The sequence below is a fragment of the Lepidochelys olivacea genome (genome assembly GCF_965140295.1).
Source record: "Lepidochelys olivacea isolate rLepOli2 genome assembly, chromosome: 4".
NCBI classification, from domain to species: domain Eukaryota; kingdom Metazoa; phylum Chordata; order Testudines; family Cheloniidae; genus Lepidochelys; species Lepidochelys olivacea.
This window is the reverse complement of record NC_140414.1, coordinates 127,997,824-128,069,912: the sequence shown is the minus strand read 5'-3', so window position 1 is coordinate 128,069,912 and position 72,089 is coordinate 127,997,824.

The following is a 72,089-nucleotide window of genomic DNA, read 5'->3' as shown; positions in this document are numbered from 1 at the left end:
CAGGGTGGTCTCTTGCCATACTTCCTATCTTTCCTACACAGTGGGATAGTTTGCTCTTGTGCCCTTAATAATGTCTCTTGGCAGTTTTTCAAACTGTCTTCAATTGTTTTCCCTTTAAACTTGCTTCCTATGGAATCTTACCTACCAACTCCCCAAGTTTGCTAAAGTTTGCCTTCCTGAAATTCATTGTCTTTATTTTGTTGTTCTCCCTCCCACCATTCCTGAGAATCATAAACTCTACCATTTCATGATCACATTCACCCAAGCTGCCTTCCACTGTCAAATTCTCAACCAGTTCCTCCCTATTTGTCAAAATCAAATCTAGATCAGCCTCTTCCCTAGTAGCTTTCTCCACCTTCTGAAATAAAAAAAGTCTCTAATACATTCCAAAAACTTGTTGGATAATCTGTGCCTTGTTGTTTTATTTTTCCAGCAGATGTCTGATTAGTTGAAGTCCCCCATCACCACCAAGTCCTGTGCTTTGGATGATTTTCTTAGTTCTTTTAACAAAGCCTCATCTACCTCTTCAAGGCTGATCAAGGATGATCCAGGGAACAAAGGCTCAAACAGTCCCCAGACACACAATCCCAACTGACCCAGTACCTCAAATAACCTGAGTAATAAGTATTGATATTATATTAGCATTCAGAGACTGTCATCATGACTGATGCCCTATTGTGCTAAGTGCTGTATGAACAGCCATGGAGTAGACTATGAAGAGAATAAAGAAAGATTATATAAAGAACCCCATGAGGGGAGGGAGTGTGTGTGTGTAAGACTGTCTTGAACTCTCTCGCTACTTTGGTGGTAAGGGTGCAGTATACAGAAAATTGACAGTCATATAGCTACATACACCATAGAACTAGTAGAAAGCAATGTTTGAGTGGTATACTTAAGGGTTGGTGTGATTTAGAGGAATTATTTTGATAAAACCTTCTGTGATTGGATCGCCCCACCTCATCTTCGTACTTTATCCTCCTGGCCTCAGTTTCCCATCTTCTTGCTCCTGACACTTCAGTCTCCTGCTATTGCATGGATTGATTCCCATACTTTTCAATGCTTTAGCCATCCAGACAAATCATAATGGCTGGGGGTAAACAGAATCCAGCAAAACAGAGAGTCATTGAGCAGCCTCATACTGGGTTTTCAGCTAGTCTCTTGGCTCAATAGTCTCTTACCACTCATATTAGTGGTGGCGGTGGTGAGGGGAAAGGGAGAATCACACACCATCTTCCCTGCTAGCATTTGGGCGGGTGGAGGGAGGGGGAAGATGACCTAATTCACACTCTACTACAGGCCACCAAATCCTGGCACTCTATATCCTGGCCTGTGTCCCCTTAAATTCATGTATTTCCCCTTCAAATAGTCTTTTCAGGCCCTGGTGTCAGAGCTCCCACTTCATATGTGTGAAGGCCTGAAACAAGGATATTTGATTTCTACCTCAGCGCTTCAGGTTCTCAGCTCTGTTTCTGGAGTTTCCTCCAGTAGGGGAGCTCTGCCATCACCACTCCACACCTTGAGCCTCTCTAGAAGACCTCCCCCACCCCCCAACATTGTTAGAACCTAGCTTCCTTGTCCCAAGGCAGAGATCCTACCTTTTATCTCAGATCATGCGATCCTTCAACTGTTATGGGGTTATAACCCTGATTAAAGTCATCCACAGATGCTCCGAGAACTAAAGGGTTAACCCCTTCACTGCCAGCCCAGGGATGGTGTCTATGCACCTCATCACAAGATTTTCCAGCAATTGGCCCAGATTCACAAAGGTACTTAGGCCCAAGTCCCAGTTTTTGCCACATGTCCAGTTTCAACCAGAATGCTGGGTTGAAAAGGGACCCTGGAGACTCCAGCCAGCAGTGCTGAGTGGGCTGCTAAAAGCCTAGTTGGTGGCACAGCGGGGCTAAGGCAAGCTCCCTGCCAAGTGCTGAGCAGCTCCCAGAAGCTGCCAGCATGTCCAGCTCCTAGATGATTGGGCAGCCATGGGGTCTCTGCATGCTGCCCCTGCCCTGAGTGCCAGCTCCACAGCTCCAATTAGCTGGGAACCGCAGCCAATGGGAGCTGAAGGGGTGATGCCTGCAGGCAGCATGCAGAGCCCTCTTGCCCCTCTGCCTAGGAGACAGACATGCCAGCTGCTTCCAGGAGCCACCTGATGTTAAGTGCTGTCTGGAGACTGCACCCTCTGCTGCACCCCAACCTGGAACCCCCTTACATACCCTAACTCCCTCCCAGAACCTGCCCCTCAACCCTCTGCCCCAACCCCGAGTCCCCTCCCACACCCAAACTCCCTCCCAGAGCTCATACCCCCCCCACGCTTTGAACTCCAGCCTGGAGCCCCCTCCTGCACTTCAAGTCCCTCATTTCTGGCCCCACCCCGGAGCCCACACCCCAAGCTGGAGCCCTCACCCCCTCCTGCACCCCAACCTCCTGCCCCAGCCCTTGGAGAAGGGGCAAGGCAGGGGTAGGGTCTCAGGGAAGCGGTGGGACAAAGGTGTTCGGTTTTGTGCTATTAGAAATTTGGCAACCCTAGCTAGAGCAACCCACAAAATCCCTGCTCGGTTGCCATCCAGCCTTGTAGGCACCAAACCTCACTCAGGTGTAGCATATAAAACAAAACCAAAGTTGAAAAACATTCACTGTAAAAATTCCTGCTTTTGGGCATGTGCACTGCTGCATCCTCTCTCCAGGCATTTAGACAACTATCTCCTGCCTGAGCTGCAGCATGATCCACAACCCTGGGGGAGACACTCCTCTGCTTATTTTGGCTGTGAGGCCCAATCTGGTAGGTGTACATAAAACAGAGGCTGGGGAGAGAGGAGTAGGCCTCTCAGGTGAGTGTCATAACCACTGGACTAGAGACTGCTTTACACTCTCTGGTCCAATTAGTGTTTAATTATTCAATTTAATTAAAGTGGAACAATTTCAATAGGTGGGAGACCCAATCAAATATGGGAAGGGCTGGATGGCTGAGAAAGGCTTTGGCTGACAGGCTAGGCACAGTGAGATGGCAGAGAGAACAAATGAAACTGAAGCCAGGCTCAACAATGGAGGATAGGTGAAGCTTTGAGGAAGACAGGATGCAAACAAGAAAAAAGAAAAGGGTAGATTTTTCGGGAACCAGAAGATGGACCAAACAGGAGGGCAGGAAATGGGAAAAATTACATAATAGTAAAATCCCTAGGTAAGAACCTAAAGACAGGGATATCAACCCCTTGAAGGTTGCAGAGTGGCTCAAAAAAAAAAAAAAAGTGGGAGATATAGTAAGAGCTAAGAAACTACCTGGTGGAGACTTGTTAGTGGAATGTAGAAACAAAGAACAAGTGTGCTAGGCAAAATAAAAATAATCTGTCAGGTACTCAAATTCCTCACAGAAACAAGAGGGGTAAGTACCTGAAGTGCCATCTGAAGTGTCAGAAGAGGAAATAAAGCAAGGAATAGGTGAAGGTAAGGTGATAACTGCTAAGATGCTACTTAGCTGAAGAGAAGGTGTTAGCAAGCCCTTGACAACTGGGAAGAATGTTACCAGATAAAGTGACTTCAGAGTATCAGATATTCTGGATTCAGAGTAGCAGCCATGTTAGTCTGTATTCGCAAAAAGAAAAGGGGTACTTGTGTCACCTTAGAGACTAACAAATTTATTTGAGCACAAGCTTTCATGAGCTACAGCTCACTTCATCGGATGCATTCTGGACTAAGCCCTGTGTTCCTTCTCCTGTGAGATACTATGGGTGCCAAAGATTTGTTCATGTAGCAAATAATTGCAAAGGAAAACTAAGGTGCAGTAATTGTGGAGGTAAACATTCATGGAGATAATTTTGAGGAAGGGAAAGAATAAAAAATGTTGCAATTGAGGAAGAAGACAGCTAAGCATATGGAGGAGGTACTGAGCCAAAGCAAGCCAGAGAAATATTAAAAAACAAATTACTAACATCACATATTCAGAAGCTGCTAGGAGATTTCTAAGGGGGGGGGGAAAGAAGAGGAAAAAAATGAAACCAGATATGGGGAAAGAGAATAGCCAGCAACAAATTACTGGGAAGGAAGTAATGAGTGACACTGGGCTAAAAGGAGATGACATTCTACTTATAGAAACAAAGAGATTGAATGTGTTTATGACTGAAGTAATAAATTGTATGTCTCAAACAGGAAAGAAAACAGAAAATGAGAATTATAATTAAAGCTGCTGAAAAGTATCTACAGGCAAGCAACCTCTCAGGGGAATGACTTCATACTTTCCTCAAGTGAAGGACATATTGAAGGTTAAAAGAATGGTAATTATTTTCAGCTGGAATGCCCATAGCTTACTAGCACATGGGCAGGAATTAAAGTATTATGGATATGAAAACGAAGCCTGATACAATATGCATGCAGAAGACTTGGTTAATAGAAGACTAGACTATAAAATCCTGGAATATGGCATATATAGACAAGCTAAAGAAATAGGAAAGGGCAGGGAAGAACCTGAACTAGAAGTTAAAAAGCTAAATATCAGGTATACTGCTATTGAGATACCGATACAAAACCATTCTGTCTCTAAGTCTTTATAAGGTCTATAACCCATGCAGAAAACTAGTAGTTATGGACCTGAAAGAATTAATTGCAGATGTCACATGCCCATTCATTATCTGTGGTGATCTGAATATTCACAACAGATTGGGGAAGTAAGAAAAATTATATAAAGGAAAAAGTTTAGAGCAATTCTTTGAAAAGAATAATTGAGTAATATTAAATGAGGGAGCACCTACTAGGTTCAAGACAGCTCATGGAAGCTTCTCATGCCTGGATCTAGGAATTGCTTCTAGCACCATAGCAAGTAAATGCAGCTAGGAAATTTATAGAGAGGAGGGAATGAGTGGTGACCACTTCCTGATAGTAATTATGTATCAAGCAAAAGGAAATATTGAAGATGAAGATAATATCCCTATTTGGAATCTAAAAAGAGCAAATTGGAAACTCTTTAGAAACAAAAAGGTGAGGAATGTGTGAATGAGCAATATATAAATGAAGATATTGAAGAATTCTATAATAATGTTACTAAGAGAATCATAAAGATGCCCAAGCCTGGCTATTACTAGGATATCAGCACTAGTTAAAGATAGGAAAAGTGGTCCATGTGGGACAAGGTAATTAGGGAAAGAAATAAGGCATATAGGCAGCAAAAAAAAGTCCTATAAAAAAAAGAGGACTAAATGAAATATTAAAAAAGGCAGTTGCACAAAAAGGCTATAAAAAAGGACACAAAGAGAAAGCTGGAGAACATCCTGTGGGAAAGTAAATAAAGATACCAATACAGCAGAGGTACATAAAAAGATAAGGAAAATGAATAGAAGAAAGAGTAAGAGCCACATAATACCAAGCCTTGCAGTTCAGGGCATGGAGAAATAAGCTCCAACAAAGAAAAAGCAGAAATTCTGGACACCATGTTTCAAGAAGCCAGTAATGATGAGGATCAGAGGACAGAAATTAGGGAGAGGAAAAGTAAATTCATTAAGGATAATTATGAGACAGTGAAGAAGTGGGAGGAGAATGTGGACATTTTAAATGAAAACTTTAGTATAAGAACTACAAAAAGCGATGAGTGAAAGCACTGCACCAGGCAACAACGAAATAACCTTTGAAATGCGTATGCACGGAAGGGAAGGAAGCTTACAAGTGACACTAAAATTATACAACAACATATGGGGAAAAGGTGATTTACCTGAGGAGTGGAAACGTGATTACTGTCCCAGTGAGGTAGGCAGGTAACCGGCACTCAAGACCTGAGGCATACAGACCAATTGCCTTCACAGCATGTTTAAGTAAAACCATGGAAAGAATGGTAATGGAGAGATTAGTAGAACACACAAAAAGAAATAGGTTCATAGGTGGAACACAGTGTGTTCAGAAGAGGTAGGAATGTGATTCACTGTGTTGTAAGGATAGAGACAGAAGCACAAAGCATGAGAACCACAGAATTCATGATAATAACCTTCCTGGATACAGACGAAGCCTATGATCTGCTTTGGAGAGAGGGGTTACTTCATAAAGTAGCAACCATGGGTATTATAGGAAGAATGTACAGATGAATAAGGGACTCCTTAAGCAGGAGAACTATACAAGTCTGAATAGGGAAAGCTTTTTCCAAAGTATATTCAATTGCAAATGGAAGTCCACAATGGAGTGCAATTAGCCTTAGCTTCTTTAACATCACAATAAATTGCCTCTCTAAGGAGATGACTGCAAGAACAGGGATCACATTATTTGCTGATGATTGTGCCTTGTGGACCAAAATCTGAAACCTTGAAAGCACCACTGAAAAAAAATCAAAGATGCACTTAAGAGAAGTGCAGAATGGGGAAACAGGTGGGGTTTCAAATTCGTCTATGAATGATAAGATATAGTGAAAAATTACATATTCTTAGGTGTGAAATTTGACAACAAGCTCACTTGGAGGGACCATATTGAAAATATTAAAGATAAGTGCAAAGGTTGGTGTGTGGGAGGCGGTAAGGGCTCTGGCTGTGTGTACAGGCTCTGGGGTGGAGCCAAAAATGAGGACTTCAGGGTACAGGAGGGGCTCCGGGCTTGGGTTCGTGGGGGGCGAGGGCTCTGGCTGGAGGTGTGGGCTATGGGGTGGGGTTGGGGGTGCAGGAGGGTGCTCTGGGCTGGGACTGAGGGGTTTAGAGCATGGGAGGAGGGAATAAGGGCTGGGATAGGGGTCTGGGGTGTGGGAGTGGGTTAGGGGTGCAAAATCCAGGTGGCGCTTACCTCAAGCAGCTCCCAGAAGCAGTGGTATGTCCCCCCTCTGGCTCCTATGCAGAGACCTGGCCAGGCGGCTCTGTACACTGCCCTGTCCGCAGGTGCCACCCCCACAGATCCCATTGGCCTCAGTTCCCAGCCAATGGGAGCTGCAGGGGTGGTGCTTGGGACAGGGACAGTTTGCAGAGCCCCCTTGCTGCCCCTATGTTTAGGAATTGGAGGGGAGGGGGATGTGCCACTGCCTTCGGGAGCCACGCGGAGTCACAGCATGTGCAGAGCAGGACAAGCCCTCGAGGCAAACCCCAGATCCTGCTACCCGGCAGGAGCTTGAGGGATGGATTAAAACCTCTGAAGGGCCAGATGTGGCCCCTGGGCCATAGTTTGCCAACATCTGCTCTAAGTCATGGAAAAGATACAAGGACAGTGCATGGTGGTCATAGATTCAGAAAGTAAGTCTGCTATACCACAGAACTGAAGAATAAGGGTATGGGAAGTCTAGTGGTTGGGACACTCATCTCAGAAGTGGGTAACCTCTCTTCCAATCCCTTCTTTTTATCAGACAGAGAAGGAACCTATGATTGCCTTTACACTGAGTCCATATCCTAACCACTAGGCTAAAGGGAACAGTTCCTCCTTTCCCACCTATTTATTTTGTATGGAGCTAGGCAGAGATATTCTCACAAGAAACTTTTGGTACCTAAGGTGTCTGACCTCAGGAGATGGGGGTCCCAGCTCTGCATTGCAAGCAGGGATAGGTGCCTTCCTATAGTCTGGACTTGGACACATTGCTCTCATTGGCATCTCCTACTGTCTAGCTTAGACTGCTCCCTGTCTACTATGCTGGCTTCTGTGGATCACATTCTCAAGTGCCTGTCTCTCTTCATGCATTGTCTAGAGAGTCTGGGTACCTAATCAGGCTGTGGCCCCCATTGTTGCTCCAGTGATTTTCTAGGTGCTTAAGTCCCTTTGTGGGTCTGGGCCTTCATGCTCATAGAGCCTCAGTTTAAGAAAGCATCTCTAGTCAGGAAATTATTTAAGCACATGCTTAAAATTAAGTATGTGTTTAAGTCCTATTAACTTAATGAGATTTAAGCATGTGCTTAAGTGCTGTCCTGAATAGAAGTGCTTTCCTGAATTAAAGACCTAAAAAACTGGTCCAAAGACACCTCAACAACATTAATACTTTTTTTCTCTCCTGGAGCAACACAGGGAGAGCAATTTATATTTTTTAGTTCTGGGTGTTTATACTCTTGAATTTTATGCAGCACTTGGATAGGAGGGTGCTAGACACTAATGCAAAACCCATGATTGTTGGAGATATTTAAGATTCTGAGGTCTTTGTTAAAGAAATGATTTAAGATATTCAAATTGGGAGAGCAAGCAAATCATAACATTCCTGATTGCATCATGCAATGCAGGAGAGTAAAGTCAATAGAATAGATACAGAATGCCAAAATTGCCAATTTCAGGTCTAATATGTAAAATAAAACCAAGCTGAAAAAGGTCTTGAGATAATTTCTGTTCATGAATTTCTCTCCATGTTATATAAAAAAGTATTTTAAAGGTATTTGCAAGATGTTTATATGCACAGAGAAAATACCAGAGAATATTGAATTAGAGAAAAGAGATCATGTGAATTGGGGGGGGCAAAGAAAACACCAAATCCAAATATGAATAATCTGTCTAGATAGAAGATAAGAAGGGTTGTCTGATACAAAAGCCAAGTCATAGCTTGGGTTTTCCTGTAGATAATTTTTTATGAGCATTAGGACATGAAAATCAGCTGATCAACATTAATGAACTAGAAACACATCTGCTATCTATCTTAAGGAGATGTCCTAACAGATTTAAAGAGAATCAGTATTGATGTTATAATTAACCAAGAAATTATTTCTTGCCACTGTTAAAATAACCAGTTGAGAGCCACTTACCTCTTACTCTTTCCCTGGATAACTGGATTATGTGGCAATCTTTATACTAAATATCACTTCTGTCTACCGTCAACAAGTTAAACTAGGTTTGAATGGGGCAGGTGCCCAAAGCCAACAGGTAAGTCAAAAACATGGAGATCTGGTAGAAGGGTTGGAATTTGGGGGGAGCATGGGCTGTTATAGCAGGGATGAAGGAGAGACAAGACAGAACTTGAGGGTGGGGGGAAGAAATCAAATCAGTATCTTAGATGTCTGTATACTAATGTGAGAAGTATGGGGAATAAGCAGGAAGAACAAATAAACAAACACAGCTATGACATAGTTGGCACCACAGAGACCTGGTGGGATAATACTCATGACTGGAATATTGGTATAGGAGGGTACAGCTTGCTCAGGAAAGACAGGCAGGGAAAAAAAGAAGAGAGGTGTTGCCTTATATATTAAAAATGTATACACTTGGATGGAGGTTGAGATGGAAATAGGATACAGATTTGAAGTAGAAAATGAAAAAGGGGGTAAAAAACAAACAAGGGTGATATCATGGTAGGGGTCTACTACAGATCACCAAATCAGGAAGAAGAGGTGAATGAGGTGGTGTTTTTTTTTTTAAAAAAAAACAAACTAACAAAATCATTCAAAGCACAGGACTTGGTGGTGATGAGGGACTTCAACTACTCAGACATCTTCTTGGGAAAATAAGACAGCATGGCACAGATTTTCCAAGTTCTTGGAATGTATTGGAGACTTTATTTCAGAAGGTGGAGAAAGCTACTAGGGAAGAGGCTGTTCTAGATTTGATTTTGACAAATAAGGAGGAACTGGTTGAGAATTTGACCATGGAAGGCAGCGTGGGTGAAAGTGGTCATGAAATGGTAGAGTTCATGATTCTAAGGAATGGCAGGAGGGAGAACAGCAAAATAAAGACAATGGATTTCAAGAAGGTAGACTTTAGCAAACTTGGAGTTGGTAGGTAAGATTCCATGGGACGCAAGTCTAAGGGGAAAAAAAATTTAAGACAGTTGGCAGTTTTTCAAAAAGTCATTAAGAGCACAAGAGCAAACTATCCCACTGCATAGGAAAGATAGGAAGTATGGCAAGAGACCATGCTGGCTTCACCAGGAGATCTTCAATGATCTAAAAGTCAAAAAAGTCCTACAAAAAGTGGAAACTAGGTTAAATTACAAAGGATGAATATAAACAAATAACAAGTATGCAGGGACAAAATTAGAAAGTCCAAGGCATAAAACAAGATCAAACTAGCTAGAGACATAAAGGGTAAAAAGAAAACATTCTACAAATACATTAGAAGCAAGAGGAAGACAAAGGACAGGGTAGGCCCGTTACTCAATGATGGGGGGAAATAGAATATGAGAAAATGTGGAAATGGCAGAGGCGCTTATGACTTCTTTGTTTTGGTTTTCACCAAGAAGGTTGGGGGTGATTTGACATCTAACATAGCAAATGTCAGTGAAAATGAGGTAGGATCAGAGGTTAAAATAGGAAAAGAACAAGTTAAAAATTACTTAGACAAGTTAGATGTCTTTAAGTCGCCAGGGCCTGATGAAATGCATCCTAGAATACTCAAGGAGCTGACTGAGGAGATATCTGAACCATTAGTGATTAGCTTTGAAAAGTCATGGAAGACGGGAGAGAGTCCTGAAGACTGGAAAAGGGCAAATATAGTGCCCATCTATAAAAAGGGAAATAAGGACAACCCCAGTAATTACAGACCAGTTAGCTTAACTTCTGTATCTGGAAAGATAACAGAGCAAACAATTAAGCAATCAATTTGCAAACATCTAGAAGATAATAAGGTGATATACCGTCCGCATGGATTTGTCAAAAACAAAGTGTCAAACCAGCCCGATAGCTTTTTTTAACAGGGTAAGAAGCCTTGTGGATGGGGGGGAAGTGGTACACATGGTATATCTTTACTTTAGTAAAGCTTTTGAAACTGTCTTCTCATAAACAAACTAGGGAAGTGCAACCTAGATGGAGCTATTATAAGGTGGGTGCAAAACTTGGTGGAAAACCTGTCCCAGAGAATAATCAGTGGTTCACAGTCAAGCTGGAAGGGCATAACGAGTGAGAGCCCACAGGGATCATTCCTGGGTCCAGTTTTGTCCAATATCTTCATCAGTGATTTAGATAATGGTATCAAGAGTACACTTATAAAGTTTGCAGAGGATACCAAACTGGGAGGGGTTGCAAGTGCTTTGGAGCATAGGATTAAAATTCAAAATGACCTGGACAAACTGGAGAAATGGTCTGAAGTAAAATAGGATGAAATTCAATAGGGATAAATGCAAAGTACTCCATTTAGGAAGGAACAATCAGTTGCATACATACAAAATGGGGAATGACTGCCAAGGAAGAAGTACCACAGAAAGGGATCTGGAGGTCATAGTGGCCCCTAAGCTAAATGTGACTTGACATTGTAACACTGGTGCAAAAAAGGCGAACACCATTCTGGGATGTATTAGCAGGAGTGTTGTAAGACAGACACAAAAAGTAATTCTTCTGCTCTACTCCGCACTGATTAGATCTCAACCGGAGTATTGTGTCCAGTTCTGGGCTCCACATTTCAGGAAAGATGTGGACAAATTGAAGAGAGTCCAGAGAAGAGCAACAAAAATTATTAAAGGTCTAGAATACATGACCTATGAGAAAAGATTGAAAAATTTGGGTTTCTTTAGTCTGGAAAAGAGAAGACTGAGAGGGGACATAACAGTTTTCAAGTATATAAAAGGTTGTTACAAAGAAGAGGCAGAAAAATTGTTTTAACACCTCTGTGAATAGGATAAGAAGCAATCGGATGAAATTGCAGCTAGGGAGGTTTAGGTTGGACATCAGGAAAAACTGCCTAATTGTCAGGGTGGCTGAGCACTGGAATAAATTGCCCAGGGAGGTTGTGGAATCTCCATCATTGGAGATTTGTAAGAGCAGGTTAGACAAACACCTCTCAGGAATGGTCTAGAGAATACTTAGTACTTAATACTGCCATGAATGCAGACTAGATGACCTCAGAGGTCCCTTCCAGTCCTATGATTCTAAGTTGGAGACCAGGTTTATGCAACTAGGTTATCTATGCACTTGAAATTCAGACAGACTGCAGGAAGTTGCTAGTTTGTGTCATTGAAATTTCCAATAGAAATGAAACTAAAGGAATGCATCATTAACATACTGCATTGTAGGTAATTAAAGCAGGTCAAAATATTTTATGCTGCCTCAGAAATTGTTCAGTGTTTTGTTTTTTGTTTGTTTTTTGGTAATCTACTTTATGGATGGATTGATTATAGAATACTGTAAGTTCAGGATCAGCAGTTTTTATCATTCACAACTGGGAATCCTTGTCCTCAGTGCCCATGTATTTTCTGTTGGCTGCCTAGTCTCATGTACATCTGTTTGAATGGTAAAGTTGGACCATCTGTCTCACTGGTTTCCTTGTACTATATAATGTCTGTTGGCACTTGTAAACCAAAGAAGCATATCGGAAACAGTGAGGAAAAGAAAAATGTGGCATTTTTAACTCCAAGTATAGTGTTCCAGGTAAGTTGTATTACACAGGGTCCATAGAAAATCCATTACTCCTAAATAATTGGGCTGATTTGTCCAGAGAGATTTTACAACATGCAGTACTGAGATGTACAAGTTGATTGACTGAAGTGCAGGAAGGGTCAATTGACTTGCTTACAATTAGTTAGTGCCTCAGCCAAGAACCCAGGAGCCACCTGACACCCAGATAATACTACTGATAATGATTCTGGCCTCCTTTGTAAAATGCTTTGAGAGCTAGGGATGAAAAGCACTATATAAAAGCTGGTTTCAGAGTGACAGCCGTGTTAGTCTGTATTCGCAAAAAAGAGTACTTGTGGCACCTTAGAGACTAACCAATTTATTTGAGCATAAGCTTTCGTGAGCTACAGCTCACTTCATCGCGAAAGCTTATGCTCAAATAAATTGGTTAGTCTCTAAGGTGCCACAAGTACTCTAAGTGCCACAAGTACTCCTTTTCTTTATATAAAAGCTAGGTATTATCATTACCCAATCATTTGCTATTAATAGGGCCCTACCCAAATTCACGGCCATGCAAAACGGGTCACGGACCATGAAATCTGGTCTCCCCCTGGTGAAGTCTGGTCTTTTGGGTGCTTTTACACAATACTATACAGATTTCATGGGGGAGACCAGCGTTTCTCAAATTGGGGGTCCTGACCCAAAAGGGAGTTATGGGGAGGAGGGAGGGATTGCAATGTTATTTTAGGAGGGTCACAGTATTGCCATCCTTAGTTCTGTGCTACCTTCAGAACTGGGCAGCTGGAGAGTGGCAGCTGTTGGCCGGGCACCCAGCTCTGAAGGCAGTGCCCTGCCAGCAACAGTGCAGAAGTAAGGGTGGCAATACCATACCATGCCACCCTTACTTCTGCACTGCTGCTGCTGGCAGTGGCTATGCCTCCAGAGTGGGGCCCCCGGCTGGCAGCCACCGGTCTCCATCTGCCCAGCTCTGAAGGCAATGCCGCCACCAACAGCAGCATAGAAATAAGGGTAGCAGCACTGCAACCTCTCCTACAATAACCTTGCGACCTCTCAACAACTCCTTTTTGGGTAAGGACCCCGACAATTACAGCACCATGAAATTTCAGATTTAAATAGCTAAAATCATGAAATTTACAATTTAAAAAATCCTATGACTATGAAATTGACCAAAATGGACCATGAATTTGGTAGGGCCCTAGCTATAAATGCCTTATTAAGGGCCTGATCCAAAGCCCAAAGAAATCAGTGGAAAAACTCCCATTGTCTTCAAAGGGTGTTGGATTAGGCCCTAAAAGGACGAAGTTTTCGTAGTATTAGGGATAATCATAGTAATCATTCTGTTAGTCAGCAGCATTCTATAGTATTTGTAACATTAATCAAATTCCATTGTGTTAGTCTTTAATCTTGCTAGGTCTCCACTAAGGTCTGTAATGTGATGGCTCCTCTTGGGTTTCCTTTCTAATAATATAATAGCAAGCTAGTTTACTGGCAGAAATGTTTGAAACCCTGATGGTTAAGTGACTATTAGAGAATATCTGTGGAAAATGAATTTTGAACTCAAACATAAATTTTCACCTCATGAATCTGATTGGTAAGAATTACGTTGAGCCATTAAGCAAACTGAAATAGTGTTCCGTATTGTGTGTGTTCAATCAAAGCTAAGCCATATCATTCTATGTTGAATAAACCACAATTGACTGTTCATGAACAATCCACAAACTAAGACTTATTCATTGACATTTTGTTGAGTATCTTCAAACAACGAATAAATGAAGGAAATCTTAAGGAGGTCTGGAAAACTTGCACAAAGAAATGAGGCTTAATTCACTGGAGATGTTATTTGTTATCAGTTATTTGCTCCTCAGCCATACCTGAAAACTAAAGTTTTCAAGATTGGTCTTGAAAGAGTTAAAATGTTGTATAGATTTTAAAAGTAATAACTAGTCAGTTAGGGAAGGAGAAACTTTTTACTGGAGTGTACGCACTGATTTTGTATTTTTTTAAACTGGACTTTTTAACTAAATTTTGAATGGAGCTAAAGTTTGAATTCTGAAACCTTAAGAACAAATACTGAGAACTTTAAAAAGAAACATCTGATACATTGGGCTCCATTGTCTGTGGAGAAAATCCAAGGTCCTCAGCATGGGCAGCGTGTGGGGAGGTTGGCATGCCCGGACCACGACCCCTCCCCAAAGTCTGCCCTGCTCAGCCTCCTCCTCATTCTGAAGCCCTGCTCACACTCCACCCCTGGCCCCACTCATCTCCCTCAGGTCCCTCCTGCCCACCCACTGACTGCTCATGCCTCTTTGCCTCCTCCCTGAGCCCCACCCATTGCTCACGCTTCTTCATGCCCTCCTTCAGCTGGCTGCTCACCCCTCTAGTGCACCTCTTTGTCCCCTCCCATGAGGGCTTCATGCTGGTAGAGTGGGAGATGGAGGGAGGGTGCAGCCTCGGAGGGAAGAGGACAAGCAGGAGTGGGGCCTCAGGGCAGAACAAGGGTGGGACCACGGTCAAGGCACCCACCCTTTCAGCAGCAGCACACTCCAAAGATGGTGGGGCTGGGTGTTTGGAGAGGCTTATATTCCTCTTCTCTGGTCCTTAGCTCCTACTGATTTCAGAGAGCAATGAAGGTGCTAATACCTCCCAGAAGGCCCTGAATGTGAGGCTGTATACAGTTTCTTTAAATCTGTAGTAAGAGGGGCTATAAGAGGTTCCAGGAAGAAGCTCTTGTTGTGAAGCAAAAAGAGACAACCAGAGCAGTATCAGCGATAATACTGTTCAGTGTTGGAACAGAGCAAAGCCAGATCCACAAAGGGACATAGGCATTGCAACGGTGAGTGTCATGGTGCCTTGAAACTCACAGGAATGACACTGCAATCCACAAAGCCTGAGTCAGGCACTAGGCTCCTATATAATGAATAGAGAGAGGTTGGTGCCTTAGGATGAAAGCCACAAAAACGACATGCTAGGTGGAGAGCCACCTAAGCCAGCCAGTGGGAGATACTAATCAGAGGGTGTGTGCTAAGCCCTGGCCCTCTCATGAAGTTCAGGTCTGAAATTCCTAATCTCTGCTTGTAGTACAAGAACTGGGGAAAGATAGGTGCTTGGATGTCTAATTTACATGTGAGGCCAAAACAAAAAAGGGGGTGGGGGAGAAGAGGAAGACCTCCCTCATAACTTTTAACCTTGTGGTCAGGATACTCAACTAGGATCTGAAAGACCCCTGTTCAACTACCCGCTCCTCCGGAGGGAGGGAAAAGGAATTTGAACTGGGATCCATCCCCTCTCAGGTTGAGAGCCCTATCTACTGGGATATTCTGATGTGGGGCTCCTTCACTCTCTCCTTTTGAAGTTGTTCCACATTAAATAATTTAGTAATTACATATGAAGTGGGCCAGCAAAAGTGCTAGAATGTTTCTATGGCCTAGTGGCTCAGGCACTTGCTTAAGAGTTGGTAGATTCCTGTTCCAATATCTTTTCCCTCTCAGAAAGAGGGTGGACTTTAACTGGGGTGGGGGTAACCACCCTAACCATTTGGGTGAAGCTGATAAGGGAGGTCTGCCTCCTCTCCTGCTCCTCCTCTCCTGCTCCGCCCATCTATTTTAGGTGAAGTCATCTGAAGGGCCTGATCGGGTAAGTGGCCTCTGAGCATGCCTGCCAAATCAGGCCCTGTACACGGCTTAGCTAGCTGAAACCTGTCTTCCCTCATTTGTAAATTGCTCTGGGGCTTAGGCAGGAGATAGATGCCTACAGTAAGGCTGAGGTCTTATATGCTCAAAGGCAGAAACATAGGGGTCTAGGGAACTTTAACAACATGAACTTAGGCACCTACAGGCTGTCATGACCTATGAGTCTCAAGCATAGGTCTGCATGGTCCCTAGGGGGAACACCATGCTCCAATTGTCCACCAGACAGCTTACTGGCATCAGCTAGAACAGGGACTCTTTGAAGCCCAGCTTGGATAGAATGCTCTACCCCTGTGCCCCAACTGGTGGAACTTGAACTCCTGCCTTAAGTAGGGGGAGTGGGACAATCAGAAGGAGGAACAGGAAACTGGCTACACAACTGGGCTTGATCCTATTCATCTAGTGTTGCATGCTTACTTCATATCTTCCTGACTTTGGAGTATGGCTGTTAAGTAGAATACACTTCTATCTGGGGTCAGATACTACAGTACTTATTCAGGCAAAATGGTCATTAAGGCTAAAGGGTATTTTTCCTGAATAAGGGCCTTTATTGAACTATTGATCCAGATGCTAGAGCTGTGGGGTACAATGGGTGCATTTATTCCATTCTTATTCTAGAATGGCACTATAAAACACTCTGCAGCTTTGTAGCACCTTCCAGCTGAAGGTCTTGAAGCATCTTAGGGCTTGTCTAGATGACCAGTTAGTAAGGGGAAAGCTGGAGTATAAATCTGCAGCACACTAGTGTCATGCACTATCTGTCCACGCAGACTAATGTACACCAAGGTCCATAATGCACAGTAACCTATTCCCATTTCAAAGCAGAGTAGATCTTGACTAGTCCTTAGAATCATTAATAAATTAAGCCTCATAAGATGCATCAGTATTATTCCTATTTTATAGCGGAGGAAATGGAGGCACCAAGCTTCTAATGACTCACTCCAGGGCATCTAACTCAGTGGTAGAACCAAGAGCAGAAGTCAGAGATATAGATCTGGTATTGCACACCATACAAAACTTACTAGAGATAAATAAGTGGATTCTAGAAAGAATATTTCTGCAAGTAATGTTATTTGAGAGACAAAGTGGGTGAGGCAATATGTTTTATTGGACCAACTTCTGTTGGAGAAAGAGACAAGCTTTTGAGCCATACAAGTTCTCTTGAAAGCTGGTCTCTCTCACCAACAGCAGCTGCTCTGATAAAAAGATCTCACCCACCTTGTCTCGCTGATATCCTGAGACCGACACAGCTACAACTGTGCTGCATACATGTTATTTCTGAGACAACTTGCATCAGTTTTATCATAAATGGAATCAAGGGCACTGGGTTTTTAAATTTCATTTTCATTCATAACTATTATATACACAATAAAGAGTCTTGTATCTTAGCTGTGATTTAGCTTATTTATCTATCTACATCTACACCATGTGTTAGTCCGCACTAGAGGGGTGTGAATTCTAGCACACGCTAGCATTTTGCACACTAACTGTCCTAGATGGATCCTGCTGGCATGCCCTTACAAGTTCCTAAGATGTGTTAATGTAGTCTCATTTCAATCAGTACTACTGTAATGTACCATAGGGAACACTTAGTGAGTGCCAACAGGGTCCACATAGGCCAGGTAGTGTACCACATGCTAATTCATACTAGAATGTATAACTCTCTAACGCACTGTAGACAAGCCTTCATTGACCAAATAAAGACAGGTTACTTTGTTATTATGAAGTGCATTGTAATATTTATCACAGTTCTTTGAAAGTGGCATTATGGAGTAAAGGTACAACTCCCCCAACTTCATAAAGTCATAGAAGCTAGTAAATTAAAGTTTGTCTCCAATATAACAATGTAAGTATTTATATGAAGAAAAAAATTAACACAAGTTCCTTGCAACACTTTGCAAAATATACTTTTAAAGAAAAGGAGTTCCTCACCTCCAAGTTAAGAATGTATCACAATACTGCCACAGAGGTTCCTGTATGTTCAAGATTCAGTTATAAAGGTCTAGTTCCAGAATACTGCTATCAAGACTTTAAAAGAAAACATTTTTCTCAGAAATATATGAAGAAAAAAGGCATATAAAAAACTGAAGAGAGAAGATATTTTTAAAAAGCTTCTCATATTAATCACAATTCTCAGAATCTTAAAATTATGAAAGATTTGATTTAAGAATCACCACATCTCAATTCTCTTAACTCTCATGACAACACGAAAATATTAAAGCCAGTCAAAATGAAATATTTCCATTCTATTTCCTGGGAACAGTGGTCTATAAAATTAAGCCAATTTACCTAATTATTTCTGACTAGAATCGGGGAATATATAATTCCATGCTAGATAATTGATTGTTATTCACTACAAACTCTAATTAAATAATTAGAACAGAGTATTCTTGCTAATATCTATACTTATTTATGTGGTTCCATACAATATTTTAGCTCTGTAATAGCTTTAGGTAATGACATTCAATTATTAGTTCTATGACTGAACATTTTTTAGAATGTATATTAAAGATCCAGTGAAAAAACAGAGGATTAATGTGCTGCATCTGTATTGTCAGACTTCCTACACTCACACAGCAATTAAACACCTGCAGCTGGGCCGGGTCAGCAAACTCAGGCTTGGGCTGTGGGGCTGTACAATTGCTATGTAGATATTCAACCTTGGGCTGGAGCCTGGGCCTTGGGAGCCCACAATGGGGAGGGTCCTAGATCCGGGCTCCAGCCTGAGCCCAAAGTCTACATGACAAATTTGTAGCCCTGCAGTCTGAATCCTGTGAACTCAAGTCAGCTGACCCGGGCCAGCTGCAGCCAGACCTTGGGTCTTTTATTCCAGTGTAGATGTATCCTCAAAAGTAATTTCAATCTGGTTTTATTTTGAGAATAAACTAGTCAGTGAATGTTCTTGGGTTCCGAGCAAGGACTCACGTTGAATGAGCAGCCAGTTCTCTGAATTTCTCCCTACTTCTTCCAGCGGTTACAATTTTTTCTCCCATTGAAAAGAGAAGTAAATCAAGAGCTCTGTTCCCTCTGCCTCTGAGCCAGGATGGTATCTAGACTGGGCATGCAAGGCAGGGATGGGAAAGAACGCTGGCTTTTTGGCATCATCTCTTGTTGCCTCCATTCCCAAGGATACTTCATGGGTATACAGTTAGGTTGGGACTCCATGAGTGGAGAAGGGGTGAGGCCAGAAGAGAGCATTTCTGCAGGATTTGTACACCCTCCCCAGAGACTGAACCGTGTAATGCTATTCTGGGATTAATCAGCGTTATGCTAACATGTCTGTCTTTCTGCATAGGAGAGCTGCTTATTCTGTTGCAGGGAAGGGGATGCCCCATTTCTGAACATTTAGGAAGAATCACTGACTGCCTGATTTTCCGCTATCCTGCATCCTGTTTAGTCATGTACACCTGTCTGAAATAGAGTAAACTGGGTATAAAATGCTAGTCTTCTGATGTAGTAGTATTTTACTCACACTTTACCCTCGTATATAAATGACAAAGTGCAGAGGAATGGAGAATCAGGCCCTGGGTTTTCTGTCTAAGTGACAAAACATCTGCACGGGGAACTATTCAACCCTAAGTCATTATAGTTTAAGCTTTTACCACTGTGGACAAGATTGTCAGGCAATTCATGGTGAAGATACCTGACAATGATCCTTTTAAAAACAACAACAAACCTGATATTTGAATATATTCAAATTTCCTGTGCATATGAAAAATAATGAGCATAATCAATAACAGCGGTGAAAGATGGGATTCAAAAGATTTCAAATGTTTTGAGGGAATTAGCTAATCTAAGAACATTCCTTTTAAACTAATGACCATTGGTTTGAAGAGACCGAACTGTTTGAGGGGTTTTTTTTAAGTCATGAAATAAACTGTGCCAAACATTAAACATCAAAAGTGTGCTGAACCCTATATATAAGAGAGGAAGAAGAGGCCACCAAATTTACAGTGTAAATAGATGCAAAAAATTAGAGCTGGGTAAATAATTGACTTTTTGGTTTGTTGGCCAAACTGAACACTCTGGAAAAAAAGATAAATAAATTTGTGTTTCAGTTCATCCCGAAACCAAAAATTATCAGGTTTTCATTTCAGCGAGAAACATGTTTAATTTTAAGCATGGGTTATTTTTACCCTTGTGTGGGGTTTTTAAATTTAACTAAAAAACCCCCACTAATTTTCATTTTGAAAGTGTTGAGACAAAATGTTTCAATTTTTATTTCCCCATTTTTTTGCAGGTGGAGGTATTTGCCAGATTTAACCAAATTTCACAAACTGCATTTTTTGGTGAACAAGCTGCCCCCCCAAAAAAAAAATCACGCATCTCTATAAAAAAAAAAGATTAATTCACTGTCTGTATTTTTATAGTGCCATCTTCTTTATCCCCTCGATTTGGGAGTGTGACAGGATTACTAATGGAGGTGTTCCTCTGGTTTCCTCACAGTTAAAATTCCCCTCACCACTTTTTTTTTTTAAATGCTACCACTTAAGCCTGGTCCTATGCAACAACATACGTTCTTCTCCTCCTTCAGCTCCTTTCAGTTAGATTTTCACTATTGATTTTCACTCCCTGAACATCTGCCCTTTTGTCCGACTGTAACTGTAAACTAAAGATGTATCATAATACGTATTCACAAGGGGGACATATTGAGGTTCCACAGGCAACATTAATTCTGGCATTTCCTAACTTTTGAGTGCTTGACTTTGCAACCATAATGATGTTCTTTTAACACAGGGGTGTGTGTGTGTATATGTATATATATACACACACATATACATACACACACACACACACACACACCTTAGGTTTTAAAAAAGCAAACTGAAAAAACCTGAAATCCTATTATATTGATACCCACATGGATCATCAGCAGGGTTGGAACCTTTTGATCTACCACACAGATCTCTGCCACTTGAGCTAATGGAGTAACTAATAGCAGCAGTAGGTTGTCATCCTACTGTGTGGACCTGAACTACAGGGGGATGAGACACACACTTTGTCAGTAAATTTTAACAGATTTTGCTGACAGTGGAGGAAGAGGGATCAAGGCGGGAACCTTGATCAATTCTAGGCTCTGGAGGGGAGCGTTCTGCAGTGAGAACAGACTCTTCTGCTCAAGTCTGACTTCTGCTCAATTCCCTCCAATCTGTAACTGTCCAGGTTCTGTCTCTTCCCTACTCCTGACCAGTTCCATTCTCCTTAACAACCCAGCGCCAATCTCCCCTCCTCAGGTTCCTCACACCAGTTCCAGTGTCCTTACCCAACCAGTCCCAGCTTCCTTTCCCCCATCTCAGTCCCTTTGCCCAGACAGTCCCAGTTTCTCTCTCAGTATCTATGGTCCCAGTCTCAGACTCCTTGTCCCAATCTACTCCTTTCCCTCCTCCTCAGTCTGGACTTTGTCCCCTTTGCATCAGACCCACACTGCTTGGGTGCCAGTGGCGGGAGGGTGGAGGGGGGTTGAAAACAAAGTACAGGAGAGATGGACTCCCTGTCCTCAGTTTCAGTTCCCAGCCCCACTCTGGCCCAGAACAGCTGACAGTGTTATAATGAGCAACCTTAACATGTTGTACTAGTCACCCTGCCTATAATAGAATACAATGTACAGCACACACACATATATATATATATGACCAAGACCCTGCCCCCAAAGGCCTACAATATACGTATAGCCAAAAACAAACAAAAACATTGAGTAGGTGTGATGGGGTGTGACTCACCACTGCGTCGCCTCCTGCTGGTTGTCCTGGGAATTAACGCTGCACTATTTTCTGGTGGTGCCTCACCTGCTGTCACCTCTGGTCCTGGACCCATGTCACTCCCAGGACTGCAGCATCCTCTTCAGTGACACTGCCCTCTGGCTGTGCTACACTCAATGTTCCCCCACTTCGGGAGAGACATGCAGTCTCTCTAGCCACTTCCTACAGTGGCAAACTGCAGTCCACAGTCTAGCCACTTCCCACGTGGCTCTAGCACCCTTTTCACCCTTGCATCAGGGTCTCTGCCTGCAGGGCTGCTGTGTCCAGGGTGCTTACTACCCTCTGCCTGCAAGGCAGCCAGTCCTCCTCCCTTCTCAAGCTCCAGGGAGAGACTGATTCTGGTCTGCTCTGCAGCCCTTCTTATATGGGGAGGGCCCAGCCCTGATTGGCTGCTCCTGTAAGCCCTTCTGTGTTTGGCTGCCTCCCATGCAGCCTCCCTAGGGCTGCTTTTTACCCCTTTACTGCCAGCATGGGGCACATGTCCCATCACACACTCTCCCCCTTAACACCAACCACCGGGGGTGGGGAAGAACTACCTTCCCTGCTACTCATGCAGATGCGCTTGCAGGATATCCCTCTTCTGCCTCAGGTTCTCCACCAGGCGGAGCCATCTGCCTCCTTCCTCCAGGATCTGAGTCCCTATCATGGCATGTTCTGCTCCCATGTGGGTTCCCTTGTCCATCAGGGAACCTGTTATGCACCTGTTCCCTACTTCTGCCTGCTAGGTGTGGGAGATGGCTCCCCACTGGGTCCTCAGTCATCACTCCCACATCCCTCTGGGAAGTCTCTGACCAGCCCAGCTCCCAGGCACCCCTTTTTTATCCTGCCTTCTCCAAAGGGGGCACTGCCTTTTTATATAGCCCTCTTCATGGCATCAGAAGAAAGCCCTTTGCCTCCCCTTGGCCATGGGCCTCCCATTGTCCTTCCCTTTCTCAGCCTCTTCTCCTGGGCTAGCTTTGGCCCTACAACTAAGAGGGCACTACCTCCTCAGGTGCGCCTGTTGCCCAGACCCATCTCCTCCTTGTTCTCCTCACAGGAGGGACTCTTGGGCTCTTCCCCCTTCCCAGTCTTTGGGAGAGGCTTCTGTCCCCCACCCCGTTAGGGGCACTCTCTTGTACCATCCAATTTTGGTAGCATTTTACACCTACTTTGTACAAATGTAAGTGATGACAAAAGATATAAATTAGTCCCTTGGTTAATCCTTTTCATTCACCAATTGTCACTAGTATTTCAAACTGCACCAGTGTAATGGGGGGCACTCACCTCTCATGAGCACCCCCAGGCTGGATGTGCATCTGCACCTTTCTCAGTCTGTGGGGAACTTGATCAGTGGCTTCTTAGACGGTTTCAGTGACTCAGCTCTCTGGCCAAGTCTCTCACACACTCTGTGGGCTTTCAACAAAACAAAACCCCTCCCAGGATAAACACTCCAACAGCAGCCTATCACAACGCCTCTCAGTCTTTAAGCAGTCTGACAGTCTTCACACAGTCCCAGCCCTGGCATCAAGCCATACCCCCAGGGCTTCCTCCCCGGAGGCAATGGTTGCACCCTCTCTGGGCCCTTCTGGCCCCAGCTGGGCCACTAACAGTTCAGGCCCCCTTCCAGGGTGTGTGTGTCAAAGTCCAAAATTCAGGCCACTTCTCCAGTGGCTAATTGCAGGGGCCAGGAGAGACCCGGGCCTGCCCCTTACTCTGGGTGCCAGTCTAGGGTCCCTGTGAATAGCAGCGATGCACTGCATCCCTTTGACCACTCACAATTCTGATGTTTCCCTGGGCCACTTCTCCATGGACACTTCACCTTCACATGCACTTCCCTCATATCGTATGTGTAATGATGCTGCCATTGGTGGAACTCTTCTGAGAGAGTCAATTCAGGACAAATTGCTTAAAGCAGGGCAGTTACAGCCCAAGGTTGGAGTTCCTTTGCACAACGAGGCAAACCAAATCAGCCAAACAGAGAGGACGTCAGTTTTACCCCACTGGCTAACCATAAGTCACACAGGAATCCCCTTAGATACTCCCGTTTTCCAGTATCACCACCAGTGCCACTCGTTATGGGGATGAGTGGTTATGAAGATGAATGGTTATGAAAACCAGTACCCCGGTAAAAGAAAAAGGTTCTCCCGATCCCAAAGGACAAAGCCCAGACCCAGGTCAATATACAAATCAGATCTTACCCACAAATCACTGTTGCCAGTCCTCTAGAATCTAAAATCTAAAGGTTTATTCATAAAAGGAAAAAGATATAGATAAGAGTTAGAATTGCTTAAATGTAATCAATTACATACAGCAATGACAAAGTTCTTGGTTCAGGCTTGTAGCAGTAATGGAATAAACTGCAGGTTCAAATCAAGTCTCTGGAGTACATCCACAGCTACGATGGGTTGTTCAGAGCTTCAGTTTGTAGTAAAGTACCTCCAGAGGCAAGAAGCAGGATTGAAGACAACATGGAGGAGATGCAGCTGCCTTTTATAGTCTCTTCCAGGTGTAAGGACACCTCTTTGTTCTTACTGTGTAAAACTACAGCAAAATGGAGTTTGGAGTCACATGGGCAAGTCACATGTCCATGAATAACTCAGTTCTTCACAGGTGGCAGCCATTGCTCATGTGCTATCTTGAACGTTCCCAGGAAGTCTTCTTATGTGGATTGGAGTCTCCCCAAGATCCATTGTACTTTAAGTGTTTTTTGATTGGGAACTTACTGAGAATAGTCCCTTCTCAAGAAGCTGACGAAATGCTTCACTGAGGCATCTTAGAATCAAAACACATTGAGATACAAGTACATAGCCAATATTCATAACTTTAACTACAAAACTGATACACCAGTACAGATAGCATAATCATAACCAGCAAATTATGACGTTTCCATAGACACCTTACACCACAACCTTTGTACAATATTTGCTGCAAGCATATAACAGTGGTTGCAACAATGATCTATATGGTCACAGGTTATATTAATAACGTCACAGTAGGGCATATAGCAAGTCCCAGCAGCCAGCCAAGAGCTCCCTCTTGCTCCCCAGGTCCCTTTCAGCAACCTATCTGTCCATGGTTCTGCAGTTCCCTTTGGCTAGGTAGGACCACCATCTGCATTCCTCTGGCTCCAACAAAGAATTGACGCTCTTCTTCAGCTCTTTTTATATGGCCCTCCTGGGCCCTGATTGGCTGCTTCCCTGGAGCTACTGTAGGCCACTTGGAGGACCTCTCTACTGCTCTTTTCTAGGACTAGGCCCTGGTCTACACTAGGAGTTGAGGTCAAATTTAGCAGCGTTAAATCGATTTAACCCTGCACCCATCCACACGACGAAGCCCTTTTTTCCGACTTAAAGAGCTCTTAAAATCAATTTTCTTACTCCACCCCCGACAAGGGGACTAGCGCTGAAATCGGACTTGCTGGGTCAAATTTGGAGTACTGTGGACACAATTAGATGGTATTGGCCTCGGTGAGCAAAACCAGAGTGCTCCATTGTGACCGCTCTGGACAGCACTCTCAACTCAGATGCAATGACCAGGTAGACAGGAAAAGGCCCGCAAACTTTTGAATTTCAATTTCCTGTTTGGCCAGTGTGGCAAGCTGCAGGTGACCATGCAGAGCTCATCAGCAGAGGTGACCATGATGGAGTCCCAGAATCGCAAAAGAGCTCCAGCATGGACCGAATGGGAGGTATGGGATCTGATCGCTGTATGGGGAGAGGAATCCGTGCTATCAGAACTACGTTCCAATTTTCAAAATGCCAAAACATTTGTCAAAATCTCCCAGGGCATGAAGGACAGAGGCCATAACAGGGACCCGAAGCAGTGCCACATGAAACTTTAGGAGCTGAGGCAAACCTACAAGAAAACCAGAGAAGCGAACAGCCACTTCGGGTCAGAGCCCAAAACATGCCGCTTCTATGATGAGCTGCATGCCATTTTAGGGGGTTCAGCCACCACTACCCCAGCCGTGTTGTTTGACTCCTTCAATGGAGATGAAGGCAACACGGAAGCAGGTTTTGGGGACGAGGAAGATGATGATGATGAGGTTGTAGATAGCTCACAGCAAGCAAGTGGAGAAACCGGTTTTCCCGACAGCCAGGAACTGTTTCTCACCCTGGACCTGGAGCCAGTACCCCCCGAACCCACTCAAGGCTGCCTCCCGGACCAGCCAAGCAGAGAAGGGACCTCTGGTGAGTGTACCTTAAAATACTATACATGGTTTAAAAGCAAGCATGTTTAATGATTAATTTGCCCTGGCATTCGCGGCTCTCCTGGATGTACTCCCAAAGCCTTTGCAAAAGGTTTCTGGGGAGGGCAGCCTTATTCCATCCACCATGGTAGGACACTTTACCACTCCAGGCCAGTAGCACGTACTCGGGAATCATTGTGGAACAAAGCATTGCAGTGTATGTTTGCTGGCATTCAAACAACATCCGTTCTTTATCTCTCTGTGTTATCCTCAGGAGAGTGATATCATTCATGGTCACCTGGTTGAAATAGGGTGCTTTTCTTAAGGGGACATTCAGAGGTGCCCGTTCCTGCTGGGCTGTTTGCCTGTGGCTGAACAGAAATGTTCCCCGCTGTTAGCCACAGGGAGGGGGGAGGGGAGAGGTGCTAGCCATGTGCTAGGGGGAGGCAAAATGCGACCTTGGCACAAAAGCACATGTGCTATGTATGTAATGTTAACAGCAAGGTTTACCGTGAAAGAGTGTACCCATTGTTCTATAAAATGTGTCTTTTTAAATACCACTGTCCCTTTTTTTTCTCCACCAGCTGCGTGTATTTCAAGGATCACAGGATCTTCTCCTTCCCAGAGGCTAGTGAAGATCAGAAAGGCGAAAAAAACGCACTCGCGATGAAATGTTCTCTGAGCTCATGCTGTACTCCCACACTGACAGAGCACAGACAAATGCGTGGAGGCAAATAATGTCAGAGTGCAGGAAAGCACAAAATGACCAGGAGGAGAGGTGGCGGGCTGAAGAGAGGGCTGAAGCTGAAAGGTGGCGGCAGCATGATGAGAGGAGGCAGGACTCAATGCTGACGCAGCTGGAGGATCAAACTAATATGCTCCAGCGTAAGGTTGAGCTGCAGGAGAGGCAGCAGGAGCACAGACCTCCGCTACAGCCCCTGTGTAACCAACCGCCCTCCTCCCCAATTTCCATAGCCTCCTCACCCAGACACGCAAGAACGTGGTGGGGGGCCTCCAGCCACCCAACCACTCCACCCCAGAGAATTGCCCAAGCAACAGAAAGCTGGCATTCAATAAGTTTTAAAGTTTTAAACTTTTAAAGTGCTGTGTGGCCTTGTCCTTCCCTCCTCCACCATCCCTACTGGTGCTTCCCTCCTCCACCATCCCTCCTGGGCTACCTTGGCGGTTATCCCCCTATTTGTGTGATGAATTAATAAAGAATGCATGAATGTGAAGCAACAATGACTATTGCCTCTGCAAGCGGTGATCGACGGGAGGAGGGGAGGGTGGCTTGCTTACAGGGAAGTAGAGTGAATCAAGGGGCAAGGGGTTTCATCAAGGAGAAACAAACAGAACTTTCACACCGTAGCCTGGCCAGTCATGAAACTGGTTTTCAAAGCTTCTCTGATGCGCACCGCGTCCTCCTGTGCTCTTCTAACCGCCCTGGTGTCTGGCCGTGCATAACCAGCAGCCAGGCGATTTGCCTCAACCTCCCACCCTGCCATAAACGTCTCCCCCTTACTCTCACAGATATTGTGCAGCACACAGAGAGCAGTAATAACGGTGGGAATATTGGTTTCGCTGAAGTCTAACCGAGTCAGTAAACTGCACCAGCACGCTTTTAAACGTCCAAATGCACATTCTACCACCATTCTGCACTTGCTCAGCCTGTAGTTGAACAGCTCCTGACTACTGTCCAGGCTGCTTGTGTATGGCTTCATGAGCCATGGCATTAAGGGGTAGGCTGATTCCCCAAGGATAACTATAGGCATTTCAACATCCCCAATGGTTATTTTCTGGTCTGGGAAGAAAGTCCATTCCTGCAGCTTTTGAAACAGACCAGAGTTCCTGAAGATGCGAGCGTCATGTACCTTTCCCGGCCTTCCCACGTTGATGTTGGTGAAGCGTCCCTTGTGATCCACCAGAGCTTGCAGCACTATTGAAAAGTACCCCTTGTGGTTCATGTAGTCGCCGGCTTGGTGCTCTGATGCCAAGATAGGGATATGGGTTCCGTCTATGGCCCCACCACAGTTAGGGAATCCCATTGCAGCAAAGCCATCCACTATGACCTGCACATTTCCCAGGGTCACTACCCTTGATATCAGCAGATCTTTGATTGCGTTAGCTACTTGCATCACAGCAGCCCCTGCAGTAGATTTGCCCACTCCAAATTGATTCCCGACTGACCGGCAGCTGTCTGGCGTTGCAAGCTTCCACAGGGCTATCGCCACTCGCTTCTCAACTGTGATGGCTGCTCTCATCTTGGTATTCTTGTGCCTCAGGGCAGGGGAAAGCAAGTCACAAAGTTCCATGAAAGTGCACTTATGCATGCGAAAGTTTCGCAGCCACTGGAAATTGTACCAGACCTGCAACACTATGCAGTCCCACCAGTCTGTGTTTGTTTCCCGAGCCCAGAATCGGCGTTCCACCGCATGAACCTGCCCCATTAGCACCATGATGCCCACATTGCTAGGGTCCGTGCTTTGAGAGAAGTCTGTGTCCATGCCCTTATCACTCTCGTCACTGCGCTGACGTCGCCTACTCGCCCGGTTTCGCTTTACCAGGTTCTGGTGCTGCATATACTGCTGGATAATGCGCGTGGTGTTTAATGTGCTCCTAAGTGATCTGAGCGGGCTCCATGCTTGCCATGGTATGGTGTCTGCACAGAAAAAAAGTGCAGAACGATTGTCTGCCGTTGCCCTGATGGAGGGAGGGGTGACTGACAACATGGCTTACAGGGTTGGCTTACAGGGAATTAAAATCAACAAAGGGGGTGGCTTTGCGAGAAACTGAATGGCCCCCTCAAGGATAGAACTCAAAACCTCAAGGATAGAACTCAAAACTGGGTTTAGCAGGCTGTTGATTTCATGGAGGGAGGGAGGAAAAAATGAATACAAAACACATCTTGTCTATTTCTTGTTTTGAGCCACTTCATCTATCTTTATACATCTTGCTGGCAGCAGACTGTGCAGTACGACCGCTAGTCATTGTCATCTCCTGGGTGCTCAGCAGAAGATGGTGCAGTATGACTACTAGCCATCGTCTTCTGCTGGCTGCTGATTAAAAGACTGCTGGTAGGACTCAATTGCCATGAGATGAAACTTAAAAGGGAAATGACCTGGCTGAGTCACTCCCATGTTTGCCCACGTGCCCCGACCTCATTGAGGTCTGTTAAAAGAGCACTCAGGACTACGTCGACGACGGCTACAAGTCATACTGCACTGTTTGCTGCCAAAAGGCAATAAACTGCTGCTGTGTAGCAATGCAGTACCACGTCTGCCAGCACCCAGGAGACATACAGTGACGGTTAGCTGAGCGGGCTCCATGCTTGCCGTGATATGGCGTCTGCCCAGGTAACTCAAGAAAAAAGGCGCAAAACGATTGTCTGCCCTTGCTTTCACGGAAGGAGGGAGGGAAGAGGGGCCTGACGATATGTACCCAGAATCACACGCAACAATGTTTTAGCCCCATCAGGCACTGGGATTTCTACTCAGAATTCAAATGGGTGGCGGAGACTGTGGGAACTGTGGGATAGCTACCCACAGTGCAATGCTCTGGAAGTCGACGGTTGCCTCAGTACTGTGGACACACTCTGCCGACTACATTCACTTAGAGCATTTTTGTGGGGACACACACAATCAACTGTATAAAAACGCTTTCTACAAAACTGACTTCTATAAATTTGACCTAATTTTGTAGTGTAGACATACCCTAGGTTTTGTAAGACCCTCAGGCCTCCAGCAGGAGGCCTCTGGACCTGGTATACCCCATCACAACCAGTATTCCTAGTTAACAATGGGACATATGAAGAACTCCTCCAGTACTAAGATGACATGACACTGGTTACTCTGCCAGGCTGGGTTGCACAAAACTGCAAAATATTGTTTGGGCAAAAGTTGTTTCACTTTCAACCTCTCCCCATTAGCAGATTTGGACGACATATTGAAAGTTGTTGCAGATAAGATTAATTTGCAGATGATCTTGTGAGGTCATCATTAGCATCTTCCACTTCACCTCTACCTTTTCAGCTGAGATAAAGTTGACTATCCTGAACTCCAACATGTCCTCAGCTACTGAAATAGGCTCTCACTTCAATTCCTCCTTGAATCAGCTGATTTTGCACTGCACTAATTACACTTGCAAGAACAGCCTGAACTCTTGTATAAGTTTAATACAGTGCTTTAAAGCCTGACAGTGGAAAATTTCTATGGAGAAATGCAAACATATCAAGTGCCAACTTCTTCAGTTTAGAACATCTTGCTGTATCTATCAGCTTCTTAATCATCTTTTTCTACACTGTACTCCAAAACAAAAACAATGCTCTCTTGAGCTGTCAGCCAAAAAGAATGACTTCCCTCTCAGTAAACTGAAACCATTGATGGACAGCAGCATTAGAAAATAAATTATGTAAACTGATTTTTACCCTTTAATGTGAAGAAATAAATTTAATAAATAAATGGCCAAAACTTTCTGGAGGGTTTGTGTTGCTTTCTAGCCCTGCACGCCTTTGAACTAACCTATTTCAGACCTGATCGTCTTTGAGTTTGCAGTTCTTCTGTTTATGACAGTTAGGCTATGTCTACAGCGGCACACATAGTTGGGTTCTTACCCATGGATATGATCTCACATGTACGCCCATACCCACACTGAGTATGCACATATACTGTGGTGGACATGGATACAAACTGTATACATGCATATTCACACATCCACACTGCTGCTTTTTGGTATTAATGTTGTTTGGCATTACGATTTCAGGGGCAGTATCCCAGGGTTCTGTGTATCACAGGAGACACTCTAGGAACTGCCTGGCAGTGTGTTGTTGGTACTGTCCGCCATCTTCACATATTTGTTGATGGCAGTTCCGGCTCACCCCTCTTTACAACTTGGTGGAAGACATGGAGCAAGTGCCTAATGATGTGTTTTTGCTTCTGCTCCTTCTTGCAGGAGCCATGTGTGTGCACAGCAGCACACAACTAACAAGACTCTTGGGTGAAAGGACTTCGTCCTATCTCATAAGCCAAAGACAGGTGACCAGGGCAGTGACTGATCCACTGCTGTCCCATTACACAGGCATGCAGGAGACTGCTGGTGTTGTGACTGTATATCCATGGGTGGATCACCACTCCTGGACCAGGCGTGGTGCATAGTGTGGTGTGGAGGGTGCCCAGTGTGGAGGGATCACATCATATTGGAAACTTTGGATGATGACCAGTGGCTGCAGAAATTCAGAATGTGGAAACAGATGTTCATGGAGCTCTTTGAGGAGCTGGCCTCCACCCTACAGTAGCAGAACACTTGGTTCCAAAGACCCATATTGGTGCAGAAGTGGATGGCTATTGCCCTTTGGAAGTTGCAATACTGGACAGCTACCCATCAGTCACAAGCCACTTCAGAGTGGGGAAGACCACTGTCAGGCTGGTGGCAGTGCAGGTTTGCAAAGTTATCACTCCTCTACCCATGGGTGGTTGCCATTGCCAAGCTTCCAGCAATTATAGCTAGGTTCCAGAGAATGGGGTTTCTGAACTGCTCAGAAGTCATCAATAGCACCCATATCCCCATACTATGCCCACCAAAAGGTGCCAGTCCGTCAATCAAAAAGGCTACCATTCACTTATTCTTCAAGGCTTAATGGATCACAAAGGCAGGTTCATGAACACTAATGTTAGACACACAGGAATGCCAGTGTGCTGGGGAGATCAGGATTGTACTTGAACTGTGAGGAAGGGATTTTATTCTCCAGAAATGACATGGTTCTGTATGGTGTTTCTGTGCCCAGAGTTATTCTGTGGGACCCCGCATACTCGCTCCTACTCTGGCTAATGAAAACCTACCCTGACATCAACAACCCGGCAAAATGGGAATGCAACTTCAAACTAAGCAGGGGATCTGGCAGTCTATGCCAGAGAGATGTTTGTGCTGCTTGTTACCCATGTACATATAACTGTACTGAGGGGTTAGGTGAACTGTGAAGGTGGACCAAGTACATTTGCTCTGCCATTGAACCTTAAGAACCTTAAGCTGAAGTTTCTGCTGCACTAGAAATTTGTGGACATGTGTTTATGGGACTGGGAGGCAATCTGAATGGAAATAGACTATATTCCACGTTAGCAGATGGAGCCTGCATGGAGCAGGGGGAAGAGACCCTCTGCAAATGCCCACCCATCCCCAGACCAGCTCCTGCAATGTCAGAAAATTCATCCCCTTTGTCCAGCGAAGAACAGAGAAAGGAATGGGGAAAAAGAGTCACACAGCAACTGTACTTTGTTCCACGAACTTTCCAATCAGAACTGCAAGCCACTCACCTCCCCACTGCAAAGGGACATGGTATTGTATTTGCACAGCTATTTGGGCAGGATATTGTCCCCTCCTTTCCCCTGGATTGTACAGCATGGCTCCGAGTGGGGAGACCCTGGACACCAGAGACCGGGAATACTTCAGAACACTTGTACTGTGACAGAGACCCCCATTGCATTCCTCAGAGAAGAAAAGTTTCCCCTTCTCCTTCCAGTACATAACTGGTCCTGATACTAAGCCAACCCTGTAACTTTGTCCTGTACAAATGTCTTGTTCCCCAACTGCACGTTTCCATCCCCTCCCTCACTGTCAGCCTGTTAGCCAACAAATAAACAGACCATGGGTCAGTATGATAGTGGTCTGATAACCTGTTCTACAGCTTCTGACTAAAGCTTTGTAGTGGTTCATGGTAATTCAGTAAATGTTGAATTTACAGTTTTGTCTTGGTTGGGGGACCATTGGGGGCGGGGGGAAGGAGGTGGGTGGCATTTCCAGTCCTGCATGCAGCCCCACAGAAAGAGGGAGAGGATATTGGTGGGGAGGGTGGGGGTTTAACTTACCAACCTCAGGTTCTGGGTCCTGCTGAGGCTCAGGGTTCTTTTCTTACTTGTCAGGAGGGGCTTGCTGAGCCAGCTTCTCTGGGTAGAAGTGCAGGATAACGCACTCCTCTTCCTCCAGGTCTCCCAGGTCCTCCTCCTCCACAGTTCCTGCTGCCTCCTTGTCCTGGCCCTCATCGGCATCCTGTCAGACCATGAGGTTGGCAGACCTGAGGTGGGGGTTGTGACTACTGAGTGACTATTGGAGTCTTTTGCTTTCTGGTACCAGAGCCTGAAGCGCTTTATCCATTTCCCGGTACTGGGCTGGAATCCGGTGAATGCCTACCTGCGCCAGCCTCTCCACAACTTTACAGTAGAGATGGATGTTCCTCATGCTGTGGGAGAAGTCACAGAGGACAGCAAACTCTGACTACACATCGATGAGCACCCAGGTGTGCTTGGATGACCAGGTGGCGTCTCTCAGAGCAGGTTCCATGTCCATGTGTAGGGGTGAAAAGAAGTATAGTGGAAAACTGTTCTGAAGTGGTCAGCACAGCTTGCTACTACTGGGGACAGTCATACATTTGGGCACAGGTCAGGTAGGAAAGGGTCAGTGCACTGTGGGAAAGGGGGTGAAGGACTGTTAAACTTGGGACCTGGTACACGCCCCTTAGCCCATCCACAGGACAAATGGGCCTGGGCACAAGGCTGTGCCACAGCCCAAGGTTTACTCATATCCACACCCTCAAGCGTGCTATTATTCTTGCCCAGTACTTGCCTTGAAACCCGTGTTTCTGGGGTTTGGATGTGGGTGGTAGCGGGTTATGGCACAACCACATGCATGACCTGTGTCCAGTCACCAGTGTAACTATAGCTTCGCAGGCTAGAAGATGGGAACTTTATTGTGTTGACATCAGAGCAGAGTGGCTGTTGTGACAATGGAACAGACAGAATGGCCAACCTGTGGAAGAGACTGTACAAGTGGCTACAAAGGCCTAACTAATGAACTATGACCTAGAAAAGCCATCATCCTTAACTAAAGTAAGGGGTGGACTGATGTGATGCTAACTGAAACCTTGGTTTCAGAAGTGGACTTTCAATGATATCAAGGTTGCATAGATTTTGAGATAAAATTTTTCTGGGGATTTTAGCACAAGGTTGGAAAGAGGACTGGAATAATAATTTATGTGGTTTTCCATAGACTGAAAAAGTATGAAATCGAGAGCTATCCTTTATTTTTTTGCTTCAAATTAATGTTTCTAATGTGCATAAAGTCTACTGAACCTCAGGCCACAACATTGCTTGGGCCTAATAATATATTCTATTGATCCTCTCCTGCTCTTAGAATGCTGTTTCTGCTGAACCTGGAGAAAGGAGAACGCCATCCCATCGAAGCATCAAGGAGGATGGAGCCTTGTCTCCTGATCCAGCGTGACATGCGAGAAATCTGGGATATTTGACCTTTTTGAGAATGGTGCCATATTTTTGGCCTGACATTGGCAGCAAGCATCATGCAGCTACCCTAACAAAGTGTATTTTCCATACTGTTTCATTTTTTCCTCTTGCAATCGCTTTTGTCTTTGTTTCTGCTTGGGGTGGGGAATAACCTATGACAAAACTTACAGCTTTGTAAGTAAGCTGATAGTGTTTGGGTTAGAATCCACTTTATTTTAAAAGACAGTACAAAAGTGAAGCCAGATTTGCATCTTACTTGCAATTTTCCGGTATGTTTAAGCTAATAACCACACACAATGTACATCTTCTGTTGTAGTACGAAGTTTAGCTTTAAATCACGACACAGGACCATAAGAATTGAGGTTTTGTGCTAGCAAAAGGGTACATTACATAGCATCCAATTAATCCATTGATCCCAACAATCTTGCTAGTAGAACTTTATTTATATGCCCTTCCAGCATAAACAGGAGCATTTGGATCTATATACATGAATGAGGTCGATATTCTGTGGAAAAATAATATCTGATCATGTAATTAAAGACTATTCCATAATGCATATGCACAAGGGGGGCAAATTAAAGTTGTACAGACAACCTTAGTTTTGGCATATCCTAACTTTTGAGTGCTTGTCTTTGAAACCTTAATGTTCTTTTAATGTGGTTTCTAAATGGGTAATTTAGCAGATAAATCACGTTGTACAGCACATTAGGTTAAAGAAACTATTACTAACAATTGGCAAATAGATGCAGTCCCTAAATATTTTCATTACAGTTTAATGGGAAGGTGTAATAAAAATATTGTAATATCCATGCCCATCTACCACCTCAAGTTCTCAGTGGGGAATAGAATGCCAACCTCCCCCCTCTAAAAGCATGGGCCACTTGAGCTAAAGGAGAACTCCATTAGTTATTAGCAGTTCAGGGCTTTTGATATATAGCAGCAATATCACTGGTTCCCCTTTATGCTGCATAATTTAGTTAAGCATGGATTGTTTGAAAAGGCCCTTCGCTGAACTGTACTCAATACTTCATTCATCTTCATCTCTCCAGTGTCTCCACAACTTCTTCAAACTGACTCTTATACTTGGAACAACCTTCCAAAAAACTATTAATGAGGTCTCTGCCCTAGTCTCTTTCAAAACATTTCCCAAATGCTTGAAATAAGCCACACAGTTTTACTTGTAATGTTTCCTTGCTGACAAATGATGAGCTAGGCATTTGGCAAATTAAACCATAAGAACGTAAGACCAATAGTCCATGTACCCATTATCCTATCTTATGACAGTGACTGGCATCAGATGCTTCAGAGGGAATGAACAGAACAGGGCATTTATCAAATGATCTATGCTCTGTTGTTCAATCCCACTTCTAGCAGTCAGAGGTTAAGGGACACCCAAAGCATGGGGTTGTGTCTCTGACCATCCTGCATAACAGCCATTGATGAACCTATCCTCCATGAATGTATCTAATTCTTTTTTTAACCCAGCTTTACATTTGGCTTTCACAACATCCCCTGGCAACCAGTGCCACAGGTTGACTGTGTGTTGTGTGAAGAAGTACTTCCTTTTGCTTGTTTTAAATATGAGGCCTATTAATTTCATTGGGAGAGACCCCCTCTCCCTCGGGGTTCTTGTGTTATATGAAGGGATAAATAACAATTATGTATTCACTTTCTTCACATCATTCATGCATTTTTAGACCTCTATTATATTTGCCCTTAGCTGTCTCTTTTCTAAGATGAATAGTCCCAGTCTTTTTAGTCTCTCCTAATATGGAAGCTGTTGCATACCCCCTAATAATTTTTGTTGCCCTTCTGTGTGCTTTTTCCAATTCTAATATATATATTTTTGAGATGGCATGAACAAAACTGCATGCAGTATTCCAGGTGCGGGCATACATGTGTTTACATAGTGGCATAATGATATTTTCTGTCTCGTTATCTATCCCTTTCCTAATATAAGGTTAACTTTTTTGACTGCTGCTGCATGTTTAACATATGTTTTTAGAGAACTCTGCACAATGACTTCAATATCTCTTTCTTGAGTTGTAACAGCTAATTTAGATCCCACCTTTCTATACATAGCTGGGATTATGTTTTCCAATGTGCATTATTTTGCATTTATCAATACTGAATTTCATCTGCCATTTTGTTGCATAGTCACCCAGTTTTGAGAGATCCCTTTGTAATTCTTCACAGTCAGCTTTGGACTGAACTATCTTGAATAATTGTGTATTGTCTGCAAACTTTGCCAGCTCACAGTTTACTCCATTTTTCAGACTATTTATAATTAAGTTGAACAGCGCATGTCCCAGTACAGATCCTTGGGGGACCCTGCCATTTATCTCTCTTCCACTATGAAAGCTGACCATTTACTCTTACGCTGTTTCTTATCTTTTAACCAGTTACTGATCCATGGGAGGATCTTCCCTCTAATCCCCAAGACTCCATACTTTGCTTAAAATGGTGAGGCACCTTCCCAAAGGCTTTCTGAAAGATCAAGTACACTATATCCACTGGCTCACCCTTTTCCAGTTTGTTGAGCCCCTCAAAAATTCTAGTAGATTGGTGAGGCAGGATTTCCCCCTTACAAAAGCTGTGTTGACTCTTCCCCAACATAGCATGCACATGTATGTGTCTGATCAATCTGTTCTCTACTATAGTGTCGGCCAGTTTGCCTAGTACTGAAGTTAGGTTTACTAGCCTGTAAATTGCCATGATTGCCTCTGGAACCATTTTCAAACATAGGCATCACATTAGCTATCTATCAATCATCTGGTGCAGAGGCTGATTTAAGCCATAGGATACATACAACAGCTATTAGTTCTGCAATTTCATATTTGAGTTCCTTCAGAACTCTTGGGTGAATACCATCTGGTCCTGTGATTTATTACTGTTTAATTTATCAATTTGTTCCAAAACCTCCTCTACTGACACCTCAGTCTGGGACAGTTCCTCAGAAATGTCTCCTAAAAAGAATGGCTCAAGTGTGAGAAATCTCTCTCACATCCTCTGCAGTGAAGCCTGATGCAAAGAATTCATTTAGCTTCTAGACAATGGCCTTGTCTTCCTTGAGTCCTCCTTTATAATCTTCAGAGTAACAGCCGTGTTACTCTGTATTCGCAAAAAGAAAAGGAGTACTTGTGGCACCTTAGAGACTAATCAATTTATTTGAGCATAAGCTTTCGTGAGCTACAGCTCACTTCATCGGATGCATACTGTGGAAAATACAGAAGATGTTTTTATACACACAAACCATGAAAAAATGGGTGATTATCACTACAAAAGGTTTTCTCTCCCCCCACCCCACTCTCCTGCTGGTAATAGTTTGTTTGTGTGGGGGTGGGGGTGGGGGTGGGGAGAAAACCTGGATTTGTGCTGGAAATGGCCCACCTTGATTATCATACACATTGTAAGGAGAGTGATCACTTTACATAAGCTATTACCAGCAGGAGAGTGGGGTGGGGGGAGAGAAAACCTTTTGTAGTGATAATTACCCATTTTTTCATGGTTTGTGTGTATAAAAACATCTTCTGTATTTTCCACAGTATGCATCCGTTGAAGTGAGCTGTAGCTCACGAAAGCTTATGCTCAAATAAATTGGTTAGTCTCTAAGGTGCCACAAGTATTCCTTTTCTTTATAATCTTGATTGTCCAGTGGACACACTGATTGTTTGGCAAGGCTTCCTGCTTCTGATGTACTAAAAAAAAGTTTGCTGTTAGTTTGTGTGTCTTTTGCTAGTTGCTCTTCAAATTCTTTTTGGTCTACCTAATTATGCTTCTACGCTTGATTTGCCAGAGTATATGCTCCTTTCTATTTTCCTCTGTAGGGCGTGACTTCCAATCTTTAAAGGATGTCTTTTTGTTTCTAACCACCTCTTTTACTGTTTAACTATGGTGGCATTTGTTGATTTTCTTCCTGTTTTTTTTTTATTTGGGGTATACATTTACTTTGAGCCTCTGTTATGGTGTTTTAAAAACAGCTCCATGAAGCTTGCAGGCATTTCACTCTTATGAATGTTCCTTTTAGTTTCCATTTAACTAGCCTCCTCATTTTTGTGTATTTCCCCTTTCTGAAGTTAAATGCTACTATGGTGGGTTTCTTTGGTATTTCCCCTACAAGGATATTAAATTTAATTACATTATGGTTGCTATTATTGAGCGAGTCAGCTATATGCATCTCTTGGACAAGATCCTGTGTGCCACTTTAGGACTAAATCAGGAATTGCCTCTTCCCTTGTGGGTTCCAGAACTAGCTGCTCCAAGAAGCAGTCAGTAATGGTATCTAGAAATTTTATCTCTGCATCTCATCCTGAAGTGACAAATACCCAGTCAGTGCGAAGATAGTAGAAATCCCCCATTATTACTAGGTTTTCTGTTTTTGTAGCTTCTTTCATCTCCCTGAGCATTTCAGAATTGCTGTCACCATCTTGGTCAGGTGGTCAGTAGTATATCCCTACTGCAATATACTTATTATTCAAACAACAACCTCAGTTGCCTAAGAGCTACTGTAGGCAGGTACCCATCTTGGTCACAGTGTCCAAGGAAGAAAGTTAAATGTAGGCAACTATAGTAGCCATGATATTCAGTCTGAAAGTTCACAGTAATTTACAGATTCATTTTAACAGCTTTGAAGTATCCCTTAAAATGTGTTTGAATCAATAGTATCGTAGGAGTTTTAAAATTTGCTTGAATTCTTTATCTTTTCATGAGAGTTCTCTATTTTTCTCTTCTTTAAAAACAAGGGGAAAAATCATGTACTTCCGCAAACCACATCCATGCACCATAACATTAAATAACCATTGATAAGAGTCTGGTCTAAAACTATACAATACAAGAAATTCAGAATTACCTACAGCTTGACATTCCATTCAGCTGGTCTTCTACCAGAAGATGTTTCCCAGCACTTGATTACAATGTGCCATATAAGCAGTAATACTTTTCAACAGAGGACAGAGATTTACGTTCTACTCTGAATTTTCTGTCTGTTGCAAATTTAGCGCAACACCTTTACTTCATCTTATGTGTGAATTCTCACATTATGTCATAGACAAGCACCCAAATGTGCTGAGATACACATGGCAAACTAGTTAATATTTTGATCAATTTAATGTCTGTTTAAGACAGAATAATCTTTAATAGCTAATAGTAAAAAAAATAAAACATGAAATCCTGATCCCACTGAAATCAATGGCAACACTTACTTCAATGGGGTAAGGATTTCACTCAAAATCCAGATTGCTTTGAATCCTGGATCTGAAAGCTGCTCTCTGAACTAAAGCTCTGCACTTGAGTTTTATAATGCGCTGATAAGTGAGAACGGACTGATGATTTTCCTTCAATTATCATCCATGTGGAAACAGATGGCACAGCTGATAGGATATTTGATATAACCACAAATCACTTCAGTGACAAGGGAAGATAAATTAAAGGAAGATAAGTTAAGAGGCCATCTTCTCAGAGATCCTTCCATTACCAGGAGAAGAAAGGAGAAGATTGGTAATGGAGACTAACCAATTAATGGTTAATTAATTAACCTAGTGGTGTAGAAAGGTGGGTTTGGAATGTACAGATCATCAGAATGTTTTTTGTGATGGCAGACAGTTTATTTAGATAGGCTCAAGTTAATTAGATGCAGTATCTAAACTGTTAGATTCCAAATGGTCTGGCCCTGTTGAGTGGGTTTTAACCCAGGTAGGAAAGGGGAAAAATGTATTCCACAGCATACTAAAATGACCATACATGGTTTAAGAGGAAATAATCTCCAATACTAGGAATATGGGATGTGAGCAGGAAGATCCAGAAGTCATACAGAGTGATGGAAATTTTATAATGAAATAGGCATAATGGTAATTTACAGGGATGATTTTTATAAAGAGTCAACATAGAAGGGTACAGTTCATACTGTGGGGAGAAGAGATAAAAGGAGAAGAGAAGAGATCCTGCTCTGTCAGGAGCACTAATAGAACTAAGGAACTTCAGTCTGCGGTGAACAGTGAGAGAGAGGCAAAGAAAGGAGAAATGTCTGGGCATCTTTTACAGATCAGTAGAAGAGAAGGAGAGAAATATTCTGGACCCCCTGTCAAGATATTCTAAGGAAAAATGTTAAAATCTAAATCTTACCCAATTATTAGGGTGTTACATGAAAATATAACTAGAATACAGGGGATGAAGTGAAAATTTAGGCTGATCTCAAGGAAGACTTTCTGTGAGTAAGGTGAATTAGGCTGTGAAACAGTTTCCCAAGGAAAGGGGGAGAAACACAATCACTTAGGATTTCTAAAACTTTGCTGGACAAAGTACAAGAAAGTACACTGTATTTATCAGTCCTGCCTTTTCAGGGAGATGATCTAGGTCTATAAAATAGGTCTTTTCCACCTCTAACATTTATAATTCTGTTCACTGATTCTGCTTCTACCATCTCCATCTCCAACTGCAATGATATTGGTAGTTTAGAATTTAAGGGGAAAAGAAAGAATGTTTTTGTGATTAAGGCACTGTAGTGGACACATAGGAGATTTTGGTTCATTGCCCATTGCTGCCACCAACTTCCTGTGTGATGTTACCAATGCTGTCTCTCTGTGCCTGTGACACTTTCTTGGGGAGTCCAGAACTGTAAGTCGTTGGGCTACCCCTCAGTGAGAGAGAGATTTGCTGCTGCTAAACTGTGTCAGCTTCCTGATACTCCAGTCTGTAAGCCAGCCCAACAAACATCTCAGGATTCTGCCAAGTCCTTGCCTTGCAGGTAACTTTTGGAGCCCCCAGTTCCTGAGCTCTCTTGAAGAATGTTCCTCCACAGTATCCCGCCCCTGTCACTACACACTTACAGAAATTTCCAAGTCGATTGTCTCCAAAGAGACAGAATGCACACCAGGCTCTTGACTCAGCAGAGGATGCACATTTCACTGTAACATAACAGCACTGAGATGAATTTATAATAAAACAAGAATAAGTTTATTAATAAAGAACCAAGATTTAAGTGATATTAAGCAAAAATAAGAAGGACAGAAATGATTACAAATAAAACAAAAAGATAACATGCTTCTAAGTGACTAATGATATGATCCTTACCTAAGATACATTTCTTACCTAGAGTAACCTTTCAGTGTCACCCACCCACATGGTAGGAGATACAGATAACGCTGGCCCATTTGTCCCCCATAGAATATTTGGTTTGGAAGAGATCTCAGGAGGTCATCTAGTCCAATCCCCTGCTCAAAGCAGGACCAACCCCAACACCATGTGATGGGTAACAAAGGAATTCTCTCACTTCTACTTATAGCCCGGATACAGTTTTTCTTCCCTGCTGTTTGTGCTCCAGTGTGCTGACACCAGGCTGCTTTCTCATCCTCCTGGTCATGTGCATTTTATGCCAACAGAAGGGCAAGTTAAGCGTCCTTTGTGTTGGTTTCACAATACTTGAGTACAACAGGTAACTAGGAAAGGAAAGATGAGTAAGTCACCATTCGTTCATTCATTCATTCATTCATCTGGGAAAGACTGGTTTATCAACCCTGCTTGGTACATGATTTTAAACATATTTTTAGCATACTCATACACCTTTTTAATTAACACCTCCATATACACATCACATAACACCTCTCATGACCACAATGACAAAAGTTTTCATTTGACACCTTGAAAAATATTCTGTATAGATAAGTACCCTGACAGCAATATGATGGTATAGTGAATTTGTCAGAGTAGATAGTAGTTGTTGTTACCTTGCAGTGAACCCTTTGTCAGTGGGGGTTCCTAGGGTGACAGTGCCAGAATTCCCCATCTGTCAAAACAGCTATTGTACTTCCTTTCTCCTGTCCTTGGTCTCATCTCTTTAGATTGTCAGCTCTCCAGAGTAGGGACTGTCTTCTACTGTGTGTATGAACAGCACCTAGTACTATGGAGTTTGTAGGTGCTACTCTAATACAAATAATATATACTATAAACAAATTTCAAAATACCAATTAGAAGACAAAAGGTGCAGCTGACCATATTTTAACACTATCAAGTCCTATGTTGACTGGAAATGTAATGATTTGATTCAGGAAAAAAACTACTTTGTCAGTTAAATTGAATTAAAAGAGAGAAAACTCTTGCAACTGTAAGCAGCTTTTTCTATCAATTATTTAACTTTGAGTAACTGGCAAATGATGTCTGTTGGCAGATATTAATAGTAGCTATCAAACAGTAAAAGATCACAAATGTCAGAATTTCCAGCTGAAGATATAATTACTCTAAAAAGCATTTTATGTAACTTTTTGCTACATCTGCTGGAATTTATGAATCACTAAAGAGAGACTCATTTCAAGAAGTTAATGAAAAAGTATGGATCTTCTTATGTATTTTGAAGATAGAATATTTGGTTATTTAGTGTTTTAAAAAAATAAACATAACATTAAGTTGGTTTCTAAAACTGGCATTGTCAATAGAGAACCATATATACAGAATCCCAAGGGAAAATGGTGAACAATTATTTCCTATTCTAAATGTTATAGTGATGGGATTGCTTTTTTCTAAATGGAAGGTAAATTATATTCAATATTTGTATGCTGTCTGATCTTTTTGTTGAAGAAAGTACCTTCTGTTTTGGAATTTAGGGATTAGATTCAGATCCTTGGACTCTTTCCCCCTCAATCTGATTTAAAAGTGGACACTTGTATGTCCTGTGTGTCCTGAAAAGAGGAAACTTACTGTCTTGTTGCATGTTGTATTGTTTCATAATGGAGGAGTTATTGATTATAAGAGAAATCCAATAAGAAATATTTGAATCTTGTGTTGGTATGGGATTTTCAGCAGTACAGATTGATGAGCTGAAATTGAACTGTAGCTCACGAAAGCTTATGCTCAAATAAACTGGTGAGTGTCTAAGGTGCCACAAGTCCTCTTTTTCTTTTTTCTGAAATTAAGGACTCTCTTCTAGATTTGGCAGCCCAACCCATATGAGCAGTGGCAGTTGCGGCTGGCTGCAGAGCTGCTCCAGCAGCGGCTGGTGTGGCTGTCACTGGGGCCGCTGGAGTAGCTGGCCCCAGAGCCAGCTGCTTGGGCAGCCATGGGGTCAGCCACCTTTGCCACTGCAGAACTCACAGAAATTGCGGAAAGTCACAGAATCCATGACTTCCGCAACCTCCGTGACAGACATGGAGCCCTACTTATGATTTATGTCCAAAGAAAAGGCCTTATGCTAAACAACTGGATTTGTGAACACTTTGGTTGTAACATTCCTAAAACACTCTCTGTGATCTGAACTGTGTCTGTATGCTCACCCATGCAGCATTAGGAGAATGATATGCAAGGGTTAGAGCTAAAAAATGTATGATTAGGATGAAGAACGAGTAGATGGCACTTGTTACATTTGGGAGAAGTGAGTACATGGCACAAAAGATGAGAGACAGTGTCATCTAATGAACCGGTCATAGAGATTGGAACCAGGAACAATCTGTCACTGATATGCTATGTGATTTATGTCTGTCAAAATATTTAATCTATCTCCCTGAGAGGTGACAGCTTGGTCAATGGAAGAATTCTTCCATTGGTCTACCTGCATGTACTCCAGGGTTTAGGTTGACCTAACTACAGTATTCAGGTTGCAAAATTTTTCATAGCCATGAGCAACATAGCTAGGTTGATCTAATTTGTAAGTATACATCAGGCCTTCGTGAAAAGTTCTGATGTGGTTCAGAATGGAGTTTGAATTCCAGCTGGATTAAATTAATATTTTATGTTTGTGCATCTTCTTGCGTGTTGATTTTGCAAGTTTAGTTTGCAACTTTCTTCAGTACTGCTCTTAAGGAAATGAGAAAGAGATTCAAACAACTAGGCATGAGATTTGTCAGAGTACAAGTTCCAGCATACCTTTCCCTACTAAAGCTAGTCAGGAATCTTTTAACAAAAAACATTGTTTTGTTGAAAAATGCCTATTTGTTAAAATTGGTCAATTCTGACACATCTCCTAATTCAAAAAGTTTTAGAAAAACAAGTATGAAAGTGTCAAAATGTTTCACTTCAATATTTAAATGAAAAATTCCAGTTTTGTGACTTTTCATTTAGAAATTTAGGCTGATTAGCTTAAAAAGGGTTAAAAGAAGAAAAGGTCAAAATTGGAATGAAATGTTTTGATTGACTGCAACTGAAAAATTGGTTGTTGTTTTTTGTTTGTTTGTGAACATTTTTGAAATTTCAACTTTGTATAACGTTTGAGACAGAAAAAAATGTTTGAACTCTTGAAAATTTTTGAGGGATGGAAAAATAACTTCCCACTCAGCCCTACTCCCTGCTCAGTGTGGAATGCTTTCCAGATTGCCAAAGATATGGAAGAAAAGCTTGTTGAGTACTGTCAAGGTGAAACGTCTCCCCCCAGAAATATCCCCCCAAGCACTACACCCCCTTTCCTGGGGAAGGCTTGATAAAAATCCTCACCAATTTGCATAGGTGAACACAGACCCAAACCCTTGGATCTTAAGAACAATGAAAAAGCAATCAGGTTCTTAAAAGAAGAATTTTAATTCAAGAAAAAGTAAAAGAATCACCTCTGTAAAATCAGGATGGTAAATACCTCACAGAGTAGTCAGATTCAAAACCTAGAGAATCCCTCTAGGCAAAACCTTAAGTTACAAAAAGATACAAAAACAGGAATATACATTCCATTCAGCACAACTTATTTTATCAGCCATTCAAACAAAACAGAACCTAACACATACACTCTGCTGTATTTATAGAATAATCTGATATGTTAATAAATGTAACATTTGCCATTCAAAACAAATGTATTAACCGGTTTTTACTGTATCATCTAGATTTTTAGTGCATTAGATGGGCTTGATTTTTACAATATAAATGTAGAGAGTCTTTTCTCTAGTTGATAAACCTGCAGTACATGGTCTCTACTAATTGTTTGCAATCAGTCCACTATAAAAATGCATGCCTGCTCATGTTTTGAAATCCCTTTCTAGAGCTATGGTAGAATCTGAGGCTTTGCAGGTTCTCACTGGAGGGTAAATTGATCACACAGACTTATGGCTATTTTCACATATTCCATTTTTATTCACAAAAAAAAATTACAGCAAACCTGCAAATAGCAATTCTGCTCACAAATCCCCAGCTGAGGTTGCCGCCAGATCTATCCCAAGATCCTGAAGAGCAGCACTCTCTGCCCAATTGTCTCATAGTTCTGGACTCAATGCACCCTCTTTTTCCCATTTCCTGCCTATCGCCTTTAGAATCTCCTGGGAAATCCCTCAGCCCAACATCACACAGAACTGTCACATAGGGTTTGTTGTTTTCAACCCTGAGCATGGATTAATTCAGATGGGCCAGATTCTGGGTATGAACTCTCCAGCTGCTTTACAACACAAATAAACTCCTCAGCAGAGATAGGAGGGAAACTGATTTCCCATCCATGAACACTTTTGAGATTTTAAAATGATTCCAGTCCTGGATAAGGACACAAAGTAAAAGTCTCCAAAATTGTCACAAACTGAAAATCTAAAAAATGTTTCAGTTCAGGTCAATCAAAACATTCCATTTTGATAATGTTGCAGTTAGGGCTGTCAAGCAATTAAAAAAGTTAATTGGGATTAATTGCACTGTTAAACAATAATAAAATACTATTTATATAAATATTTTTGGATGTTTTCCACATTTTCAAATATATTGATTTCAATTACAACAGAATACAAAGTGTACAATGCTCACTTTATACTTATTTTTTATTACAAATATTTGCACTGTAAAAATAAAAGAAATAGTATTTTTCAATTCACTTAATACAAATACTGTAGTGCAATCTCTTTATCATGAAAATTGAACTTACAAATGTAGAATTATGTACAAAAAATAACTGTGTTCAAAAATAAAACAATGTAAAACTTTAGAGCCTACAAGTCCACTCTATCCTACTTCTTGTTCAGCCAATCACTCAGACAAACAAGTTTGTTTACATTTGCAGGAGATAATGCTGCCCGCTTTTTGTTTACAATGTCATCTAAAAGTGAGAACAGGCGTTCTCATGGCACTGTTGTAGCCGGCGTTGACGTGCCAGATGCACTAAACATTTATATGTCCCTTCATCCTTCAACCACTGTGACGTTACCCTTGCGTGTTATCTGGACCAGTGACTCTGGGAGCCAGCCTTACCCTGCTCTGCTGTGAGAACCCCCACTCCTGGGCTGTTCATGCACAGCCTCTGGCATGTAAGCTGCTCCTTGGATTGAGCAACCGAATGACACTAGCCAATATCTCTGATCCCAGACACAACCCTAAGAACATCCATCTTGTAGGGTCCAGTTATGCCTGCTGGACACTGCAAGCTCATATGAGTTTGTCAATTTAACAAAGAAATTGATATGTACCAGGCTTGTTATCGCAAGGAGAGTCTCTGACATGCTTCAAACCAAACACACTGCTTCAGGTAGAATAAATAAACACATTTATTAGCTACAAAGATAGATTTTAAAAGTGATTATAAGTCAAAGCATAACAAGTCAAATTTGGTCAAATAAAACAAAAGCAAAACGCATTCTAAGCTAATCTTAACACTTTCAGTGCCCTTACAAACTTAGATGCTTCTTACCACAGGCTGCCTGGTTGCCCTTCAGCCAGGCTCTGTCCTTTGATCAGTGCTTCAGTCGCTTGGTGGTGATGTCTGTAGATGGAGGTAGAAGAGAGAGGAAGAACATGGCAAACGTCTCTGCTTTTTATCATGTCCTTTTTTCCCTCTTGGCTTTGCCCCCCTTTCAGAGTTAGGTGAGCATTACCTCACCGCAGTCCCAAACTGACCAAAGGAAGGGGGTGACTCACTTAAGAGTCCAACAGATCCACTGTTGCTGCCTAAGCCAGTGTCCTTTGTTCCTGTGAGGCTGGGCTGGGTTTGTCCCATACATGACCTGATGAAGTGTGAACTGCCCCTCTGCTCTTGGAGAGTTTTTGCCTGGGCTTGCTTTGAAACTGTCAAGGTTCCTTCCCCACTCTGAACTCTAGGGTACAGATGTGGGGACCTGCATGAAAACCTCCTAAGCTTACTTTCACCAACTTACTTTCACCAGCTTAGGTTAAAACTTCCCCAAGGTACAAATTAATTTTATCCTTTGCCCCTGGATTTCCACTGCCACCACCAAACTTTAACTGGGTTTACTGGGAAACGTAGTTTGGACACGTCTTTCCCCCCAAAATCTTCCCAACCCTTGCACCCCACTTCCTGGGGAAGGTTTGGTAAAAATCCTCACCAATTTTCATAGGTGACCACAGACCCAAACCCTTGGATCTTAGAACAATGAAAAAGCATTCAGTTTTCTTACAAGAAGACTTTTAATAGAAGTAAAGGAATCACCTCTGTAAAATCAGGATGGTAGATACCTTACAGGGTAATTAGATTCAGAACATAGAGAATCCTTCTAGGCAAAACCTTAAGTTACAAAAAAGACACAAAGACAAGAATAGTCATTCTATTCAGCACAACTCTTTTCTCAGCCATTTAAAGAAATCATAATCTAACACATACCTAGCTAGATTACTTACTAAAAGTTCTAAGACTCCATTCCTGTTCTGTCCCTGGCAAAAGCAGCATACAGACAGACACAGACCCTTTGTTTCTCTCTCTCCTCCCAGCTTTTGAAAGTATCTTGTCTCCTCATTGGTCATTTTGGTCAGGTGCCAGTGAGGTTACCTTTAGCTTCTTAACCCTTTACAGGTGAGAGGATTTTTTCTCTGGCCAGGAGGGATTTTAAAGGGGTTTACCCTTCCCTTTATATTTATGACAGAAGCCATGAGGACACATTTTCAGCCTCATAAGTATATACATGAAATTACAACCTATAACATTACTATAACATTATAAGCTTTCCAAAGACACCCGACGTGACAAACTTTGTATTAGATACCACACAATCATATTATAAGGATGAAACGGGGCTGTAGGGTGTTCCCCCGAAGTACAGAGCATCACAACCACCATTCCAGAGGACATGTGTCCATGCTGATGATGGGTTCTGTTCAATAATGATCCAAAGCAGTGCAGACCAATGCATGTTCATTTTCAATCATCTGAGTCAGATGCCACCAGCAGAAGGTTGATTTTCTTTTTTGGTAGTTTGGGTTCTGTAGTTTCCACATCAGAGTGTTGCTCTTTTTAGACTTCTGAAATCATGCTCAACACCCTGTCCCAATCAAATTTTGGAAGGCACTTCAGATTCTTAAACCTTGGGTCAAGTGCTGTAGATATCTTTAGGAATTTCAGATTGGTACCTTCTTTGCATTTTGTCAAATCTGCAGGGAAAGTGTTCTCAAAACGAACAACATGCTGGGTCATTATCCAAGACTGCTATATCATGAAATATATGGCAGAATGCAGGCAAAACACAGAGCAGGAGACATACAATTCTCCCCAAAGGAGTTCAGTCACAAATTTAATTAACACATTATTTTTAATGACATCATGACCATGGAAGCATGTCCTCTGGAATGGTGGCCAAAACATGAAGGTGTTTAGCAGATCTGGCATGTATATACTTTGCAATGTCAGCTACAAAAGTGCCATGCAAACGACTGTTCTCACTTTCAGGTGACTTTGTAAATAACCAGTGGACAGCATTATCTCCCATGAATGTAAACAAACTTGTTTCTTTTAACAATTGGCTGAACAAGAAGTAGGACTGAGTGGACTTGTAGGCTCTAAAGTTTTACATTTTTTGTTTTTGAGTACAGTTATATAATAAAAAAAATCTACATTTGTAAATTGCCCTTTCACGATAAAGAGATTGCACTATGGTACTTGCATGAGGTGAATTGAAAAATACTATTTCTTCTGTTTATCATTTTTACAGTGCAAATATTTGTAATAAAAATAATATAAAGTGAGCACTGTACACTTTGTATTCTGTGTTGTAATTGAAATCAATATATTTGAAAATGTAGAAAAACATCCAAAATATATAATACATTTCAATTGGTATTCTGTGTTTAACAGTGTGATTAAAACTGCAATTAATCATGATTAATTTTTTTAATCGCAATTAATTTTGAGTTAATCATGTGAGCTAACTGCAATTAATTGACAGCCCTAGTTGAAATGTTTTGTTTCAATTTAACTATTAAAAAATTACTCTAACTTAAATTTCTAACTAAAATGTGGCTTTGAACAAGCAACCAGAATTTTGTTTTGAAAATGTCAAATATGGAACAATTTGAACCCTTTTGTGAAAACGGTTTTGAGTTGAGAAATTTGAAACCCATTGTTTCCAGCAAAAAAAATCATTTTTGACTAATTTTTAAAAATGTCAATGTTTCATTGAAAAAATTCCCACTCCCTGTCAGGAAGGCTCAATTACAGCCAGTTCACACAAGCGACAGCATCTCTGCTATTCTCCATTCAGGCACAGAGGGTTTAACCCATGCAGTGTGTTTAATGGCAGTATGGGGATGGTTAATGCATCCAGCCCTGTGTGAGCCTATGGACAATGTTGTGACACTGAGCACCCCTGTAGTCACACCCTGCACACTACTGTAATAATCTCTGTCCAAAATATGCATTGTGAAGTATCATCTGAAACCTAGTAACTCAGTGATCATTAATGTTCTTGTGTAATGTACATACACTGTAGACATACACTGTAGATCAGGGGTGGGGAACCTCTAGCCCGCGAGCTGGATCCTGCGTGCTGATTCATTTAATCTGGCCCACAGCAAGTGTCCATGAAGCAGGCTGGAAGCTCCAGCCTCGGTGCCCCCCCCCCCACGGGGCTGGAGCTGCGAGTGCCAACTTGCCCCACTACAGGGGGAAGCTAGGGATGACAGGCTGTTAAAAGTGTGGTCGGCTCTGTGCAGCTCTGGGAAGCAACCAGCATGTCCCTGAGGCCCATAGACACAGCGGCAATCAGGGAAGCTTCACGCACTGTCGCCACCCCCAGCACCAGCCCTGCAGCTCCCATTGGCTGGGAACCGCAGCCAATGGGAGCCACAGAGGCAGTGCCTGTGGGCGTGGGCAGCACACACCATGCAGAGCTGCCTGGCCTTGCCTCCACCTAGGGGCTGTAGGGATATGCTGTCCCCTTCCAGACCCTGCACTCCCTCCTGCATCCTAACTTCCTCCCAGACATTGCATCCCCACCCAAACCCCAACCCCCTGCCCCAGCCCTGAGCCCACTCCCTTACTACAAACCCCTTGGCCCCAGCCTGAAGTCCCCTCCTGTATCCCAAACCCCTCATCCCCAGCCCAACCCCAGAGCCCATGCACCCATCTGGAGCCCTCACCCGCTCTGCACCCCAACTCCTTGCCCCAACCCAGAGCCCCCTCCTGCACCCTGAATCCCTCATTTCTGGCCCCTCCCCAGAGGCTAGGGGAAGCATAATCAGGGTGGTGACAGTAATATAATTTTTGAGCATACATAAAATGTAGTTAGTTATAGATTTAAGTTGTTTAATAAGTATTAAATGGTGATAGTTTAAAACAGGCTTAGCTAAGAATCCAAAATGGTGGCCACAATGATCTTACTTTAGAAAATCAAAATGGTGGTCTTAGGCTGAATTGACCAATTGTGGACAGGCATACTAGGGAGAAGTTAAGTTCACTGGGGTGAGATTAAGTTCACTCCAATACCTGAAGGGAGGGGTCAGCCAGGTAGCAACAAGAGTTCTTAAACAGTTACAGCTTGATTGACAAATAGGTTTAGCAATTATGATTGGTTCACAAACAACCAATCAGAACAAAGCAAAACTGTTTGGATGAATAGGTATGCTTTGAGAGAGAAACTAATCAGAAAGGGTCAAAAATCATATATAAGGCAGAGAGCTGACAGGTTTCACTCAATGTGAATGGAAGATGCTGGTGTGAATGAGCAGTCAGATGGTTATCAGAAGGAAAATCACCTAAAAGAGCTGAAAAATCAGAAGAAGGCAGATCAGTATGGACAAGGGAGCAATCAGGATAGAACAGAAGGACGATAAGGGAGGGAGTGAAGACTACAGGAGAAAGTAGGCATGATGATTTTTAATCTAAAAACTATTAAATGTATGTATGGGTATGAATGTGTTAATAAAGCTGGATGTCTGTCTGTGAATCTGTTATGTGTATAGTTTAAATGATTAAGACCTTGCTGTCAGCATCCTGCATGTAACTGGCCATTGCATGCAGAATGTAACCACTTGAAACTAGTTGCAACTGTAGAATGTTAATGTTACATATTAACATGTCCACAATCGTATCTGTGTGAATAGAGTTTATACATTTGAATTGATGGTGTGTATTCTTTTAATACATGCTTTTGAGATTTATTGTATTGTTGATGGTTTGAGGTCATCCTGCCTCTTGAAACAAAAAGTCATTGAACTTTGGAAGATATAAACAAAGGCAGAAGCCATCTTTGGCATCCATCAGTAGACAGACAAGGGAACAGAGCTCTTGCAAGCTGAGAAGAATGGGTCTGAAGTCTCTGGGAACTGAATACAGGTGAGAAATCTGCTTAGGCAAAGATGGTACCTTGTTAGATTAAGTTTTAGACATATGTTCTCACTGTTAGTTTCTTGTACCTCTTTCTAACTTTATTCTTTTTACTTGGTATTGCTTAACCTATGTCCTATTATTAATACATTTATTTTATATTCACTATAAACCAACCCAGTGCTGTGTTTAAATGGAAGGGTGGATTTACCCCAGTGTAGTTAATACCCTGATGTGCTTTCAGGTTTTTAGAGGAACATATTATTTCTCTGAATAATCTAGGAGAGGGCTGGACATTGCAGAGCACACGGTTTGCGGGAAAATCCTGGCTGGGAGCTACAGCGGCAAGGCATTGTCAGGCACCCACGGTTGCAGGGCAAGAAGCGATTATCTCTCACTCGTCTGAATTGCATCCTCGCACCATCACATTTACCTTACATTTAGCCCATTTGATGTAGAGTTTCACATCATGTACTTACATCAATTCATAACATGTATTTTCATTACCACTTTTTTGCCATAACTGTATTTATTTTCTTTAGTGCACTCGTATATTAAATGATTATCAGCACACACCTTTGCAAGACCACGTGCTCTTTTCCACTATGCAGTATGGTACTTTTGGGTAAAAAGCAGTCATTACCATTTTATTGTTAATTTCTGAAACTGAATGAAGTGGCATCCTGAAACTCCTCAACAGAGAGATGCACTTCCAGCGTAATTTTAAATGCCCCTCTATTACTCTTAATCTAATAGTCACCACTTGGTATGGTGCCTCTGGGGAAAACAAAGAGGGAAAATATTACCAAGATTTCAGATTTTGACACAGTTTATATAAACCCATTTGCTTCAGAGGCCTTAAACTCTAAAGTCCTTCTGTTCCCCCTTCCCGCCCCCCCACTAATAGTTGGTTCCAGATAATGGAGAAGCAGAAATTACTTGTACATTCTTTGAACTGGCCTGATTTTTGTTTAACATTATTCTTGACACACACATAGTATTTGGGTTTTGGTGAGATGGTGACAATACACCTACTCTCCCCCTTCCTCAACAAATTATCCGGTAAAGACTTTCACACAAAGCTCTTCCTACTCATTTATCCTGTTTTCTTATTATCTTGAGCCCAACCTGACCACACGATCCTGTGTAAAGTAGCTTGTCAATTACTCATATTAGCCTTGCTTGTTTAAACTCTAGATTAAAAGAATATAAGGGAAGTGAATCAAACTGATAGCTCCTTATCAATGTCCTGCACCAGGCCATGCATCTGTTGCAAAGACTGATTTCTCTCCCCTGACTACACCATTACTCATTTTAGATGGTGGCTGAATTGTCTGAAATGCTGAGTGTATCTGGCTACTACTAAATATCCAATTGGCGCAGTGAAAAATGTAATGTACTATGGTCTGAGATTCAATTACCAAGCTTTAAGGGCAAGCACTGATGTCCCTCAGCTTAGTAAATGCTCTAGCCTGACTTCTCGATGAGGGGAATTCATAGCAAGGAAAAATAAAACCCTCTGGATAGTGTGTAAAATTAAGTTATCTTTATCAGGAGACTGCAGAGTTGGCCATTGGCAATATTTAAACAGGGTTGTTTCATAGGCAGGTGCAATATAATAAAAGGAAGGGACCTATTTTCTCCACCTTCTCTTGATAACCCTTTATTTTCCCTACTTCCCTCTTTTGCTGTTTCCCAGGTTTCAGATCAGTGCATTTATTTGTTGTAGTCGTCACTGACATAGCTAGCTAGCAGGAGCATACCCCATGATTTACTCCAGTTATCAATTGTCCCACTTACATTTGAGAATTTATTTATGATACTTGTCCTGCTGCTGTAGTGCCCTAGCAATTTGTTCCATAATGCCCTTCTTGTAAAGAAATTATGTCTGATCTGCTCACAGGCTAGTTTTTTTCTGTATCTGCAATTCATATCCCGGTACTTTTAAGTCACTTACTAGTTCAAATGGCTTAGAGTTTGCAAAAGGACAAAGGGATACAGGGTTTGGGTTAGGATATCCAGTCTTGCTCTCAGTAGTTAAATAGGGGATGGGGCACAGTGGAGGTCTCTTAAGATATCAGACCAACTTCTGCTGTGTAATACTGCTGTGAACAAGCAGCTCCAGAGAATTACTCTGGATGTACATAGCATTAAGAGCAGAATTTGCCATATCATCTAAGAAACCTTGAGGGGAAAAAACATTCCCATTTAGTACAAATCTGGATATTATACTTGTCATAAATATAAAGGGAAGGGAAAACCCCAAGACCAGGTCAAAGCTCCTCTCCAGCCACTCCCCATCATTGAAGTTCCATTTCAGCGAGTAGCTGTGGATATTCTGGGTCCTTTTCCGAAAAAGACACCCAGAGGAAAGCAGTACATACTGACTTTCATGGATTTTGCCACCCGATGGCCGGAAGCAGTAGCTCTAAGCAACACCAGGGCTAAAAGTGTGTGCCAGGCACTAGCAGACATTTTTGCCAGGGTAGGTTGGCCCTCCGACATCCTCACAGATGCAGGGACTAATTTCCTGGCAGGAACTATGGAAAACCTTTGGGAAGCTCATGGGGTAAATCACTTGGTTGCCACTCCTTACCATCATCAAACAAATGGCATGGTGGAGAAGTTTAATGGAACTTTGGGGGCCATGATACGTAAATTCGTAAATGAGCACTCCAATGATTGGGACCTAGTATTGCAGCAGTTGCTCTTTGCCTACAGAGCTGTACCACATCCCAGTTTAGGGTTTTCCCCATTTGAACTTGTATATGGCCGTGAGGTTAAGGGGCCATTGCAGTTGGTGAAGCAGCAATGGGAGGGATTTACACCTTCTCCAGGAACTAACATTCTGGACTTTGTAACCAACCTACAAACCACCCTCCGAACCTCTTTAGCCCTTGCTAGAGAAAACTTACAGGATGCTCAAAAAGAGCAAAAAGCCTGGTATGATAAACATGCCAGAGAGCGTTCCTTCAAAGTAGGAGACCAGGTCATGGTCTTAAAGGCGCTCCAGGCCCATAAAATGGAAGCATCGTGGGAAGGGCCATTCGTGGTCCAGGAGCGCCTGGGAGCTGTTAATTATCTCATAGCATTCCCCACCTCCAACCGAAAGCCTAAGGTGTATCATATTAATTCTCTAAAGCCCCTTTATTCCAGAGAATTAAAGGTTTGTCAGTTTACAGCCCAGGGAGGAGACGACGCTGAGTGGCCTGAAGGTGTCTACTACGAAGGGAAATGTGCTGGTGGTGTGGAAGAGGTGAACCTCTCCATGACCCTTGGGCGTATGCAGCGACAGCAGATCCAGGAGCTGTGCACTAGCTACGCGCCAACGTTCTCAGCCACCCCAGGACTGACTGAACGGGCATACCACTCCATTGACACAGGTAATGCTCACCCAATTAGGGTCCAACCTTACCGGGTGTCTCCTCAAGCTAAAACTGCTATAGAACGGGAGATCCAGGATATGTTACAGATGGGTGTAATCCGCCCCTCTGAAAGTGCATGGGCATCTCCAGTGGTTCTAGTTCCCAAACCAGATGGGGAAATACGTTTTTGCGTGGACTACCGTAAGCTAAATGCTGTAACTCGCCCAGACAACTATCCAATGCCACGCACTGATGAACTATTAGAGAAACTGGGACGGGCCCAGTTCATCTCTACCTTGGACTTAACCAAGGGGTACTGGCAGGTACCGCTAGATGAATCTGCCAAGGAAAGGTCAGCCTTCATCACACATCTCGGGCTGTATGAATTTAATGTACTCCCTTTCGGGCTGCGAAATGCACCCGCCACTTTCCAAAGACTTGTAGATAGTCTCCTAGCGGGATTAGGAGAATATGCAGTTGCCTACCTTGACGATGTGGCCATATTTTCGGATTCCTGGGCAGACCACCTGGAACATCTACAAAAAGTCCTTGAGCGCATAAGGGAGGCAGGACTAACTGTTAAGGCTAAGAAGTGTCAAATAGGCCTAAACAGAGTGACTTACCTTGGACACCAGGTGGGTCAAGGAACTATCAGCCCCCTACAGGCCAAAGTGGATGCTATCCAAAAGTGGCCTGTCCCAAGGTCAAAGAAACAGGTTCAATCCTTCTTAGGCTTGGCCGGTTATTACAGACGATTTGTACCGCACTACAGCCAAATTGCTGCCCCACTGACAGACCTAACCAAAAAGAAACAGCCAAATGCTGTTCAGTGGACCGGAAAGTGTCAGAAGGCCTTTAACAAGCTTAAAGCGACACTCATGTCTGACCCTATACTAAGGGCCCCAGACTTTGACAAACCGTTCCTAGTAACCACAGATGCATCCGAGCGTGGTGTGGGAGCAGTTTTAATGCAGAAAGGACCTGATCAAGAATTCCACCCTGTAGTGTTTCTCAGCAAAAAACTGTCTGAGAGGGAAAGCCACTGGTCAGTCACTGAAAAAGAATGTTATGCCATTGTCTACGCTCTGGAAAAGCTACGCCCATATGTTTGGGGACGGCGTTTCCACCTGCAAACCGACCATGCTGCACTAAAGTGGCTTCACACCGTCAAAGAAACTAACAAAAAACTTCTTCGGTGGAGTTTAGCTCTCCAAGATTTTGATTTCGACATCCAACACATCTCAGGAGCTTCTAACAAAGTGGCTGATGCACTCTCCCGTGAAAGTTTCCCAGAATCAACTGGTTAAAATCGTCCTTGAGATGTGGAAAATATTGTTAGTCTTTATGTACTTGGTAGTATATTTAGAGATGCATGTGTCTTATTAACTCTGTTTTCCTAGAGCTCCAGGAAGAAATCCCAGCCAGTGTTTCACCCTAGCTGAGATTTGGGGGGCGTGTCATAAATATAAAGGGAAGGGTAAACCCCTTTGAAATCCCTCCTGGCCAGGGGAAAGCTCCTCTCACCTGTAAAGGGTTAAGAAGCTAAAGGTAACCTCGCTGGCACCTGACCAAAATGACCAATGAGGAGACAAGATACTTTCAAAAGCTGGGAGGAGGGAGAGAAACAAAGGGTCTGTCTGTAGTCGTCTTGGCCGGGGACAGAACAGGAATGGAGTCTTAGAACTTTTAGTAAGTAATCTAGCTAGGTATGTGTTAGATTATGTAAAATCAGGATGGTATATATCTTACAGGGTAATTAGATTCAAAAACATAGAGAACCCCTCTAGGCAAAACCTTAAGTTACAAAAAAGATACACAGACAGAAATAGTTATTCTATTCAGCACAATTCTTTTCTCAGCCATTTAAAGAAATCATAATCTAACACATACCTAGCTAGATTACTTACTAAAAGTTCTAAGACTCCATTCCTGTTCTGTCCCCGGCCAAGACGACTACAGACAGACCCTTTGTTTCTCTCCCTCCTCCCAGCTTTTGAAAGTATCTTGTCTCCTCATTGGTCATTTTGGTCAGGTGCCAGCGAGGTTACCTTTAGCTTCTTAACCCTTTACAGGTGAGAGGAGCTTTCCCCTGGCCAGGAGGGATTTCAAAGGGGTTTACCCTTCCCTTTATATTTATGACAATACTAAAAACCTTAAAAAGCCTTACAGCTATACTTTCTCAAACCATCGCTGATTTTGCATGCCTCAAGATTTGAGTGAACAACTTTGTTTCTTAAAAAATCTTGCTTGTGTCTAACAGGCTTCACGCAGTAGCAGATATTTTTGTGTATGTAACATTGTTTACTTCTATATTAACAGTTATATTTTAAAAGGTCTTGGTCTAATACCTAGCAGAACTGAAGTTTTGAAGAAATAGACATGGATTGACCAGAGGGCAATTGCCAAGTTACTTCAGTTTAAGCGTTATGTTCAATTTCATGCTTCTGCAGAAGAGTTGCCAACTGTACCTCATTTTATGCAAACATTTTGCTCTCCCCAGGAAAGCTTTTCCTCCAGCTGCTCTCTGATTACAATTTAATTGGTTCCAGCGATGACAAGGCAGAATGTCTGGTAGACAACTTCTTCCAGTGGGCCTAAGCCTGATCCCACAGGGGTTAATGAGAAAGTTGTCATTATTTCAGTGAGAACCATGATGAGGCCTGAATTCTCTTCCTGCAAAAGAGTACATGGAGAAAACGATAAAGGTGCCAACTTTCACTCCTACCAATCAGTTTAATTCTGTATGGCCCCAGTGGAAAGCAGGGATAGAGGAAGACCTTACTCAGGCCTAGTCAGATGAGGTGAGAGAGAAATCTGTCATGTATAGGACCGGTTCTGATACCCTTATTCACACTGAGTAGTAAGTTATTCCATACGTAGTACAAACTAATTTAATGGGACTACTCAGAGTAAGAGACTACTGAAGTGGGTAGAAGGATGTTAGAATCTGGCCCTTAAGAAAATTCAGAGTTAAAATGAAAGCCTCAGGTAAGACAGATAGGTACTACCAGAGAAAGCAAAAAGGATGTAAATAAAATCTACTGCTACAGAAAAATTTTGAAAATGAGGTGGCGCCATAGAGAAAATACAGAGCTGAAAAGAGACTGACAAACAGAAGGGAGGAAAGGAAGTGATCGAGTATAGGCAAAGCACAATATGTAATTCATATGTTTCACGCCCTTGTTCCAGGAAATAAGTGCACTGCAGCACTGATGGCTTGGGTAGCAAGAATCCAACAACAGGATTTAAACTGATCTCAGCCAAGGCACTGTGGTGGTAGCACAAGGTCAGAGGGTTCTGTTGTCTAATTACATTAAAGTGAGTAATATCTTGATTTCAGCAAAATTCAAACTCGTATTGGTTACTCAGTTGTTATACTGCAAGTAGGAAGCTGTTTTCATATTGGAGAAGTGAAAGTCTTACTTTGGCCATGTCAATTAGACCATACACATGCATAAAGTTAAGCACATGCTTATGTGCTTTGCTGCATCAGGGCATTTAAGAGCAAAATCAGGTATCCGTATATCTGAGCTACAAATATAGAATATAGCTGTAAAAGTTAAAATTATTTTCCAGCCGTAATAGTCTATATGGAAATGTCACGTGTGGCATTTCTAAACCACGTTACTTTAACTTGCTTAAACTTGTCCAATCCGTTTAAGTGCCCAACAAAGAGGACGACATGTAACAAAGAATGACACTTGATATTGAAAATTGCAAAGCAATAGCTACAGAGATTAAAATGATACAGAAAAAAGGTTTTGAATGAAGGAAGTTGTACAGGGAAGTTTTGAAAGCCCTGGACTATTCTCTGAAGTCCCAGTTCAACAACGTACTTAAGCACATGCATAACAAAGCATATGTGTAGTCTCATTAAGTTCACTGGGGCTGAATAAGGGCATAAAGCACTGATTGTGCATTAAACTTGTGCATGCAAACTCACTGCAAAATTTAGGCCTAGAGTAAAACTTCACTGCACACTACACAATATTGTTCTACATTATTTATTGTAACTCATTAATCTGTGTGTGTGCCCTTACTTTGGAACATTAAAGATGTGAAAAATGTCCTTGAGTGTCCTTTTAAAAAAATCCTTCTAAAAACAAGAGTGCAAAGCCCTGATTTAATTGCCTTTACCTATATGCCAGAGATATATGTCCTTCTGCCACCCCATTGGAAAGGCAGAGAAATAGAATACATGGGAGGCACAAACAGGTATTTTTTGGTCATAATGGTTTCAGAGCAATGATTTATGAAGGCAGCAGGGAGAGATTTGGCCTCTAGAACTTGGAAAGAGGATATTATGGTCTTAACAGTTTCCACAGGGCTTTAGAGCTGCAGCACTAGTCACTGAAGTCCTGTAGACAAAGTTGAAAGAGACAACACTATAGAAAGAATCACAACTGATATATACAAGATCTTGGAAGGAACTGATTTAGAGCCAAATCCTCCTTACTCATGGAAGTACTGTGACTGTAGTCAAGTCTACTCTTTTTATAGTCTATAGGAATAACTCCATGGAGGATTTGGCCCATAGCATATAAAAGTATTTTAAAAAAACAAGCAGTCATGGGGTTGAGGATGTTTTGGGGCTGAAACTACAGATAAGTATTTGTATTACTGTTATGTCCAATAGCTCCAATCAGGATCAGGGCCCTATTTTGTGAACCGTTCCACACATTTATTAAAAGACAATCCCTGCTCCAGGGATTCTAGTCTGAGAAGTGACTGTAAAACTGGCACAATAGAAGCTTATTGCCTCCCGGTGATTCCCATATCCAATGTGCTTCATTTACAGATTTTTTTTTCCACTGAATGCATCCGATGAAGTGAGCTGTAGCTCACGAAAGCTTATGCTCAAATAAATTGGTTAGTCTCTAAGGTGCCACAAGTCCTCCTTTTCTTTTTGCGAATACAGAATAACACGGCTGCTACTCTGAAACCTGTCATTTGCAGATCGTTTGTCTCCCTTCTTCCGTCCCCGCCTCTCTCCCCCCGCAACTGCCAGTTCTGCAAACTCCGCTTGGATTCTGAGAGAGTTATTAACTAGTCATTTATCAATGCCAGAAATAAAGGCTCCACAGGCCAATTTTTTTTTACCTTCAGCAACAGCTGTGCACATTTATTACCTTCAGTGGGTTTTCATAGGTGTCACTGACTGGAACTTTGGAAGAAATTCTCTTGTTGATGTACACGGAACAGAATCTAGTTCTTTCTTTCAAGTTGTGTTTTCTCTGATGTGCCAAGGGAATAAAAAGCAGTGGGAAGATTCATGGTCATTCTAATCTCTTGTGAGAGAGAGTTCATAGAATCATAGAATATCAGGGTTGGAAGGGACCTCAGGAGGGCATCTAGTCCAACCCCCTGCTCAAAGCAGGATTGATCCCCAACTAAATCATCCCAGCAAGGGCGTTGTCAAGCCTGACTGTTAGGATATAGATATTCAGGCCTGTCTGTAAAGGCCTATACTCTAAGAATTTAGGTGTATTCTTATCTCTTGGCTAGTGATAGAGGTATAAAAGAAGAATCAAAATCACTGCCTGCTGGTGTAAGGGCCTTCTCTTACTGTGACAGTCTGAGGCCCTGTTCTTAGGCTAAGGCCTTTGGCTAAGCAGCAGAGGCAGCCATAAGCTGGGAAGCGAACGGTCACATCCTCACATTCCAAACTAGTCACATTGAAATAAGGTGCTATTGGGCTGTTAGGCACTATCAGGACAGGATTGTATTCCTATCACCTCCAGAGAAAGGGAAGTGCCTAGAAAATGTAAAAGGAAACTTAGTTTGATAGCATCCTGTCTGGCAAGAACTCACTTATCAATAGCTGGGATGTGAAATCCTCACTTCTGTGTTGTCTTGTCATTGTAGTTCCCACTTTGCTATTGTTTGTCTGTATAATCTCTGTCTGGTTCTGTGATTGTTCCTGTCTGCTGTATAATTAATTTTGCTGGGTGTAAACTAATTAAGGTGGTGGGATATAATTGGTTACATAATCATGTTACAATATGTTAGGATTGGTTAGTTAAATTTCAGGAAAATGATTGGTTAAGGTATAGCTAAGCAGAACTCAAGTTTTACTATATAATCTGTAGTCAATGAGGAAGTGACTGGGTGTGGGTGGGGGTGGGAATGTGGGTGTGGGAAATGGGAGCAGGGAATGGGGGTAAGAAAATTGGAATCATGTTTTGCTAAAGGGGGAAATGGGAACAGGGAATGGGAGTAAGGAAGTTGGAATCATGTTTGGCTAAGGGTAGGAATGGGAACAGGGACAAAGGTGTCAGGCTCTGTGGTGTCAGAGCTGGGAAGGAGGATACTAAGGAGGGAAACTGGAATGATGCTTGCTGGAAGTTCACCCCAATAAACATTGAATTGTTTGCACCTTTGGACTTCGGGTATTGTTGCTCTCTGTTCATGCGAGAAGGACCAGGGAAGTAAGTGGGTGAAGGAATAAGCCCTCTAACACTGACCTTAAAAACTTCTAAGGAAGGAGATTCCACCAGCTCCCTAGGTAACCCATTCCAGTGTTTCACCACCCTCCTAGTGAAAAAGTTTTTCCTAATATCCAACCTAAACCTCCCCCACATAGTTCCATAGCCATAGGTCAAAACTAGAGAAAGCTCTGTCCCTGAGACAGCCTGGCACAGTCTGTGGAGAGTTTTGCAAGACCAGTCTTATGTTCATGGCATACGCACAGATAAATTAGATAATAACATAAATACACTTGCTGGAAGGTTGCAGTGTAACAATGCTTCTTTTCTTAGAATTTAGAACAACACACAAGAACCGCAAACCAGAGAGACAAAGTAGGTTACTCCCTAAAACAGAGAAGCATAACCCACCTTGAGACTGCAAACAGACTTGGCTGTGTCCAGATCTCACACTTCCCTACAGACCCCTTCACCTGCAAGCAGGACCAGGAAAAGCCCCTGAACTTCTGAAGTGATATCTTACAATATTAATGGTTTTTTATACACTACAATCAAAATTGTGAATTTAATCTGGTGGAGACAGATGACCCTTAGGAAGCTAGCTAATTCCCAGGCGGGTGACAGTAGGAAAATGGCTAATTTATATAGGTGTTTTGGAGCCTTTGGGGGTGGGCACTGTGCCAGTAAGGAATGATGGAAGGATTTTTTGGCCTCTGCAAGGCAGGCTCTCAAAAGAAGCAAATTTTGATCTGTCTTGTCTCTCACCAGCCAAGCCTGCTTCATTCCTCGCTCATGTTCCCTCTTCCCCTTCAGAGTGAGAACCAGCAGAACAAACAGGGCTGGTTTGACAGGATGCAGAAGCTGAGCCTGCTGGGTCCCACTAACAAGGAAGCAGAGCTGCCCATACTTGCTCTTCACACCATACCACTTATGGAGCAAGTGTGATAAAGCCAAGTCTGTGCTGAGCCTTGTGGACCCAAAATCTGCTTGACCCCAAACCCTGCTAAGACTTCAGATCCACTTAGTGGGGTAAAAACTGCTCCTTCAGACTCCCCCTTGTCACTGAGTGAGACATGAGGCAAAATTTGAGATTGGAGTAAGGGCAGAAGGGGTCTGTATTCAGCTCTCAGTTGAGTAACTTGATGTCCCCAACTTGGGGAGTCCTCTGAGTAGCTGTTTTATGCTATCCCTGATTTGGGGGGTCCCTCCCATCTCCCTTTCTCCCCCTACTTCTTCTGCCCTCTTCCTTTCCTAGCCACTGCTGGGTCTGACTTGAGAATCCCGCCAGATATGTTTCCTCTGAGTCAGCGCTTCTTTAGGATCCCAGCTTTATGCTGCCTGCTGACTCCTTTCCATGTCCCTGGACCACCCTTCCTGCCAGCCAGACCACCCCGTTCTCCTTCCTAACCCAAGTCCACGTCAATCATACAACTTAATTTATTTTAAAAATACATTAACACAAACGGTGTGTTTGTGGAGACAAATTCTGCAACTCCCACCTCCCAGTTGAGTGGATCTGCAGTGAACCCCAAATATATTTGAACTAGCCCTGAAGGTCAGACCAGAGACAAAGAGGAATTGACATAGGCCTTAGGGCTTGTCCTACATGAGGAATGCAGTAGAATAGTTATTCTGGAGTAAGTGGACACTGTTCTGGAATAAAAAAAGTGTTTTTATTTCGGAATAGTTACTCCACTTGAAAGTGCACAAATTATTCCAGAATAAAGTGAAGAATGTGACGCTGTTCACTTGCTGGGAGCAGAAGGTGAGCTCTTCTGGCACTTGGTGTGTCAGAGTTACCAGTGTCTGGGCAGAGACATAACGGGGTGTCTTGTTTACTTTGTGGGAGAACCAGGAACTGGGAAGAATATAGCACTCCTGTTGAGGGGGTGTTTCAAGTATTTGAAATATTTCAAATATTTGAATTGTCGTAGGGTCTAAAGGCCATCCATGTTGGAACCCAATTATGTTAGCTACTGTACATACATCTAATATATTAAACATTTACTTCAGAATTTAAGTCAATCTTTAAGTATTATAGGTCAGTAGGAGACTATGTTTGGGGGGCGGAGGGGAGGAGAGAAGAGATTATTCCACATATGCCTACAATAGCATTCCCACACCTTCCTCTGAAGTATCTCAGTGTGTCTCATTGAAAACTGGACACTGAGAACAGATTATGCTGCTGCAAGGGTTAAAGGCCTAGAACACCAGCCAATATGGGGAAGGGAAAGCAAGCTTGTTCTGTAGTTATAAAATGAGCTGTAGTTAGAGATAAATGGAAACTGTAGCCATTTTAACATCCTTTCACATGATTGCCAAAACACAGAGAACCAGAGGAATCAAGAGAAAGAGGGAATCAATAGGGCTGACAAAGTTCTTTCCTCCTGCCACAACATGTCACATTTAGTCTGTATGTTTCTCTACACAATAACATTTCGGTTTAGTAGGAAATTGGTCAGTCTCAAAGCTAAGCAATTTTGTTTGTTGTTCACTCATCCCCAACCACAGCTTCACAGACTTAGAGTGTCTAAACAGGGCTCCATTACAAGATTTAAAAAAAAAGTGTTAATGCGTTAAACAGAGTTATTTTAGGTCTTCATGAAAGCCCAGAAATATTCACAAGGACCTGCATCCCTTCCCTCTGTGAGGTCTGTTTCCTATGTCCCTACGGCAATGCAAATTTAGGGAAGTGATGATACTGGCTGTGCAGAATAAAGTAAAAAAAATTCCAGTTCATCCAAATGTGTAAATAGTATCTGTTATGCTTCTCTTTTGTTATCTAGGGACACCAAAATATAGCTAAACTTAAAGGCAGCATTGCCTTTTTAATTTGGAAGCTCTGTGTGAGCGGTCCCTTCTTGAAAATGGCTTAATGCCTAAGACAATTTATATAAACGCTGAATTTTATTAAATATACCTAGCTCCTTTTAGCATAAAGTAAGAGATGTAAAGAGAGCAAAAAATGAGCAGAGAAGTAATGAATCCAAATGGATATTAGTGGGGTGCAACGGCACATATCCCGGGACGGAGTATTTGAGTCTGATATAATAGAAGCTGTGCTTTCTTTACTCTTTCAGCTATATGTGTTCTGAGCCTGTCTTTGTATCTTGAGTTTCTTCCAACTGTTCAAGAAAAGCAGTCTTACATTTTTAAGAAGTACCGTGGTTTCAAATATATTTACTTACCCTATCTCAGAGCTGTCAATAGCAGGGAGTAGCCCCCCCTTCCCCCCCAAGGTGTGTTGGGAGTGTGGGAGGCTACGCTGTCCAGACTAAGACCCATTTACAGGCATTTTCACCAAAACAAGCCCTGCAGGTTTGCTCTCAGGTATTACAGAGCCTCAAAAGGCAAAAACCAAACAAATGTTCCTGACTCACTGCCATCTTAGGCCTCATCCGTCCCATCCTACCTTAACTTAGTTTATTCGGTGGGGCGTAATGGCCTGCTGCCCTATGGGACTAGGATCCTCCTTCTCAGGGTCTTTGGGAGGTGCCAGTTAGCTGATTCACCCAGCAGGGTCTCTCATGGAAGGGTATCCTCGGTGTGAGAAGATGGCATGACAGCATCTGGAAGGAGGGTCCAAACTATGGGATCATTTCCATCCACTGCAGCTTGATGTTCTTCCCCGAAACTTGCATTCTCCTTAAGAGCACAGAGGCTGTCAGGCTGGGGGTGCAGGCTCTGGGGTGAGGCTGGGGATGAGGGGTTTGGGCTGCAGGAAGGGGCTCTGGGTTTGGGGGGGGAGGCTCAGGGCTGGGGTAGGGCATTGGGGTGTGTGGTTGGGGTACCAGGTTTACCTCGGGCAGCTCCCGGTCAGCAGCACAGCAGGGTGCCGAGGCAGGCTTTCTGCCTGTCCTGGCACTGCAGACTGTGCTGCGCCCCAGAAGCGGCCAGCAGCAGGTCCAGCTCCTTGGTGGAGGCATGCAAGTGGCTCCACGTGGCTCTCGCCCACAGGCGCCGCCCCCCTCCCCCAGCCGGTGCTCGGGGCAGGGGCAGTGTCCAGATCCCCGTGGGCCCCCCACCTAGGAGCTGGACCTACTGCTGGCAGCTTCCGGGGCGCAGTGCAGCATCAGAACAGGTAGGGATTAGCCTGCCTTAGCTGGGCAGCACCGCCGATGGGACTTTTAATGGCCTGGTCGGCGGTGCTGACAAGAGCTGCCATGACCCAGTCCCTTCCATTCCGCGACCCAGAACTGGGTTGTGACCCACGGTTTGAAAACCACTGGTCTAGATAATACTTAGTCCTGCCATGAGTGCAGGGGACTGGACTAGCTGACCTCTCAAGGTCCCTTCCAGTCCTACAATTCTGTGTTGAAGGCTGCCACCAAATCTCTGCTCATACAGATATTCTAGCATGTCAGAGGTACAGTTCCATATCCTGCTACATCTAGTGGCATGGCAGTTGGAGTGACGCCTGCAGCTCTCGGATTTTGCGGTGCACTGCACACAGTCACCTGAAGTGGCCAGACAGCTTCCTGGCTGTTGACAGCAGTACCTGCACTGTACGCTCATCCAGAAGTTGCATCACTGCTTTGTGACATTGGTTCCATTGTCCCTTGCAGAAACGCAGCAGAGAGGCTGAGGAGCCTACGCCATTTGTTCATGACAGCACAGAGTTCGTGCTAAACGGTCCTGAAGCTGTGCTATTTTTCAAACCTACACTGACTTGGCATGCTGTTGACTGAGGGGGGGTATGTGTGGTCAGTGCGGCTGCTGTTCGTCTTTCTGCTACTGTTCGCCCAGTGGGCTGTAGCAGACATAGACAGTTGGCTGACCACTGGTCTTTATGTCAGAAGTCAAGGGCACCCTCCTGCAATCCTCAGAACAGCACACCAATCTCACTGCACTGTTAGTGAAATAGGAGCAGCTAAGGATCTGCCACCAGGAGGCAACTGCAGTCATAAGGTGAATGAAGCTGTCGCCCTCCACCAAGGAAGCATGTCTACAGCCAGCATCCTCACACATTCAGTAGCAAGGGTCATGGTAACCATATTTTTGCCCCCTCTGCTAATATTCCTTATCAATCTTTCCTTGTATTTGGCTTTGAACAACTTGCAAAAGTATCTTAGAGACATGCGATACTACACTGATTGTTCTGTAGCCTTTACAATCCAGTGTTATTCTTTGAGATTTAGAAGACTGAATACCAGGAAAATTTGATAAGGAAATAAGCAAACAATACAGCTTGAAACCTGGAAAGGGCATAACACCACTATGAATCTGAAGCTCATATTAGAAAGATCGGTTGAAGTTAGGAAAAAATATACTTGTGTTTTATTGACTTCCAAAAACATTTGACAGAATGTACCACTACACATTGTTCAATATATTAAGATCTGTAGGGATTGATGGACATGAACTCTTCATAATAAAACAATTATACTAGAATCAGAAGGTAATTAAATGGGAGAGGAAAATGAAAATCTAATAGATATCAGAGGAGTGAGACAAGATTGTATTATCCACTGGCTTTATTCAACATTTATAGCGAGTGTTTGATTAAGTTAATTGAAGAAACAGAAGGAGGTATAAGTTTAATGAAAAATGGGTGAACAACATTTACTATGCTGATAACAGTACTGTTGGCTGATTCAGAAGGAGAAGATCTGATGAAGTTAGTGATTATAGAGGAATATGGTGGAGAATATAGTCTAGAGTTGAATATAGACAAGACAAAAAAGTATGGTGGTAGGCACGGATCCTGGGAAAACATGAAAGATTCCAATGAATTGACACAGCTGTCCAGAAAGTGAGAAATTTCTACTTAGGAAGCACTGTTACAGAAGATGGAAGATTGGATACAGAAGGCAGCACCAGAACAGCCAGAGCAAAAGAAACAATCTGGAAGAACTTGTGGCACCTTAGAGACTAACCAATTTATTTGAGCATGAGCTTTCGTGCTCACGAAAGCTCATGCTCAAATAAATTGGTTAGTCTCTAAGGTGCCACAAGTCCTCCTTTTCTTTTTGCGAATACAGACTAACACGGCTGTTACTCTGAAACCTGTCAATCTGGAAGAACAAACACCTGATGAAAAGAGACAAATCTGAACACTGAATTCTGACTAAAAAAAACCACAAAAAAACCTTAGATTTGATCTGTGTTACATTATAGCTGGGAAACATGGATTTGCAATCAATCACTAATTAACAAACTACAATCCTTGGAATTAAGGCATTACAGAAGAATCCTGGCTAGACCATGTAAGCAATAAAAATTATTGGAGATGTTTGGAACTTAGAAAATCAGTCAGATCTTATTAAAAAAAGACAAATTTGATTTGCAGAGCATATTCTAATAGGTTCAGCAGGCAATGCGTGTTTATGGGCACTGGAAAGGAAGAAGAACACGAGAAAAGATTTTGGATGGATAATGTGATATATGGGTGGATCAGGAGGACTATTCATTCACCAAGAGATTAGTAAGGATTGTACAGAATTGACTGCCATGGTTGCAAACTTCCAGTAATGGAGATGCCACATAAAAAGATAAACACTCAGCTACAATCTGTTGAGTAATGCTGCTGGGCTTAACTGAGAAAGTAATTGAAGATACAGGTGTCAAGCTCTCCTCTGTAGAAGGCCCAGTGTTTGCTTTTCTCCTGAGCTAATCAGTTGTGGCATGCATGCTCTGTGTGTTCCACGTGACTCAGCATGCCTGATGTTCCCAGCCTTTCGTGGTCACATCCAGACTGATCCTACAGCTGTATGGCTGGTAAGTGACACTGTTACTGTCCCCAGTATTCACTTTAAAAAGATATTCTCCTGGCTTTGGAAACATTTCAATGTGCTTGCCAGGAGGGGGCTGGGGGATTGTAGCTGGTGACAGTTACTGCTGAGTTAAATGCAGGGTGGGAGCACTGCCGCCCCCTCTAGTGTTCACACCAAACCCATGTCCAACAGAGAGGAAGGCTGTGACCTCTCCTGCACCTGGGGGCTGTGACTAACAACCACATCCTTTCCAGATCTGAAGTAGTGACAGAGCAGAGTTTCAGAGGGAGCTAATGGTCTCTGGGCAGTACCTTGCCTCTGCTTCAGAACTTGCAAGTCATGCGGTGCTTGATTAGTGTCACAGTTCCAGTCAACCTTCTTCCGACTATTACCACCACCACCACCACACACTGACTGGTTGGTTGTGCCCCAGGGGCACATTCCTTTCCAGAGGAGCTGTATGCCTTAGGCAAAGAGGACTGCCCTGACTCCTTTGTTGGGGGTTCCAAAGCCTCTCCCATTACTTCCTGTGTTTCCAGCTGCAGAACTTACAACAGCTTCTCCACTGAGCCATTCCCAAACCTGCAGACGTGGTCTCTTTTTCCCCCACCTAAACTCCTCCATAGAAGCGCATTGCTTCCAAGCTGCCTTGCACTGGAGTCTGCTACTTCCCTGACACAGCTTTAAGATGGGGGCTCTGGGAGAGCTGTTCTTTGCTATTTGCCCTAGCATCAACAATTCTGCCTGGCCCACCCCAGACATCTGCTGCTTTAAAGTCCCTTTTGATCTTGCAGAACAGGTGAGGTGAAGTGCAAGCAGGTTTTGTTAAGTAAAATAGGCCAAAGAATAATTATGGCCTCACACAGCAGTGGCATCCTGCAGCTAGAAGGGTGAGACAGACAGTAATTGCTAATACACTAGCTGAATCCCATCCTGAGAGTCTGACTCCTTAGATTGTTTCTTTCAGCAAAGAGTAACATGCTGCAGTGATTCTGCAGCTTCAAGCAAACAAACAGTCAGGGCTGCTGCAGGTCAGGCTGTGAGTTCATGTGGGTAACCTCAACCAGTCTGAAGTATGTGCACTCATCCAATGAGTGAACACAGTGCAACATATGAGATGAGTGACTGACATACTTCACTGAAGTGGAATTTTCCAGCCTCAAGTCTAAATAAAAGGAGACACTCAAAGTTCTATAGTCAAAACAGATGGATAAAGATATAATACTGATTTTTTTCTTTGTTTCAAATTGTCTTAGTCAAAAAGAAATTGAACCATCTCTGCAAAATGTTTCCATTTTGCCAAAACAGGAAATTCTAACTGGAAAAAAGCTGTGTCAATTTTTTTCCAATCAGCTCTGTTCCCCATTGATGGGCCTGTAGAAACACCCAAGTACAACAGGACAAAACCACAACATGAGAAGTTTATCTAAACTGATCACGCCTTGAGCTTTGATAGTTTAGCTATAAAGAGAGCCTCAGTCTGAACCACCCATGGTTTCTGGTCTGGCTTAAAAAAGATTTTGGACCATCAATAAGATTAATACCAAATAGAGTGACTTCTCTGTTTCATACATATGTATCTCACTAGAACAATTTCAGAGTAACAGCCGTGTTAGTCTGTATTCGCAAAAAGAAAAGGAGTACTTGTGGCACCTTAGAGACTAACCAATTTATTTGAGCATAAGCTTTCGTGAGGTACAGCTCACTTCATCGGATGCATAATGTGGAAAGTGTAGAAGATCTTTTTATACACACAAAGCATGAAAAAATACCTCCGCCCACCCCACTCTCCTGCTGGTAATAGCTTATCTAAAGTGATCACCCTCCTTAAAATGTGTATGATAATCAAGTTGGGCCATTTCCAGCACAAATCCAGGTTTTCTCTCCTCCCCCTCTCCTTCCCCCCCCCCACAAACCCACTCTCCTGTTGATAATAGCTTATCTAAAGTGACCACTCTCCTTACAATGTGTATGATAATCAAGGTGGGCCATTTCCAGCACAAATGCAGAGTTTAACAAGAACGTCTGGGGGGGTTAGGAAAAAACAAGGGGAAATAGGTTACCTTGCATAATGACTTAGCCACTCCCAGTCTCTATTCAAGCCTAAGTTAATTGTATCCAATTTGCAAATGAATTCCAATTCAGCAGTCTCTCGCTGGAGTCTGGATTTGAGGTTTTTTTGTTGTAATATCGCAACTTTCATGTCTGTAATCGCGTGACCTGAGAGATTGAAGTGTTCTCCGACTGGTTTATGAATGTTTCAGAGTAACAGCCGTGTTAGTCTGTATTCGCAAAAAGAAAAGGGGTACTTGTGGCACCTTAGAGACTAACCAATTTATTTGAGCATAAGCTTTTGTGAGCTACAGCTCACTTCATCGGATGCATACTGTGGAAAGTGTAGAAAATCTTTTTATATACACACAAAGCATGAAAAAATACCTCCTCCCACCCCACTCTCCTGCTGGTAATAGCTTATACACTTTCCACAGTATGCATCCGATGAAGTGAGCTGTAGCTCACAAAAGCTTATGCTCAAATAAATTGGTTAGTCTCTAAGGTGCCACAAGTCCTCCTTTTCTTTTTATGAATATTATAATTCTTGACATCTGATTTGTGTCCATTTATTCTTTTACATAGAGACTGTCCAGTTTGACCAAGTACATGGCAGAGGGGCATTGCTGGCACATGATGGCATATATCACATTGGTGGATGTGCAGGTGAACGAGCCTCTGATAGTGTGGCTGATGTTATTAGGCCCTGTGATGGTGTCCTCTGAATAGATATGTGGGCACAGTTGGCAACGGGCTTTGTTGCAAGGATAGGTTCCTGGGTTAGTGGTTCTGTTGTATGGTATGTGATTGCTGGTGAGTATTTGCTTCAGGTTGGGGGGCTGTCTGTAGGCAAGGACTGGCTTGTCTCCCAAGATTTGTGAGAGTGTTGGGTCATCCTTCAGGATAGGTTGTAGATCCTTAATAATGCGTTGGAGGGGTTTTAGTTGGGGGCTGAAGGTGATGGCTAGTGGCGTTCTGTTATTTTCTTTGTTAGGCCTGTCCTGTAGTAGGTGACTTCTGGGAACTCTTCTGCCTCTATCAATCTGTTTCTTCACTTCCGCAGGTGGGTATTGTAGTTGTAAGAATGCTTGATAGAGATCTTGTAGGTGTTTGTCTCTGTCTGAGGGGTTGGAGCAAATGCGGTTGTATCGCAGAGCTTGGCTGTAGACAATGATCTTCTACACTTTCCACAGTATGCATCCGATGAAGTGAGCTGTAGCTCACGAAAGCTCATGCTCAAATAAATTGGTTAGTCTCTAAGGTGCCACAAGTACTCCTTTCCTCTTGGCAGTGTTTCTGTATGTGAAATAGAAGGTCAGAAGGAATCACTGAACATTCTCAGTTAAGGCTTTAAGCAGAGCAGCCCAATGTTCATCCTTTACCAGACTGGCAATTACTCACCAGCTTTTGTTCTGTGTTGAACCACACTCTTTTCTCCCATTTCTGCTCTTGGCAATTGTTAACACTGGCTAGAGAGCTCAGCTGACCTAACACTTCTCTGGCAAAATGTAAAGAAAAGAGGGATCGCACCTTTGAGCTTGAGGCCCAGGCTAAATGGCCCTCCTGGCCCTCGCTCTGATTGGCCCTGAATGCCTCACATGATGCTGGAAAGAAATCCATTCATGCTTATGAAGCACTCACATCATGGTGTGAAGCACCATAGAAACATCTAAAACAAAAATCTTTATTTAGGCCTAGGATAGCATGAAATAAGTGGGCCTAGGCCACACATTGAATAATGAGGATGGAAAAAAAAATAACTGAACAGCTGCCAAGTGTCATCACACACTGAACGAGGCAGAGAGACTGAAAAAAAATAGAATGTATCATGTATTTAAAGGCTGTAACATAATGTATATGCACAAAAGGGGCAGAGTTAAGTTAAGGTTGTGGAGTAATATACTATTTAAGTGAGAAAGCATGGCATAACAGAAGGGATGTTTTTTTCTTGACTTTCATAGAAATGCTTGCAGCATGCTGAGTAGCGTACCCGACTCTATAAAGG